Source organism: Balaenoptera ricei, chromosome 1, assembly GCF_028023285.1.
Source record: "Balaenoptera ricei isolate mBalRic1 chromosome 1, mBalRic1.hap2, whole genome shotgun sequence".
Taxonomy (NCBI): domain Eukaryota; kingdom Metazoa; phylum Chordata; class Mammalia; order Artiodactyla; family Balaenopteridae; genus Balaenoptera; species Balaenoptera ricei.
Window position 1 is genome coordinate 102,110,166 of NC_082639.1, and position 60,948 is coordinate 102,171,113.

Consider the following 60,948-nt stretch of genomic DNA (forward strand, 5'->3'; position numbering starts at 1 on the left):
ATGTCAAGAAAACAGCATGACCGGGAAAAAGGTAGATCAACGGAACAGAATAGAGAGCCCTGAAGTAGACCCGTATGAATAGAGTCAACGGATCTTTGACAAAGGATCAAAGGCAATACATTGGAGCAAAAACAGTCTCTTCAACAAATGGTGCTGAAACAACTGGACATCCACATGTAAAAAAGATGAATCTAGACACAGACCACCCTTCACAAAAATTAACTCAAATGGATTAAAGACTTAAATGTAAAACATAAACTCCTAGAAGATAACATAGGTGAAAACCTAGATGATCTTGGGTATGGTGATGACTTAGACACAACAACAAAGGCACAATTCAAGAAAGAAATCATTGAAAATCTGGACTTCATTAAAATTTAAAACTTCCGCTCTGTGAAAGATAATGTCAAGAGAATGAAAAGACAAGCCACAGACTGGAGGGAAATATTTGCAAAAGACATATCTGATAAAGCACTGTTACTCAAAATATACAAAGAACTAGTAAAGGTCAACAATAAGAAAAAAAAAAAAAAAACCCGGTTAGAAAATTGGCCAAAGACCTTAAAAGACATTTCAGCACTGCCATACAGATGGCAAATAGTGTATGAGAAGATGCTCTACCTCATATATCATCAAGGAAATGCAAATTGAAACGAGATACCACCATGCACCTATGAGAATGGCCAAAATCCAGAACACTGACAACACCAAATGCTGGTGAGGATGTGGAGCAACAGGAACTCTCCTACATTGCTCATGGGAATGGAAAATGGTATGGCCACTTTGGAAGACAGTTTGGCGGTTCCTTACAAAACTAAGCATACTCTTACCATATGATCCAGTAATTGTGCTCCTAGATATTTACCCAAAGGAGTTAAAAACTTATGTCCACATGAAAACCTGAACACAGATGTTTATAGCAGCGTTATTCATAATTGCCAAAACTTGGAAGCAACCAAGATGTTCTTCAGTAGGTGAATGGATAAATAAACTGTGGTACATCCAAACAATGGAAAATTATTCCACACTAATAAGAAATGAGCTATCAAGCATGAAAAGACCTGTAGGAACCATAAATGCATATTACTAAGTGAAATAGGCCAATCTGAAAAGGTTATATCTGTATGATTCCAACTATATGACATTCTGGAAAAGGCAAAAATATAGACACAAAAATGATTAGTGGAAGTCAAGGGTTGGGGAGGGGGAAGGATGAATACACAGTGCACCAAGCATTGTTAAGGCAGTGAAAATACTCTATGATATTATAACAATAGATACATGTCATTATACACTTGTCCAAACCCATAAAATTTACAACACCAAGAGTGAACCCTAAGGTAAACTATGGACTTTGGGTAATTATGATGTGTCATTGTAGGTTCATCAACTGTAACAAATGGACCACTCTGGTGGGGGATGTTGATAACAGGGAAAGCTGTGCATGTACGGTGTACATACATGGAGTACATGGGACATCTCTGTACCTTCCTCTTTATTTTCCGGTGAACCTAAAACTGCTCTAAAAAAGTCTTTAAAAAAAGTAACGAATGAATTGATAATGGATATAAAATGAAATCACGAATAAATAATTAATACAAATGAGAGCAAGAAAAGAAAAATAATGGAAAAGAACAAATCGAACAAACAGAAAACCATGAGCAACATAGTAGATATAAAGCCAACCAAGTCAATAATTAAATTACATGTAAATCATCCAGGAGTTCTACTTTTAACTAAGATGGAATAACAGTGACCAGATTTACCCTCCTGCCTAAAACTTTTAAACTGGACAAAATTCACAAAACTGTGGTTTTGAGACATTTCACATTAGGCAACAGAGGACAGTGATCCCTGATAGATGGGGAACAAACAAAGTGAGACCTATGATTGCCCAGGCTTACTCTCTTGGGAGAAATCCTACTGTGGTTAGGAAAGGCAAACCCGGAAAAGCCCAGAAGACTGCATGAGATAAGGAGATATTTCCCTGAATGTCCAGAGAAACTAAGGTAGCTAGAGTTTCCAGTAGAGAGTACCAGAGAGGAAAGAGCTGCACAGAGAGAGAACCTCAGAGATTCTCAGAGAGTCCCTTTAACGACTTCTACAGAATACTGATGAGTGTGTTAATGTGAGGAGAGTATTGAGACTGAGGAAAGAACCACTCAAAAGGATTAGAGGGAAAAGTACCTGGTGCTCACACTAACTAGGAATAGTGCCTGTTCCCACCTCATAATCCATGGGGTGTTGGGTAGAGTACTCAGAAATGTCTTCCTCAGTATTGGGAAGCAATTAGCCCTAGGGTAAACATGACTCTGGTCCCACATAACAGGTCTTAAAAGGAGGACCTAAAAGGATCAAACGACTTCCAAGTAACTTAGCTGCATCCCAGAGCAAAGCTCAGGAATATTTATAGGAATACAAAACTAACAGTCAACAAAAAAATTCACAATGTCTAGTATCCAATAAAAAATTATTAGACATCCAAAGAAGCAGAAAAATATGACCATAATGAGGGGGAAGAAATCAATCAGCCACTTGAAAATGACAAAGAATTGATACAGATGTCAAATTTAGCTGACAAGGACTTTAAAATAGTTATAACTGCATTTCATAGCTTCAAAAATTTAAGTAGAAACATGGACAATATAAAAGAGACACAAATCAAACTTTTAGGATGAAAACTACAAAATGAAGAAGTACACTGGATGGGATTAACAACAGATTACACATTGCATAAGAAGAGGTTAACAAACTTGGATAGTTTCTATTGCTATGTTTTCAAGTTCACTGATCTTTGTTCCTACTATGTCTAATCTTTTGTTAATCTTACCTAAGAAGCAGTATAGCTGATGGATTAAAGGCGGGGAGGCTGTGGTCAGCAAAACTGGGGTCAAAGCCTGGCACCACCTGTCAGCAGCTGCATGATCTCCTGCCGTTTATTTAACCTCTCTATGCCTGAGTTTCCTTCTCTGTAAAATGGATATAGATGATATAATACCTAAAACATAGGTTGTTGTGAAGGATGAATAAGACCTATAAAATACTCAGAACAGTGCTGGCATATAATAAATGCTGAATAAATGTGACCTCTTATTGTTTGCACCCGCACCTCCCAAAGATACTTACACTCAACATACCTAAAACTGAACTTACCTTTTCTCCTTGAACTTCTTCTTCCTCTCTGTTCCCCATTTGTGACTGATATTTGCCTCCAAAGGCTGCAGTAACTCAGGCCCATTCATCACTTCAGGCTCCCTATGTCTCTCCTATTTGGTCCCTCTGCCTTCACTCTTTCCTCAAAAAGCCACTCTCCAAGCCGCAAAGTCAGCTCATCTTATTCCTCTCCGTAAAAATCTTCAATGGCTCCCCATTGCCTACCAGATAAAACCCACGCTCTTAAGCTCACCACATAGAGCCCTGCGAGCTCCCGACTCTGCCCCCTTTCTCTAGGTCGTGCTGCCCGCTTCCACCCATCCCAGCCCTGCTTCCTCCCGTATGCTCTCCCCAGGCCAAACTGCTGGCAGGCCCCCGAGGAGCCGTGCTGCTTCAGAACTTCCTTCCTCTCCTTCCGGACACCAGCGGCATTCCGGTGCCTCATCCTTCCAGACCTGCGGCTCTGCACGGCCCCCTGTGCCACCCCGCCCCCACCCTCCTGCGGCGCATCCGCGCGGCACATGGTCAGACATGGTCTCCTGGACGTACTCTGCCACGCTTCTGTGCCTGTACCCAGAATGCTTCCTCCCGTTTCCTCTGTCAAATACTCATCCTTCAAGTTTTGCTCCCAGGGTCATGGCCGGGTGAAGCCACGCCGCTTCTTCAGGCTAAGCTGGCCCCTTTCTCTGTGCTGCTCTGGTCCCCGTCCCAGCGCTCTCCTCTTCCACTGTGAGGCTCTGTTGAAGCTGCAGTAAGACATCCTCCAGGACAGCGAGGGGCACACCCCACCCCCACCCCTGTCTCCCATCCCGCTTTGTTCTCGCCTGAGCACTTGTTAAACCATCTGACATGCTGCTCATTTGCCCATCTCCCCCTCACTAGAATATAAACTCCATGAGGGCAGAAGCTTTTGTCTATTTTGATGTTACCCCCAGAGCCTAGAATAGTGACTGGCACTTAATAAGTTCTCAATAGGGACTTCCCTGGTGGTGCAGCGGTTAAGAATCCGCCTGCCAATGCAGGAGACACGGGTTCGATCCCTGGTCCGGGAAGATCCCACATGCCGTGGAACAACTAAGCCCGTGCGCCACAACTACTGAGTCCACGTGCCACAACTACTGAAGCCCAAGCGCCTAGAGCCCGTGCTCCACAACAGGAGAAGCCACCACAATGAGAAGCCCGTGCACCAAAACAGAGTAGCTCCTTCTCGCTGCAACTAGAGAAAAGCCCACAGGCAGCAACGAAGAACCAACGCAGCCAAATATTAATTAATTAATTAATTAATTTAAAAAAGTAAGTGCTCAATAAATATTTGTTGACTAACTTGTTGAATCACGGATCAATGTTACATTACCTACTTTTGTTTCTCCGTAGCTCATACATTGCCTGCCTCTAGTAGGTACTAAGTATGTGTTTTTGAATGAATGGATGGGTGGATGAATACTTTATCACATTGCTAGCCCATTTTAAAAAGTTCAGACACCAATGTTGGATTCGAAGTTCTCCATCTTCTAATCCTAGCCACTCAACTTTGAATCCCTATGTCTCAGCATGAGCCCTTTTCTTGAGCTTAACCACTCTGCTCACTGCCCTTGACTCTATCTCAGACACTGTTCTCTCCACACCCCTGCCCAGACTCCAAACAGAAATACTATTTACCCATTTATTCAACTCACATTGATTAAGCAAGTACTTGAGATGAGCCAGTCACTGTTGCAGCCACTGTCCTCCACCTGTGCCCGTTCCACTTCTTTCTTTCCTCTTTTCCTTCTTTTCTTTTCTTGTCCTCATGGACAAGTTGACCTTGACCATTCAGACCCGTGTGACTCTCCCTGTGGGCACTAATAACCCATATTTTAGCGCCTCATCACTGGCATTATTAACCTAGAAGCAGATATTACACATATGTAGATTTTACAGAAAATGGACTTTTAAAGAACCAGCACTTCTTAACATTTCCACCATTTTAGATGGAAATCTAATTTTTTTTCAACACCTTCCCTGTCTTCTTAAATAGAGTACTATCTACAGAATATCCGTCTAACTTTTATAACTCAGGGTCATCGGTATTCTGTGATGTGATAATGTACCAAGAGGAGGAACTGGTAAAAGGAAAGGGCATGAGTTTTGGAGTTAAACAGTCTTTGCAATGACCTCCCTTTGTGGTCCCTGGGGTCTCCTGAGGTCACCTCCTGCTCTCTTTTAATGTGTTTCTAACCTACAGTGGGCTTAGGAATCAGACGACGAAGTTTATAGAAATATTTGTAAACTACATGTAAACAGTGTCTTAAGTGAGGGCATGAGAGATTCTCCTATGTATAAAGTCTATTTGTTTTGGTTTTTTAAAATTTTTATTTATTTATTTTTGGCTGCGTTGAGTCTTCGTTGCTGCGCGCAGGCTTTCTCTAGTTGCGGTGAGCCGGGGCTACTCTTCGTTGCAGTGCGTGGGCTTCTCATTGCAGTGGCTTCTCTTGTTGCAGAGCACGGGCATTAGGCGCTCAGGCTTCAGTAGTTGTGGCTCGCGGGCTCTAGAACGCAGGCTCAGTAGATGTGGCACACGGGCTTAGTTGCTCCGCGGCATGTGGGATCTTCCCGGGTTCGAACCCATGTGCCCTGCATTGGCAGGTAGATTCTTAACCACTGCACCACCAGGGAAGTCCCAAAGTCTATCGGTTTTAAAGCATAAATTTATGCAACCTATTCAGTTGATCAGAGGCCTTTTTCACTTAACTCCTTTTTTTCAGGTGTATTCAGAATTCTTGAGGCTGGATAAGTGACTTCGTAAAAAGTGTGCCAATAGTGCATTTAGCATTTTATATATTCTTTTGTTGTTAACTATCTTTATGTGCACATGTCATAACTTTCCAATTAGATTACTTTCCAATTAGATTATTTCCTGATTAGGGTATTAATTTCCCGGGGCAAGTGGTATTTTATAGCCATTCATTCATTCGCTAAGTAGTTTTCAAAATGACTACTATGTGGAAGGACCTGTGACAGAAAAGAGATAAAGACTTAGCATTTACACATTACTGAGGAGTGAGACAAAATAACCAATACACGGTAGAAGGTGAACATAAAAATCCAGAGAATTCAAATGAGGAGAAGAGAACGTTTTCTCATTGGGAGAACTGGAGAAGGCTTTATAGAGACAGCATTTGTGTTGGACCTTGGTAGCAGGAAGAACTTTAGTGGGTAGCATTTTAGGGTTTGGGAAATGTGCAAGAATGGGCAGGAAGGGAGAGAGATATATGCATGAATTTGTGGAATTACAGTCACGCTGTTGTCTTGAGAGCACCCAGTACATAGTACCCCCTTTCCCCAACTGACTTTGGCACAAATGATAACATCAAGGAGTGGCAGATGGAGCCCCCAATATTACCTTTTTTTACTGATTAAGGTTAAGCTAGAGTCTAGGCAAGAGTTCAGTAAGCCTGCTAACCGAACCCTAGGTTAAGGCTGACCCACTTTGTGACAGGTAATGGGAGCCGGGTTATACAATCATTCAGTTCCTGAGAAGTTTTCCAACTCATCTTTTAAACTCGAATACTTGAGATTGTCAGATAAAAACAAACAGTAGATGGCATTTAAAGGTGAATTTATTATCTTAAAAAAGGGTTTATTTTGCACTACCTCTCTTTCCCACAAAAGCACCACATGGTAAGGTAGACATAATACACTAAAGTGTACTAAAATCACTTTTCATGGAAATCCATTGAGGATCTGTAGATCTCATGGGGGCTATTCAGTAATGTCATAACTACAATTGGAAATCCCTGGCCTGTTATAACTTTGAAGGGTCTACACTTTAAAGATGAAAGAGACATGTTTTTATAAAACTCTACATTTCTGCACCTGAGCACTGATTCGGGTGGACAGACAATGGGCTTTACCCTTAGGAGGCTGGCTGCCCTCAGGAGACAGGTAAGAGGCTGGCGACGGGGAGGGTCAGACGCCTTACACGGCCAAGAGTGAGCAGTAAGCCTGGTGGCCGGATGGGGCTGCATGAAGATCACCTACATTGAACATATAATATCCTCAAGAAATATAATATATATGGGAGAGAGAATGGGGACTAGGGAGGATGGGGAAGAGGTGGTGAGGGAAGAGTGAGGGCTTTGGGGGCTAAAGTTCCGTAACTAAGGCTAGTTCAGCGTGGGTATGTTTCCCCACACCACTGCCCACACTACTTCATTATACACCACCTCTACTAGGCAGCACTGCCATGTAAGCTGCTTTGGGTCCCAGCCAGATTCCAGACTCTCCACATGGATCCCTAACCCTATTCACCCACACAAGACAACTAAGTAAGAAGAGTGTAAATATTCATATGAATAGTTGGCAACTGTTCAGTGTCTACTGGGCACCAGCCACTTTTCATAATCCTCACCACTATCCTGCAAAGGCTGGCTTTATCTTCCTCTCTGCTTTTCAGATGGGGAAACAAAGACTTAGAAGCAGACCTGGTTGAATCAGGATTGGAACCTGGGGCTGACTGCCTGCCTTCAGAGGTGTGCTCTTCTAGTAGCTTCTAGGATACTGGGGTTGGGGGGCAGTGATCACGCTGTTAAAGGGAGGAGGGGGGGTAGGGTCGGCTTTGGGGGTCTATAGGGGGTCTGGGTGTGCCTGGTTATATGTGGGGTCATTTCCTGAGCCGCATGTGAGTTTAAGTGTGAGTGTGTATGTGGGTTGAGGTGTGGGTATATATGGATATTTGTGGGCTGGTTCTTGGAATATGTGTATTTGAGTGTGTGTGTGTATGTGTGTGTGTGTGTGTATGTGGAGGGGGTTAGTCCCTGGGCTGCTGGGCAAATGTATGTGTTTTGAGGCTCCAGTGGGGGCAGACAGACTTGAATTTTGTGCATGATTGGGAGTCTGTGTGTGCATGAGTGTGTAAGCTTGAGCGTGCAAGTATGTTGGGGTGCTGGGGGGGTCAATCCCCGACCATGTGTTTGTGATGTGTGGATGAGTGTGTGTGTGGTCAGCCCTTAGGGTCTGTGTGGGTACGAGTGTGCCTGCGCGGGTGTGTGTGTGAGTCGGTGTGTGTGTTTGAGTGTGAGTGTGTGTGTGTCCGGGGCGCGGAGAGCCTGGGTGTTGCGGGCAGACGCCGGCGAGCCCCGCCCTGCGCTGCAGGTGGGCCGGGCCCTCGGCTGGGCCGGCCGCGCTCGCTGCTCTTGGCTCGCGGCCGCGCCGGGCTCGCAGGGCTGGGCTCGGGCTGCGGGGCGGCGCCGGGACAGGAAGCGGAAAGCAGCAGTGCAGCGGCGGCGGCGGCGGGGCTCTGCCTCTACAGGAGCCCAGTGCAGGCCGCAGAGTCGGGGCCGCTGCGAGCCGAGACCGCGGGCCGCGGAGCCCGCACGGCCGGCGCGGAGGTGAGTCCCGCCGCAGGCCGGGCGCGGCGGGGCGGCGGGCGCGGGGTGCAGACCTCCCGCGGGGAGACTCCCCCACCCGGACCCGCGACCCCGCGAGCCCCTGAGTCCTCCTCCCGCAGCCCCACCCCGGACTCAGACCCCGGTTCACTGCCCTCCTCCCGCCTCTGGCCGGGAGCCTCCTTACCTCCCGCGGTCCATAGCCCGAGCCGTGCTTCCCGGGACCCCACTCCTCTCCCATCCCCGCGAGGTGCGCCCCTCCCGCCCTGGGGCCGCGCTCCCCGCGCACCCCACTTCCTCGGTCCGGGCATTTCCTCCCCACGCCTCGGACGCTCGCTTCTACCCTGGCTGCCCTTTGGGGTGCGCGCCCCGGCCGGCAGGGAGTGGCCGAGCGTTCCTGCAGGCACCCGCGCTGAGGCACCGGCCCTGCGGGGCTGGGGCCGGACCGCCCTGCGCACCCCGGGAGCCGGGCGCGCTCCGTGGTTCCCACCCCGCTGCGGGGCTCGACCCGGGAACAGCCCGCGCCCGGGGGCCCGCCCGACCCTGGGCCAGAAACCGGCACAGAGCTGGCCTGTGTTCCCACCTCGCTTACAGAAGGGAGCTGGCCCTGGAGGCGGGCGGGGGGCGAGTCCGGTTGCGCATCGGAGAGCGCAACAGGCAGGTAGGAGTTTACTTTCAAAAACGCCGGGGTGGAGCAGGAGGCGTCCGGCTAGTCTCTGCCCGAGGCGTCCGGGTTGGAGACAATCTCACCGCCTCGGGGCAGCCTTCGCCACGGGCAGGACCTCATTTCCTCCTACAGGCTTTAAACTGCCCCAAGCAAACGTGTCCGGAGAAGTGTGAAGCTTTATAAAAATTTATACGCGTCGGTGGCGGAGGCAGGAGTGGGGCGGAGCCGCGGCCTGGCGGCCCGGAGATGAGCTAGTGAGACTTGGAGCCGAGAAACCTGTGGCTCAGTTTTCACAGCTTCAAACCAGGTATAAAGCCCACCCCGCGAAGGTGTTGTGAGCTCGTTTAGCCGCTCGTTAAGAGATGTTAGAGCTCTTTATTATGATGATTGTGTGGCTGGCACGTGCATTTTGTTAAACCCTTTTTGGGGGGCTGTGATTGGAAATGCATGTATTTTTAGACATTTATTCCAAAAGCTAGCAAGCTGTAAAGAATCTGGCATTTTCACTAATGTGTTTATAAATTTTACAGGGTTGCTGGAAAAATATTATAACTTGTGTCACCAATCAACAATGCTAATTAGCATTCTCCTTCCAGTGGGTGGGTTGTTTGATTACACAGCTCCTAGGCTCTTTAAGTGAGATGGCAGAAACTGTCTGAATCCAGGGGGATGTAATTCGTCATTTTATGTAACCACTAATTAGAGTTTTTAGAGTTGAATTAAATCAGTGTGATATAGTTGGGGCTTTGATTTGTGGGAGGAAACGGTTTATTCTCCAGTTCAAAGAAGTAACACTCTTCACCTATCCATAAGCATTTAGCATTCCTAGACTTTGGTGTCTCTCAGTATAATTAGTGAAACAGCTAGGGTGAAATTTTCACTGTTACAGTGTTGGCAGTGTGACTTGGTTGTAACTTAATTTGTAAGTAAAATGGGAGAATTTTGAGAATAGCATATTTGTAAGGACTGCTTGCCAGGCAATACATTTTCATTGCCTTGCGTACTTGAGCAAAAGGATGAAACGGTAAAGGAAGGTTTCCTGACCAAGAAGCAATGCCAGGTCACCCTGGTCCACTGGAGAATAAACAAATGTTGAGTGAGGAAGGTATTCTCCCCTCCATCCCCCAACACACACAAACACACACCCTGTTTGTTATCCCAGACCTCAGCAGCATTTGGGTTGAGTGGGCACTTATCACATTGTATTTTAATAGGCAGGTTCTACCTTTAGGCTGTGAGCTCCTTGGAGTTAGAACTATTTCAGATTCATTTCTTTTCTTTTGGACTCCCCACAATGCTTGGGACACTGAACCTGTGAGTAGGAGTTGAAATTGCAGAATTCTTTGTGGGTTATGTGTGGTTTGGGACAATTTGTGATTGTTACCTCCCCTCCTCTCTGTAAATAAACAAGTCTGATAATTGCTACATTGCTATATAGTTTCCATAGTCAAGAGCACAGGTTCTGGAATTAGACTCTCAGAGTTCAAGGCCCGGCTCCAGCACTTACCAGGTATGCCACCTTGGTTTTCTTAACTGTAACATGAAATTCATATTTTTTCTCCCATATAAGCCTTGTTCTGAGGATTAAGTGAGATATTATATGCAAATGACTTAAAACAGTTCCTAATACATACGAAGCACTCGATTAACTGTGAGCCATTAGATTATTATGGCCCTTCTCTCTCACTTTATAGTGAATTAGCTGTGGCTAGGGGACTAGTTGTGTATGGGCATCGTGCTGTGCCATTTTCCAGAAGGTGGACAAGACAGGATTAGGTGGACGTGGGGTTGGACCATGTTTCTAGTAGTGGCTTTGGTCTCACCCGAAGCCTGATGAAAAGGTGCATGTATCTTCAACTGAGGTCTGTCTCCATCGGTGTCCTTCTGAATACCACTTATTGGGCAGCAGTCATCGGACCCGGCATCATGGAATTTACAGGGGAGGTAGTACTTATGAAATTTACTTTTCCGAAGCTTAAAAATCTGGCAGGGGACAAGGGGGTCACTTGAAAACAAATATACATCGTAAGACTTCCAGACACATTAACCATTCACAGCTTTTGGAAATCTATACCCAGCTGTTAAGGGTGTTTCAGAGGTAATTGATGACTGGAGCCAAGAGGAGATATTCTGGGAAGGTGAGTTGAAATCATTGGCAAGACAGGTAAAATGAGGTTGACATTTTCTTTCCTTGTGAATAGTGGCCCGGAATCACTCATTTATAAGAGCACTGTTGTAATGAAAGAATCACTGGGTTTGTTGCAAATGCCACAATCCTTCTGATCCCCACATCAGTGGCCTGGATGATGTGTTATGGTTTATAGACCACAAGTTCAGCAAAATACTTCTTCCCGTCCTCCCTTACAACCCTGAGGTCCTCCAGATAAACCCAATAAAACACACAGAGTTTTCTCTGATGCTCACTTCTAACCTGGGGATGGTAAAAGAAGGCCTGCAAGGAAAAGAATGGAAATCAATAAATTAGTTGACTCTAGCTAATGGGATTCATTAAAGGTAGATGCACATGGACCAAAAACAGTACATAAGTTTAATGAAAATGATACATAAGTCATGTGCCTTACAAAGGTATTCTTTCCAATGGAAGGAATTTAACTTTACTAAGTAGTAATAATGCTTACCAGTTGTGAGTGCTTACTGTGTTCTAGGCATTAGTCTGAATGATTATGAATGATCTCATTTAACCCACCTTGAGCCTATAAGGTAAGTAAAATATAATTCTGTTGTTATAATTAGGGAAACAGGCACAGAAAGGTTAAGTACTTAATCTGAGGTCACACAGCTGATAAGTAGCAGAGCCAGGATTTGAACAGTGACAATCTGACTTCAAAACCTGTGCTCATTACTTGTCCCCTGTAGAAGAAAAGTTGACTAAACAAAATTATCTGAATTATCCTTTTACCCTTGAGTGCCACGTAATTAAAAATGGGTACCTTGAGAAACATGTTAGCTTGAAAACAATAAAAATAATAAATGGTGTAAACCCTTTAGAATTATATATATGATAAAAATCAAATATTCGAAGTGATGTGCACAGTATATGTAAACACAGTTGCTTCCCTTGGAAATATATCTACTGCAGAAGGAGCAGAATGGCTATTTAAATTCAGCATGTGTCTCTGTACCCCTTGAAAGGTAACTTTCTACCCTCCAACCCAAGTTCACTTAATAGCTCTAGGCAGAGCTGTTGACATTTTTATAACTTCCTTTTCTGAGAAGGTTAGCTTATGTTTACCACTCTCATTACCATAACATATTATTTCCCTCATATGATTTTCCGAACACTGTGTTTTCCTTTTAAGTAGGAGTCAGGTATATTTTATGTGAGTGAATGTGACTTTAGGGGCAGATTCTCTTCGAGGCCACTGATCCCCACTTTGCTTTTAATAAAGGAGGGGTGAAGGAGATTTTCTGACATTTTTGCCGGGGAATTCCAGATTTAAGATGCTGCCACTTAGTCAAAAGTGCTCTTGCACCTGTCTCAGCACTGCCTTCTGACCTTCATGAGATGTGATTTGACAAGCTCTAGCCCTATCCTGGTGTTTGCTTGCAGCCCGGAAGGGATAAATGACAGGAAGACAGGGGGAGGCAGAGACTGATGCCAGTTCTTACTGTGTCTGGCATATAACCTTTGCCGCTGAGTAAGACTTGTGCAAGCAGCAGAGCAGCTCAACTCTTGGTGGTTCGGATACCGTGGAATGTAATCTCTGCATCTTTTTCTTCGGTTGTAAAACTGAGGATTTAAAATAGACGACCTCTAAGGTTTCTTCCGCAGTGAACCTATGGGCTCCACGTCCCAAGATCTGCCACCTAAACCCTTCCTTCATTCAGCACACATTTACAGAGAGCCTGTTGTGCTCCAGGAGCTGGAGAGAGAGTAATGAAAGAGACCCCTGCCCTTGTGGAGCTTACTGTCTCTACAGGAGCCAGTCCCTGCGTAATTGGAAATTGGGATATCAAGAAGTACAGGGAGCTGGGAAAGGGCCAGGCGAGGCCGGAGGACCAGAAAGGCCCTTGAAAGAAGCTGTATTTCATCTGAGAGGGATGAGTAGGAATTGGGCAAAATGAGGTGGGTGAAGAGTGAGTAGAGCAGATATACTGAGGCTGCAGAGAGCCGGGTGCCTTAGAGAACCTCGGGTAGAGAAGGAAAGCCCAGCTGGAGAGGGGGGCAGGGCCTGGCAGACCAAGTGAAGGATTTTGAGTTTTATTTGAAGCGCAGCGGAACACCGTGGAGGGGTTTTAAGCAGGGAAGTGACGTCCACATTGTGATTTGAAAGATCACTCTGACAGCTGCCCAGCCAGAGCCAGGCACAGTCTGGGTCATGTCAGGGGTCAGTGTGATAGACAGATAGTTCCAGATTCCAGGATCCACGTTTACACCTTTATATGACCCTATCCTATTCAAGCCAGTGCAGCAGCCTATCAGTTTATTACCCAGAGAACCTGATTCCTTTTCATTACTTTATTATCTTCCTGATAAGGCCTCCCTCTGACCTTATCTGAGTTCTGCTAATTTCTTGTGCATACAAGGGAACTATCTTGTAAATGTACCGCTGCAATGATAAGCTTCAGGATGTGTTTTTCTGTTAACTATGTCGAAACTCTTCCATTGGCTTTTGAGATGAGTTCGCTCTGGATTTTGTCCGTCTGCCTCTGGTTGCTGCTTCTTAATCTTCACTGAGATCTTGGACAAGAATCGATAGCTCTGATAGAGACAGTGTGACGCAGAAGGGGCCCGAACTCTCTAGAGAGACTGGATTCTGCAAGGAAACCTGCAGGCTTTGTAATAGTTTAGCCCTGTGTCCGTGGAGCCTGGAGGAAGTGGGTGGCCTGAGAACTGGGAGAGTGAGGGGTGGATCCCAGGGGACAGAGGGCACTTAGTGACAGTAGAATGTGTGGGATGAAGGGGGGAGAGAGTTGTGAAAATGGTGCTGGATTGGCTCTATAGGGTCGGGAGGATGTTTGTATGGCGCCAGTGGAGGAAATTGAAAAGAACAGTCCGGGGCACCGGAGAGCATCGCGGGGGTGATGATAATTCCAAGCAGAGCAAGAGGCATCTGAGTAGGAAATGTGCGTTGGGGATTTATCCTTTCAGTAAGTATTTGTTGGGTACCTCTTCTGTTCAGTGTATCCTGGGGTAGGTAAACAGTAGCTCCTGTCTCCTTGGAGCTTATCCTAGAGTAAATCCATGGACGGAGGAGAATAATGGGTGAGTTTTGAGTCTTAAAAGATAACTTGATGGGGGAGAGGGGAAGGACTGTTGGAGGAGTAGTAGCATAATCACCATCAAATCCGAGGAGAGGCAGCAGGGAGCTCCGCGAGGGCAGCCGTGTGCTGTGTGCCGTTGTCATTGCTGTAACCTAACATCGCCTAGCAGGTCTCTCGTAGCCCCACTAAACGTGGAGGCGGATGAATGAACACATGGGTTAAGAAAGTCTGGGGGGAAGGAGGACAAGGATGGGACCTTTGGATTTGGCTCCTGGCAATCTCTGGCCAACTTAGAGCTGTTTCAATGGAGTGTCGAAGATGGAGGATTGGGGTGACAAGAGGGAGGAAATGGCAGCATTTGCAAACCACCCCTTTGATAAGTATAGGCAGGAATTGTGAGAGAGAAACCAGACAAGGGCAGCTGGTAGAGTGGAGGTAAAGCTTTCCCCCAAAGAGCACTTGGGAACCCATGGTTTCCTTTGAGGGACATGCCTGGAGTTGCCTTAACGGATGGCCAGAGGTTTTAATGAGGACGAAGGATGACGTCCTCTTGCAGTAGGGGAATGAAATTTGCATTAGCATGTGCCAGAAGCTTTATTTTGGGAGCTTCCTTTAATGCTTAACAGCAACCCTAGTAAGAGATCATTTTAAATGGCCTCATTTTACCGGGGTGGTCAGGGGGGTGGGAGGGTGGGGAGATAAGCTCAGAGGGGTAAGTGTCTGCCCCACGGTGTCACGGCCGGGGAGCGTGAATAGGATAAGCCCAGGTCTTCGGGGCCTGGGCCACCTGCCTCTGAGACACCCCAGCAGCATTTAGCCAGAAATAGTTAGAAGCTGGGATGGAAAAGAGAATCGAGAGTTAATGGGTTGGAGGGCAGAAAAAAGTGTAGACGTTGTGGATGGTCAATTCTGGATGTAGAAGACAGCAGTCAGGTTTCTGGGCCAGGCAGCCGGGTGTTGGAACCTGCAGGTCAGCAGAGAGCTGGGGTGAAGGGCCTTTGGGGAAGGAGGCTCATTCAGGGCAGGTCTGGAGATCTTGGCTCACCTCCTGAGGCTGGTGTCTGCCAGGTATGGAGAAGAACAAGCAGCATAGCCCAGAGCAGAAAGGCAGTGAGAGTCTAAGGTGCTGAAAGCTCATTGAAATTGCTAGTGAACATGCTGGGAGGAAGAGTAGGGAGAAAAAAAAGATGAGCCGCCTCTTAAAGTCTTCTAGAAAAGTGGAGGAAGGTCCAAGAGCAAAACTAACATGTTTTTAAAGTGCCCACAATGGGGTTTTTTTCCACATTTGATCCTTTACAGTCACCCCACAAAATAGGCTGCCTTATTTCCATTTTACGGATGAGGAGACCTGAGGCTCCGAGGGGGGACACAGCTAGTTAGCAAGCCCTGGACTGCACTGGGATGCAAGTCCAGCGCTATCTGGCCGCAGGTGAGCCTCAGGTGGGAAGGTGAGCATGGGCACCCGCTCTGCCTTGCTCCTTTCTATGCCTTTCTCTTACTGAGAGAGACAAGGAGAGCCTCTAGGTTGGGGACTGGTCACGGGAGTCCTGATAACCCCAAATGTCCCTTATCCAGCGTATCGGAGCCGGTGCTGGGAGTGGTCACAGTTGTAGCTTGTTTGTTTCTCGCATGAGCCCTTTTATTCACCTTTTACAGATGTGGGTTCAGACAGATTTAATAATTTGACTGAGGTCGTATAGCTAACAGGTGAGTAAAGCCTGGGATTGGAACCCAGCTCCCGATACTGTATCAGCTTATATCTCCAGATCAACCCTGTGAAGTCCATGGCTGGTGGGTTTATCCCCATTTGACAGATGAGGAAACCGAGGCTCAAGAAGGCAGGTGACTTATCCCACGTTGTACTTGACAGTGAGGAGCCCTGGCTAGACCCCGGGTCTCCCCACTGCTCACCTTGGGCTCATGCAGGAGAGCAGACATGAAATAATGAGTCAGGACATCAGGATAAGGGAGGCTAGCCCTAGGTGACAGACCCTAGGGAATGAATGACAAGGGCAAACACAACCTAGGTGGTACTGAGGCTCGGACTGTGTTGGCCAGTGGTGGCTTGTGGGTGATTCCCTCCAGACTGGCAGGTCATTGCTCAGAAGCCTTGGCCTCTTCCCAGTGGGGGTAGAGGTATGGCATTTGCAACTTCTTTGTTTTTTCTTCACACTGATCTCACTGGCTCTGTTTGCAGTGTCAGCTTCCAGGGGCGCTGGAAGGAGGAGCCCTGTGGGGTGGAGACCAGCTCTGGGGTGAGGGGTGCAGAACTCCTTTCTCTGGAGGTAAAGGTTTAGCATATGGGGCTCAGGAATGTACTTGGAAACGTTTCCAATTTATTTTTATTGCATAGCAATATCTAATGAAAATGTGGGAAAAGACCCAGGAACCTGCAGCTAATAAATCACCTGCTTTCGTTTTCTGATGTTCTGTCATCCTTGTCCTTGCATAAGTGATCTTATGTGATTGTACCTGGAATGTAGATTTCAGTGTCTATCTGCAAAGCTGTATGCAGCCTGCTTTTTAAATTTATCACTATATCATACAAATTTCTGTTCTTCATAATTATCATTTTAAACAGCTCTATGATGTTTCTTTGGGTGAATGAATCATGTTTCCCTGACCTAGTCCTCTGTTTGGGGGGCGTTGAGAGTGTTTCTCGCTTTTCACTATTTTAGACAATGTGCTAATCATAGTTTTTCTTTTAAAAAAAGAGATTAGTTCCCTGAGATAAATTCTCAGGACTCTGGATTCCTGGATTAAAGAGATTGAGAACCTTTTTTTTTTTTTTTTTCCCCCCCAGTGGCTTTTGGAAACTCTGAGCAAATCCCTTAAAAGCTGCTTCCCTGGGTATTGTTTTGTAACCAGCACACTGGCAGTGGGAGCTGGGCACGGTGTCTAGGGCTGGAATGCCAGGAAGGCCGGGCTGTGTCTGGAAGATGGCCAAGGGCCAGGTCTCTCCCACCTCCGGTTTCCCGCTGCCGCGGGGTGGGGGTTGGGCTTGCCCAGCACCCACCTGTCTCCCTCCCAGACACCTGGGCAAGCTGGCTGCTCGCATTTAGCACTCAGGAGCCTCACCCTTGCTCACTTGTTCCATCACAGAGACCCCAGAGAGGAGGTTACTACTGTCACTGATCTTCTGGCCCCTTGGGTTTGGCTTTGAAGGTTGATATCTTTTTTTTTTTCCTGTTTTCCCAGAATTCGTTCCTGCCGAAGAGTAAGTCCTTGATTCCCAGGCCCTTTGAGGTCTGAGGAGGAGTGCAGTAGGTGAGATTCTCTACCTCTAAGGAGAAACAGTACCTGCTCCTTCAGCAAGAGCAAGCTCTCCATTGCTATGGATACCGAATCCACGTATTCTGGATATTCTTACTATTCTAGTCATTCGAAAAAATCTCACAGACAAGGGTATGTAAGCTACTGCTTGTTCCACTTTTCCTTTGGGGGAAACTTGCAGGTTGCTCAGGCTGCCTGCTCGCTTTCCAACAGTCCCACTGCAGGGCAGCTGTCGCCGGAGGTTCTGTCCACTGGTGCGAGAGAAGCTGAGCTTTAAGGGCATTTAACAGGCATTGGGAGGAGCTACACCACCAGTTCACATTTTATAGCCACCATTGCAGTTGATGACTTTTAATTTCTCACACTTGATTGTAAATTAAAGTTTCTCCCTTCAGTGGAAATGTTTTTCATTTCTAAGTACTTTTCACAGATGACAGTTCTCTCAAAGCTTTACCAAGAATGTAAGTGAAAGTTCAAAAAAAAAAAAGTGTTAATTTGTTGCTTCTCACCCGAAGCTGCTGACTCATTGTCCCTTATGCACGTGCCTGAGGCTTATCCACTGAAGTGGCGGGATTGGCCTGGTGCCTTATTTATTTCTCTCTGACTAGTCTTCCCAAGTGAGCAGGCCTGGGTTTTGAAAACTCCGACCTCGGTGATGGGGCCAAATTTCCCCTCCTCTGTGAGGAACGAACAGGTCTGCACTGGTGCTCATAAGACCCGCAGTATTACAGACCTGCAGAATGGTGAGGAGAGAAACGAGGAAATGAATGAATGAAGAGGTGGTACTGTACTGGTGAAGAGTGCAGTTGATAAAATTGCAGTGCTACCTCTTACTTAGAGCCCTCATCTGTAAAATGGGTATAGCAGGGCTGTTGAGAGGGTTACATGAGATTATGCTTGTGAAGCATTTAACACAGCCCATAGTAGGTCACTAACCAGTGGCTGTATTAATGCCATCAATGGCCTTGGCATTTCAGCAGCACATTCAAAGGCCCACCTGGGGTCACAGCCCTGCGATGGCTGGGAATGGTGATTATAGTGGTGTTTCCCTGACTGAGCAGTTCCCCATACAAGCAGCTGAATGCAGAGGAGGATTTTGTTTCGTAAAACAGCAGTAAGATATGGATATCTGCTTGATTTATTCGTTTGTGAGCATGTACGGATGTACACACGCAGAAAGCGGTCTGGAAGGATAGTGTCCGAGCTGCCCAGGGCGGTCATCCATCCACAGGGGAGGGGTCCACACAGGATGGTGACTGATAGGAACTTTCATTTATGCTTTATCTTTCTGCACTTGTTGAGTCTTTTACAAGTGTATATTTTGTGATTAAAAGTAGAAATAGAATGAGTGTAAAAGAAGGACTTTCAAAGGTTATTTAATGACATAAGAAAATATATATGATGCCATGTTATTAAAAAACAAGATTCGAAACTGTACATATAATGGTTATATATTCTTATGATTACATTGAATGGTAACAGATTGACCATGCCTGTCTCTAGGTGTGCAACTATTGGGATTATAGTTGTGTGTGTGTGTGTGTGTGTGTGTGTTTTTAACTTTCCTTATTTTCTAAATTTCATGTATTGCTCTTATAATCATAACAATCCGGGGAAAAGAGGTAAATGAGCTTGTGCTGGAGCCCAGGCAAGGCTTTCTAGTCAGCATGGGAAACAGCAAGGAGGGCTGCTGAGTGAGGCCTTAAGTAACATGCCAGAGCCCAGATCCTGAGAAAGTCAGGAACCCTCTGGTGAGAAACATTTAATCACAAATTTCAATCAGTGGGTAAACATATCAGATTTGTTCTAAAATACTAGAAACAGCTGGGTAAAAATGTCCAATCTTTGAACTTAACTGGAAAAAGCAATTCCCTTGTCAGTGTGCCAAGCTTCCCTGTCCTGCACTGTGATGAGTGGAGTGGGAATTCGGGGTTCTCTTGGTGCTTGGGGATGAGTAGAGAGGGACGCCTTGCAGTGTTCAGAGGAGGAACCGTCTCTGGCCTCCTTTATCTAGACTCGTGTCCCGACTGTCATTGCTCTGTGCTGCTGTTTCCTCAGGCCCCTTGGGGCCCCCAGAAATTGATACTGCAGTGCTCTTGTGGTAACTTTAGGAGACTGTAACTTTCAATGAAAACAGCATGCAGAGCTCTGAGGGCCTTCTTGGACCCCTGCGGAAAGTACTTGGCAAATGATAATACAAGCTGAGACCTTTAATAATTTAATCAAGGGTGTTGCTGAATGCCTACTCAGAAGAGCTCGGGGTGAGAGATTCGAGATTTATAGGTGAACTTCCTGGCATCTTTAGAAAAGCAACAGCCTCTGAGATGGATTCCCTGACAGGCAGCCCTGTAGGGCATAGTGACAGTGGGGCAGAGGTTGTAATCCATAGAGAGTAGGTGCCAGGAGTCCTTTGTCAGGGTGGTATTGGGGAGTAGTAGTAGCCTTCCACAGGCGTGCCCTGGACCCAGCAGAGGGTCTCTGTCACCCAGGAGTGTCCCTGTGAGGGCTGCTTTGCTCAGGGATTTGTTGGGAATTTGAATGGCAGAGTAGGAAAGGAGAGGGAGCTTGCTCTTTGGGAATCTTAGTAGAACTGTCAGAGGGGAATAATGAAGGGCGGCAAACTTGATATGCCTGATGACACCGAGATCATCTTTTGGAGGACTGGCTAGGTTCTAAGCAGATGACAAGTGACTCTTTTCTAACAAAGAGGTTAGTGGTCTGCTTTTGTGATACCTGCCATGTCCAGAGGGTATCCAGTTAACTTGCTGGGAAAACGGCACAGACTCCAGCCTACCTCGCCTAACCTTTGGGTTTTGGAGCACCAGTTCCCCGAGTTCAATACAGCGGCTGCCAGTACCGTTCATGACCAGTTTGAGAGTGCCTGTTAGGACCCTTGGTCATTATCCCCCATCCTCACAGCAGTCCCAGAACGGTGAGAGGTGGGACCCCCGTTCAACAGGTGATACAATTGAGACGCGGAGAGACAGCATTATTTGCCTGAAGTTATGAGGTTGGTAGGGACCCTCAGGTTTAAGGCCCCATTTAATCCTCCTTTGGAAGCCCTGCTTTCCTCCCTGGGCTGTGCTGGGTGGAGAGCGGCAGGAGTAACTGATAGGGAAAAAAGGGAGTGGAGGGTAAGCCACGTGACTAATGTACTAAAATGCATTGTCCAAAAGAGGCTGCCTGAGCGGTAGGGGGATCTGTGCTTTTGTTCCGAGGCCACTTCCAAGTCAGTTTGTGCTGTGCCCAGCCCTCGCACCCGAGGCAGTGCCGAGAGGAAGCAGCCAGACCCCGGCAGTGGCAGCTGGTGGCGAGAAAGGACAGGTCGTGGATGGTGGTAGAGAAGGAAAGGGAAGAGTAACCGGTGGGGCTGACTTTCCCCAAATAGAAATAGACAAACAACAGAAAGAGGGCAAAATCATCTTCCCAGGAAATGCCGACTGTAAGTGGGAACGGTCTAGGAATCGACGGGGATTCTGGTCGGAGTGAGACGGGCTTTACAGCAGCACCCCCAGGGCTCAGCTCTAGAATCGCCTGAATACAAGCATTTACACACTCACGCACGTGCAGGTACAGACACATGCCCCGGCCTCCAGCATGTTATTGCTTGCCCCCCACCCCTGACTTATCTTTACTTATACGGGCAGATGATGCATGGAGACCGGCTCAGAGATAAAGATACAAGGATTCCTGTGGCTGACACACCTGCCCAGCAAAGATGCGTAGGTGACCCAGACAACTCGGGTGGAGTTGGAAAAACACCAAGTGCACATGTGTTTGAAAAATCCTTTCAGTGGTTTGGTAGCCTACTCCCTGTCTCCTATTTCTCTTAGGCACCGTGGACTGATGATGGTCTTCACCACTGGCGGGCCCTCTCTGGAGGGTACTTGGCACGTCCTTGGCATCACGGCAGTTGGAGCTCTGGGGATGAACGTTTGGGTACCGCTGCAGTGAAGCAGCAGCCATTCTGGGCTCATAGCTCTGCATGCCGGAAAGCACTTGGAAGGCAGCCTTTTTGTTGGACTTCTCTATGTAGTCCGGGCTCAGACAGTAATTCAGAGCAGTACTTCAGGACCAGTGATTTTTATAAAAGCTGTGCAACAGGTCTTTCTCCCTTGACCAGGACCAGCACAACACGCAGCCCACATTGAGTTGATAGGGTGAGCTTTCCATCGGCCCCTCACTTGACAGTGTATGGAAGGCTCTTGGCTCTGGGCCTGATGCACTATCCTGAGTCCTGTCCCCAGCCTCCTCCACTTAATGCTGTTTTAGTATAGAAGCCACACTGTACGTTGCAACATTGTATAGCTGAGCGCTGCACTCACAGCTCCCATTATTGAGCCCCCGCTGTATACAGGGCATTTTACAAACGGGAATTTCTGAGTAGTCGCTCCAGCAACCTCGTCCCCCAGGAGCATTTGGGTGGGAGAGCCTTGGGCAAAGTTTCCTGGACCACCTGCCTCCTAATCACCTGGGGTGCTGATGGAAAGGGCAGATTCCTGTTGTCTCTCCCCTCCGGACTATTTCTCTGGGGATGGGGCCAATGAATCTGTACTTAATCTGCACCCCAGGTGGCTTGTCTGCACATAAAAGTTTGAGAAGCACTGGTTTAGGGTTTTGGGCTTGGAGGATGAGAAACCTTCCTGGGGTTGTCAGGTAATAGCCTCTTATCTGGTTTACCTCTGATGTTACCAGGGGAACTGTAGAGATCGCTTCTCCTCTGGGAACTGTTGGGCCCTTTAAGGGCCAGGCTGGGCCAGTTGGGGTCGGGTCGAGGAATGGCTGGCCCCTGAGAGGTTGTTTCCAGCCCTGGGTGGTTCCCTACCCGCTTCTGGCCCTGGTAGTGTTCAGCCTGCAGGAATTGGCACTCAGTGAAAGAATTTTGATTTCCAGTGGAATTTGTGCTGTCACAGGGTTTGACCCGTGGGACTAGTGAAGAGATGGATGGGTTAGGGGAGCAAGTGACTTGGCAGATGGCAGGACAGTGATAGATGTGAGAGCATTTGGGGAAAGTGGAAACAGAGTAAGAGGAGGAGTGCCTCGGTCTGGCCAGGCCAAGGTGGGGTCCTGGGGAACAGTGATTCCAGACTTAGTCTAAACAGCTCATTCTAAGACTGATCAGACACATGGGAAATCTTTCCCAAATTGCTTATTGTTTCCCACAGTGAGTCCTTTTGAAGTGGTTGTCTTTGGCAGCCCAGAGTGTTGGGTGCACTGCTTTGTGTTCTCCAAGGTCATGGTCCAGTCATGACTTCTAGCAGTGGCTTCAAAGGCAGATTCCATAGCTCTGGTAAGTTCCTCAAGTTCAGGGTGTGAGAATGAGCGTAAGGAATACTTACGCTACAGAATCTTCCAGTTGCTCCTCAAATCAGTGCAGCATAGCGGGTCTGAATCGAGGCAGCGGTTTCACATCCTGCTCTGCCACTTACTATGACTTTGGGGAGTCACTTAACCTCTGTGAGCCTCCGTGTCCTCATTTATAAAACGCAGACAGTAATACCACATAGGGTTATTGTTAGGATTGAACAAGATTAATATACGAAAGCACTTGGTAAAGTGCTCTTTAAATTGGGATGGACAGTGGAGTGATTGGCAGTGAGACACACCCCTGGATAAACAAACAAAATCTCTTAGCTGTTTCCTTAGTTGCCCAGTTAAAATAAAACACCAGAGTTGACCAGAACACATCTATTTCTGGACTCTAATTTAGCAATAGATTGTAGTGATAAATTACGCTACAGGGATTAGAGGTGGTATCACTGAAAGCGTCTCTGGGACAACTGAAGCCTCCTTGCCCTTTGAAGGAATTAACCAGGGCTTATCCTAGGGAGATACTGATAAAGCAGAAGTTTGACCACAGAAAGTCTGCATGTGGCTTTGTTGGCTAAGTAGTAGGTTAATAGGAGGGATGCGGTGCAGGGGGAGGGGGTTTGATTGTGTGTTAAAAGCTGCTTTTTCATCTATCTCCAAGGAACACATACTCTGCTTCACCAAGTCAAGTCACCATTCTTTGCCATGTGCGGATAGTAATAGCAGTAATAATAGCTACAGTGTATTATTTCACATCCCTGTGTCTGTGTGGTGAGATCATTATCCCCATTGCATAGATGATGAAACTGAGGTTTTTCAGAGGCTTGTCAACTGAAATAAAACACACAACATGAGAGCTGTGAGGTCACTTTTATTTGGGGCTTCCTGAGGACTAAAGCCTGGGAGACAGCCTCTCAGCTGGCTCTGAGGAACTGCTCCGAAGAGGTAGTGGGGGAGGTCAGCATATATATGACTTGACAAAAGGGATACATGCAAGCAAGCACACATCTTGGTAGAAGGTTGCTGCTAGTCACGAGGAGCAGATGTCTCCATTAATGATTTTAGTGCTTTTCTAGGTATGAGAAGAAGCGAGAAATTGGGTTCATAAAATTTTCTCCTGAAAATGTCTAACTGTCTGAAGGGCTGTTCTGCCAGTTTTCCCAGAGCACAGACTGCCTCATTCCTGATCTCTGCCCTGAACTCCTTTCAGGGTGTGTCGAAGGTCAGCAACTGCAGTGGCTAGTGACTTCATCCTTTTAGAGCCACTGGTGAGCGACATTCTTTAATTGGCAGGTTCAGTAACTTGTGCAAGCTCACACATCAGGTAGGGGCAGAGCCAAAATCTGACCGTCTGTCTCTGTAGTGTGTGTGTGCAGTGCTTCTGTCCTGCCTGGGAGACCCTGGGGAGGAGGGTGCATGGGTGAAGGAAGGAGGACTGATGTCAGGGCGGCCTGTGGGTCGGAGTTTGAGGGAACTTATTCTTGGCCACTGAGGGGCTCCTTTGGTGGGGCTCCTGGGTTGACTCTTCACAGTTGGGGGTAGGGGTGCCAGTCTCCATACGTGGGTAATGCCCAGGTCATGACCCCTGGGCTTTGCACAGTGGTTGATTCCTTTCCTAATTTCAGCATTGACCCACAGCAGGGTGCGCTCATAGTCACCCTGGAAGACCACCTAGGAAGTTCATCTGGGGTAAAATGATGCAACAGCCTGCTTTCCTTAGAGGGCCTGAAAACACACACACACACACACAACCATGTGTGTACCTCTTGGGGTCATTTGCTCTAGATTTTGCCTGTTTCTGTGGGTGCTTTAAGTTCATCTAGAATCTATGGGAATGACTTTTAGTTTTGAATTTGTAGGAATGAGAAGTAACTGATTCTCTGTATTGGTTTAGGGTTTCCTTTCTTCTCTTCTGGTCCAAAGGTGTAGGGTGACAGTGTGTCCCAGATTTTTTTGGACAGACCAAGCTTAAGTATTTTGCTGTGTTGTCCCAATAAAAAAAAGTCCTAGAAAATAAGTTTCAGCAAATTATAATCAAATCAAGTCAGTAATTTTACAATGAAATGTGCCTTACCTACAGAAATTCTAAAGCTCACAGTATTAGGCTTTGAAAAAATATGATCACTGTTGATAGAGAAGAAGTGATAGTCTTTTTTTGGGTCTTGGAGTGGCAGAAAGAAAATAGTAAGTAGGGAGTAAACATCAGCTTACTCGGACTTCCCTCGTGGTGCAGTGGTTAAGAATCCGCCTGCCAGTGCAGGGAACATGGGTTCGAGCCCTGGTCCAGGAAGACCCCACATGCCGCGGAGCAACTAAGCCCGTGTGCCACAACTACTGAGCCTTTGCTCTAGAGCCCGAGAGCCAAAACTACCGAGCCCACGTGCCACAACTACTGAAGCCCATGCGCCTAGAGCCCGTGCTCCGCAACAAGAGAAGCCACCGCAATGAGAAGCCCGTGCACCGCAACGAAGAGTAGCCCCTGCTCGCTGCAACTAGAGAAAGCCCGCACGCAGCAACGGAGACGCAACGCAGCCGAAAATAAAAAAAAAATAAAGTGCAGACTCAATTAAAAAAAAAAAAATCAGCTTACTCTTTGCGGGGGGGTGGGATGGGTGGGTGTTGGCACTGTGTGTAGAAGTTTCTTAAATTCAAAATGAAATTTATAACATGTTTTTTTTTAACAATATATTTTTTAAATTTAATTAGTTAACTTATTTTTGGCTGCGTTGGGTCTTTGTTGCTGCGCATGGGCTTTCTCTAGTTGCAGCGAGCAGGGCTACATTTTGTTGCAGTGCGCAGGCTTTTCGTTGCGGTGGCTTCTCTTGTTGCAGAGCACGGGCTCTAGGTGTGCGGGCTTCAGTAGTTGTGGCACGCAGTCTCAGTAGTTGTGGCGCACGGGCTTAGTTGCTCAGCGGTATGTGAGATCTTCCCGGACCAGGGCTTGAACCAGTGTCCCCTGCGTTGGTGGGTAGATTCTTAACCACTGCACCACCAAGGAAGTCCTATAATGTTTTGACGAGGGTTAATTAACATGGCATAAATGTGCTAGCTGATTATCTTTCATTACTTTTTTTCAGGGAAAGAAATAGAGAGAGGCACAAATCACCCCGGAATAAAGATGGCAGAGGGTCAGAAAAATCTGTCACCGTTCAAGCTCCCACCGGAGAGCCCCTGTTGGCAAATGATTCTACTCGGACGGAAGAAACTCAGGTAAGGATCAAAGGCAGTCTGTAAGTACGCTGGCACTTGATCAAGCCTCTTTTCTGTAAATGTTTTCCTAAGTCTTGTTGTAATAGGTTCTCTTGGGTTTTTATCTTTATTTTTCTAGCATGTTAATTAGTTTATCTATATCCTGTGGTTTCTTGTTGGTCTAAGGACAGCCTGACCTACCATTGGCTAGCTTGAGGATTCTTCTGAAGTGTGATTGGTTGGCCTGCTTTGAATGGTGTTGAAAAGAAGCCAGCAAGGCTGACGACAGAGCAGAGAAGGGAAAGTTGCAGGCTGCAGGCTGAGACTCACTCCAAAGTAGAGCAGTGTAAGAGAGAAGGAAACTCGCTCTCCAGAGACCCTAAGTCACGTTAGGAAGAAGAGCTGAGAGGTTAAGACAGCCCAGACGAAGCCTCACTAAACCTGGAGCTGTACACTTAGATGCCTGCTAGGGAAACATAGGTGAGTGAAATAGACCCTGGGTTACACAGAAGAGGCAAAAATATATCAGGCTAGCTTGGGAATAAATAGCAATCTGTGTGGCATGTCAGTGTCATGGCTGTGGCATGGAGTGATGGAATCTGGCACCTGGAGAATGCGTTTCCTCTGTCAAGGAAACAGCAGGAATGCAGGAATTCAGTGTTCCTGGGTCTTGCAATATTTAAGAAAAGCTGGAAGTTAGGATTTTATGTGAAATCATCCAATTTTAAAATATGGACTATTTATAAATTTTTTTAAAACATTGTGTGCGTTCTTCTCTCTGGGTCCCAACTGTCTCACAGTCTACTTGATTTGAGTAAACATCTGAGCTATACTCAGAAACATGTTTGCACAGCCCCTTGAAGTATATGCATGTCTAGCCTTGGCCCCAAATAAACTGATGTGTGCCCACACAGCTGTAAAGATATAGATAAGCATGTATCTGTGTGTACCTATGGGTACAGACAGATGTGCATTTATAAGCAGATATATGGACTGAAATTGGAATTCTTCAGAGCATGCAAGATGCTCTTAGAAGCCAAAGCTGCAGTTGTGGTTGAATGTGGGGTTTGTTCATTGGTAAGTAAATGTCTTTAGTCCTTACTATTGCACAGCCTGCCTTGGCTCTGGGACAGTCATAGGGATGGAGAGCCAGAGGGCCAGAGGAATGGTTGGATGGATGGGGCCAATCCTAAGACTGGACCACCCTTAAGTGCTGCAGGGGTCAGTTTCCTCCTGGATGTGAATTCAGAGGTGCTGGTGGCCCACTGTGAAGGCATTTCGTCTGTCATCTTCTCTACATCTTGTAGCTCACTAGGAAGCTACATTAGGAAGCTGTTGGTGTTTACACCAGGGAAAAGCATTGAAATGGGCATTTGGAGGCTGTACTTCTCAGCAGCTATGTGACTTGACTTTGGGCATTCACAACCTTTGTGGACCTCAGTCTCTTCATTGAAAATCCAGGGGATTGAGATAGAAGATCTAAGATCCTTTCTCTTCTAAGAACCTCAGTCTTGGGAAGATTCTTGGACATCTTCATTTTTTAGGCACAGATGTGCACATATTCTTAAAATGGACAGGGGATTTAGTTAGCAACTCTTTGGCAGGAAAAAGGGTGAGTAGCTAAATCAGCTACATAACAAAATGACCACAATACTAGTGATCATTATTTCAACACCGGTCATCAACTGAATATTAGGCCCAATACAAAACATGGAATCCAATATTTGCCTTCACTAAGAGTGTTACAAAGTAACTTTACTAATCTGTAAACTCACCTTATGTTAAAGCAAGTTGTCCATCTTTGAATGTGTGGCTGTTTCTTCTTGTGCTTGTGTTTTTTTCTTTTTCAAAATTGAAGTAAATTTACACAGAGGAATAAACAGATCTTAAGTGTACAGTTTGAAAAGTTGTAATAGCTTAATAAACCCATATAACCCACACTCCTATTGAGATATATTTCTTTCACTCTTGAAAGTTCTCTTATGCTTTCCCAGTCAACCCCTGCCCCCAAACCCCTCTAAGGCAAGCCCTGCTTTGATTTCTATCACTGTAGATTAGTTTTGCCTGTTTTAGAATTTAATATAATTGGAATCATATTCTTTTGTTTTGGACTTTTTTCACTCGGCATGATAACTTTGAGATTCATCCATGTTTTGCTGTGTTTCAGCAATTCATTCTTTTTTATTTTTGCTGAGTAGTGTTCTAGTGTATGAATATACCACAATTTGTTATCCATTCTCATGGTGGATAGACATTTGGGTTGCATCGTTTTTGGCATGAAAATAAAGATGTTAAGAACATTCTGGTTCACATCTTTTTGTGGACATATGTTTTCATTTATTTGGGGTAAAAATCTGGGAGTAGAATTGCTGGGCCATACGGTTAACTGTAAATCTACATTTATATGAAACTACCGGACCAGTTTTCAAGAGTGATTGTACCATTTTAAACTTCCACCAGCAGTGAGAGAGTAGCGGTTGCTTCTGGCTGTTATCTTAACTAGTAACTTCCCTCATAGTACTTGATACTTGTAACTTTCCAAGTTGAAGAACTATTGTTCGCAGATCCAGACCTTCCCTGCCGCCACCACTATTTCTTGCCATAACTTACACATTTCATGAATCATAATTTTTTTGATTGTTACTAGATTTGAGGTTATTGTTTGGCTGTGAGATCTCTATCTTGCTGATTCAGCTGTTAACTTAGATTTTTCTAAATTGGTATCTTACGCATTAATTGCACCCAACTTACCACCATGGCTGACTGTTTTTTCCAAGTTAAATCATATACACAAATTTCTGAGGCAAAAACCTCTTTGGACCCAATGTGGCTTTTCATTGTCTTCTTGCTCTGTTGTTGCTTTGGAACGACGTCGTAGTTGCTAGAGAAGTAGCGAAATTGTTTAAAACCCTGGCAACTGGATCATGTTAAATGAAGAGACAATCACTCCAAACTACCTCAGACTTTAAAAAGCAAGAGAAAGCGAGACAGTGAAAGCAAGAAAGTAAAAGGCACACATTTTAGTAATCTCAGTATTTTTATGCTCTGGATGTTTAGTTTGCCCTGAGAACATGTGTTTAGGGAGGAATTTTTGAGCTGTCCTGGCCAGAGATACTTGCATCTGCTTAGCTTGTTCAATGAGAAATGTTGTCAGAGTGCTTGATACTTATTGAAAACATCATGGAGTTTTAAAAGATGTGTGTACCAACTACAGGTGGCTTTTCATTTGTATGTAGCCATGTAAGTTTCCCTCCTGTGCACGATCTTCCCCCCTCAGAGCTCCTGGAGGGCATAGTAATACTCCCCACTCAGGGCTTGGGCTTTAAAGTAAGCCTTTATCGCCCAGCCATGAATCAGGAAGGAAGTGCAGAGGGTTCTCTCCTTAGGCGGTAGGTGAGCTCGCACACGTTAGTCTAACAGCAGGATCGTCTGTCCCCGAGCCTCTCAGGGATGCCAACACAGTGGACGATAATCACTGTTGTAGTCACGAATCACCCAAACACACAAACAGGTCAAATTATGTTTTCTCTGTTTGAAAAGGTAAATATATAGTACATTTTGAAAAATTTCAATGAAAATTGTTAAAGTTAAAAAATTTCCTCTATTTAAAGAGCTAAGCCTCCATTTCCCAGGAAGCCCACGCATGTGGGTTGGTTGAAGGAGGTGGGCCCTCCCTGTCCCCCGTGCCTCCGCGGGCTTTGTGGCTTTTACACGTGACCTGCCATGTGGCTCTTCACCCTCACTGTCCTCTCCCTGTCAGGATGACAACTGGGGGGAGACCACCACGGCCATCACGGGCACGTCGGAGCACAGCATCTCGCAGGAGGACATCGCCCGCATCAGCAAGGACATGGAGGACAGCGTGGGGCTGGACTGCAGGCGCTACCTGGGCCTCACCGTCGCCACGGTGCTCGGACTCCTGGTCTTCCTCACCCCCATCGCCTTCATCCTGCTGCCCCCCATCCTGTGGCGGGAGGAGCTGGAGCCTTGCGGCACCATCTGCGAGGGACTCTTCATCTCCATGGCATTCAAGCTCCTCATCCTGCTCATTGGGACCTGGGCGCTGTTCTTCCGTAAGCAGAGAGCTGACGTGCCGCGGATCTTCGTGTTCCGTGCCCTCTTGTTGGTCCTCATCTTTCTCTTCGTGGTTTCCTATTGGCTTTTTTACGGGGTCCGCATTTTGGACTCTCGGGACCGAAATTACCAGGGCATCGTGCAATACGCCGTCTCCCTCGTGGACGCCCTCCTCTTCATCCACTACCTGGCCGTTGTCCTGCTGGAGCTCAGACAGCTGCAGCCCATGTTCACGCTGCAGGTGGTCCGCTCCACTGATGGCGAGTCCCGCTTCTACAGCTTTGGACACCTCAGGTGAGGGGGATCGTCTAGGGGCGGAAGGACCACTGATGTCTTGCTAGAAGACGGCTAGTCTTCAACAAGTGAGGGGTGACGGCAGGTGCCAAGAGCCAGGACCGGGCTCTGACTCTTTTTTTCAGGTTTTGGGAGGAGGTGTGTGTGTGTGTGTGTGTGTGTCTGCGTGTGTGTGTCTGTGTGTATGGCAGGGTGGAGGTGGGGTTGTTCATGTGCATTGACTTTCCTGATTTCTAGATGGTGTGGCACAGGTACTGGCTCTCTTCCAGCTTGGAGTTTTGTTGGGCCTATTTCCAAAGTTGTTGGCAGCTCTTAAAAATGATGGAGAAAGGAAGCCTTAGTGATGGCTGCTGACCTTGCTCCGGAAATTGGCCTGTGAACGATAGAGTAATCAGCGGTTCCATTTTGTTCATAATGGTACATCTGGTTTACCCCATTGTCCCAGTGGAATTATTAATCATTCCTTTTCTCCTCACTCTCACAAGTGTCCTGGTTTGGGCAATAAATTATATGGTCACCTTAGTGATCCTCCAGTAAAGAATCAAGTACAAATTTGGAAGAGTTGAGTGTTTTAAAAATGTATGCGCGTGAGAAGAAGTTAGAAATACATTAAGATGTCATATTTTAAATCTGTGCATAAAATCTAATTATTTTGTCGTTAACTACAAGAGTGATCATCATTATTTATTTTATTTTGTTTTTATTTACCCCGAGGTAAGCACTTTGTATAGATTGTCTTCACAGAACTCCTTGGTGTGGGTACTATTAATCCCTATATTACAGATGAGGAGATGGGGGTTTAGGGAATTTAAGTAATTTATACAAAAGAACATGACTAGCTTTGTTTAGGATCCACTAGATGCCATGAAGCCAGACCTAAGTTAATGCCCCCATTATGGCATCTCTCACGTGGCGTCATTGGCCTATTTTTCTATGTTTTCTTCCACAAACTGTGGGCTCCCTGAGGACAGGTGCTGTGTCTTATTCTTCTTTGCATCCTCAGTGCCTGGCCTAGAGCATAGCACATGGTTGGCACTCAGATGGTTACCGGATGAGAGAATGACCTGGGATGTGTGACATTGTCCTCTCCTAGGGCTCTCCTCCCTCCTCTGCATCAACATGTGTGTCGACGTGTGTAACCTGCTTGGCGTATGGTAAGCACTTTGTTGGTTGTAGCTATTACTGCTGTGATACTGCAAAGCAGCCAAGATGGCAAGGGCACCTTAGTGGAGATCAGAACAATGGGCTTTGTCATATTTTTGGCTGGGGCCCCGGGGAGGTGGCCCAACCCCGGTTTGGAGTCCGTGATCCTGCCAAACCATCTCGGTGTTGGCACGAATCTTCTTTCATTCCTCTGGCTCAGATGTACCGCCTGAGGACGGGGTGGTTTCAGGCCTGTGCCACTTTGACCAATCCTTGGAGGGAATCGGTGTCTGATTCCCAGGCTCTACGCAGCGAAATCAGGTGTATTGAGTCCTTTGCAGATGCCAGAGGGGCTCTGAAGGCAAGTAAGTCTCTGCTGCTTATTCATCTCAGGCAGCTTTCTTTCCCCATATTTTACATCGGAGAATGACCAGCAGACTTGTATTAAACGTCTGCTGCCTACAGAGCCCGGACCTGGGGGGCTCCAGAGACACAGGGTGTCTGCCTCCAAAGCTCTATCCCGGAATTCCTTGGAGGGGGACCAGTGCCACACTGTGCAGTGCACAGTTGCAGACACAGGCCTTGGAATGGGCGACGGGAACACAGGAGGATGGGGGTGGGGACTTCAGGCAGTGACAGAGATAAAGCCCGGCCACACATCGATCACAGGACTGGACAGGTTTTGCTAAAGGTCAGGAGGGTGAAGAGAAATCCAGCTCTGGTCACAGAGAGATGAGTGACATTTGGGACTCTGTAAATGTAAGTAGCTAATACCCTGGCCCGTTGTGAGGCCTGCCGTGGTTTTGTGTATTGGCTCAGCCCTAGTTGTGTGAATCCCACCTGCGGAGGTGGAAAGGGGAAGGGAGTCTTCCCACTTTAGGTAGTCCAGGCAGTGGGGCCGACTCCCTCCGTGGGCTCCCATGTCCCTCCTCCCTCTAAGACTGCTTGCTCTGCGTGCTGGATCAGGGTGGAGGCGGGGAGGGGACACACAAAACAGCCCCAGGGCAGTGTGCCACGGTATGTGCAGAAAATTGTGGGTGGTCCCGGTTCCTCACCACATGACTGCGCCAGCCAGGGGTAGACCTGGGCAGGAGACGCAGGGCCCACGGTGCCGTGCGGCCCAGGGCTTGCCGCGGACCCCTCGGGGTTGTCCTCACCATGACCAAACAGCTGCCTAGTCCTTACCTGCTATCCCTGAAGCCACTCACCCCAGCTCCCCAGGGAGACGGAAGGCGGCCCGGGGGTGGCCCCGTATCTTCCTTCCGGCCCCTCTGCAGGGCCATTTGTTTTCCTCCTCTCCTGCCTTCATAAGGCCCCTCTTGCCCCTCACATGGAGACCCTGGCTCTGGGGTGGAAGGATGGCCAGGGAAGGAGAGGTGTCTTTACTCCCAGAACCCTCGGGCGGGGCCGGCCACCCATGCGACAGCCAGGCTGCGAGATCTGGGGCGGGCTCGGCATCCGTCTCTCCCTGCTGGCCCCCGTGGGCCTGTCACCCGCCGAGCCTTGGGCTAAATCTGGTCTAAACCCATCGGTGGCTGGAAGAGTCACTGGGCCAGAAATAGAACTTCTAAGCCCTTTTGTAAAGTGTCGAAACAGGAGGGAAGGGGGAATCGGAATAGACACAAAGCAAGTGCCGGGGATCAGAATAGCAGGTCATCTCCAGACCTGCCCGGAATCAGGCCAGTCTACTCTCCCGTTATGTAAGGCCCTCCCCGGAGCAGCGACCTACTGGGCTGGGATGCAGAGCGATGGCGAGTTCTTTTGTTGTTTGGTTTTCAAAGGTGATTTTATAAGGTCAACTGAGCTATTTTTGAGAATAGTCAGAAAAATGTCTATTCTTTAGTGTCTTAAAATATGCTTCTCCTTAGCTCTCATAAAAGGTACTTGCAGGGGCCTTGCTTGTTGGCAGGAACGGGGGTCTGGGCTTATTTGAAAACTTTCAGAAATGTAACAGGTTCCAGTTGTACAAAGTGAGACCCCAAAGTAGATTAAGATACATCCTAACCTTTGCCCAGTGCCGTAGGGATTACCAGGGCTCTTCGGGATGTCTCCCTTTCCCCTCCTCGCTGCTGTCAGGGGTGGGGGCAGGTGCTGTAGTGGTGTCACCCCTTTACAATCGAGGGCCCCGAGCCATAGGTTCAGGGACCTGCTTGAGACCGCAAGGAACCAGCGCCTTCCTGTGCCTCACACTCTGTCCCCGTGTTCTCTGCAGCATCCTGGGGTCTTGGCACATTGGGTTCGTAATTCTCCACACATACCTCACGTGTCACTTTTCTTGGCCAAGTTCTCGCAATGAGTTGCTGACTTTTCCAGGATTTCACCAAACACTAGGTTGTTTTTTTTTTTTTTTAAATGTGTATATTTTAATTAATCAGCAATAAAGAAAAATGCTTCTGCAGACTGTAATAAATATTTATTGAGCATCTACTGTGTGTCAGGCCCTGGGGATGATGCCCTGTGGTCCTGGCCCTCATGGCCTCAGAGCAGGGACGATTATCACTGTGCCCTAGGAGCTGGTGCGATTTCTGCTTAGAGCAAGAGCACAAACACTAGGTTTTGATCTGACTGTATCTGGGGAGAAACCCAGAAGAAAAAAGAGACTTAAAATGACTTTTAATGATCCTCATTAATGATTTCTCAGTTTTGAAATCTTTAAAGGTAAATCCTGTAAATATTGGAGCATAGCAGCCAGTGTAATTGACTGACTGAATCCAAGATGCAGAACAAAGCAACAACAATGGAAACCTTACCAGTTAACACTGACATAGACCTTAACATGTGCCAGGTACCTTCTAAGCTCTTAACATGTAACTCATTGAATCGTCACAGCAATCCTGTGAGGTAGGCACTGTTACCCTCATTTTCAGGTGAGGAAACTGAGGCTTGGAGGAGTTATGTAGGTTGTCTATGGCCACACAGTTTGTAATTGTGGGAGCCAGGATCTGAGCCCAGGCTGGTTCCAGAATGATCTTAACCGTTTCACCGTGGTGCCCCTGAACAGATGTGTTCATGTTCACATCACTGCTTAAGAACGCATGAATGGACTTGTAAGCATTTTTTGAGTGCTTACCATGAACCAGGCTGGGTGCTAGATATTTTTGTACACCTTATTCTATCTCATTTAAATCATAGCTTCAGGGCTGGAAAGGAGGGTGTGAAGAGGATTGTCAGAGATGGCTGGCTCCCACTCTACGGTCATTCCTTAGCTCCATTGGTTCTTTTATTCAGTCGCTCAGCAAACAAAGCCTCTGCCTTATAACCACAGTAGTAAGTAGGTTTGAGCCTTTGTTTGGTCAAACTTTTTTTTTCTTTTTTTTTTTTTAATTTATTTTTGACTGCGTTGGGTCTTCATTGCTGCGCGTGGGCTTTCTCTAGTTGCGGTGAGCGGGAGCTACTCTTTGTTGTGGTGCAGGGGCTTCCCATTACGGTGGCTTCTCTTGTGGAGCACGGGCTCTAGGCACACAGGCTTCAGTAGTTTTGGTGCGTGGGCTCAGTAGTTGTGGCTCGCGGGCTCTAGAGCGCAGGCTCAGTAGTTGTGGCGCACGGGCTGAGTTGCTCTGTGGCATTTGGGATCTTCCTGGACCAGGGCTCGAACCTGTGTCCCCTGCATTGGCAGGCGGATTCTTAACCACTGTGCCACCAGGGAAGTCCCCTGGTCAAACATTTTTAACTTTCTGTTTGTCACATGTCCTGAAGAATAGCAGTCCCCAACCTTTTTGGCACCAGCGACCGGTTTCATGGAAGACAATTTTTCCACGGATATGAGCGGGGGGTGGGGGGGGGGGGGGCGGGTCAGGCGGTAATAGGAGTGATGGGGAGCGACAGATGAAGCTTTGCTCGCTGGTCCGCTGCTCACCTCCTGCTGTGTGGCCCGGTTCCTAACAGGCCGAGGACCGCTACCGGTCCGTGGCCTGGGGGTTGGGGACCCCTGCCAAAGAAGACCTCTTTTATCTATGGCTGTTAAAACCACCCCAAAACTTAGTAGTTAGGGCAACATTATTATCTTCTCTCATAGTTCTGTGGGCTGGGCTCAGCTGGGAGGTTCTTTGGCTGCTCTGGCCAGTGGTCCCTGTGTAATTGCAGTCATGTGGTGAATCCACTGGGATTTTGCTGCTTTCTCGTCCAGGGTATTCTGTGGTTCTCTCCTTCCCCAGAGGGCCTTCCCTCTGGGGGAGTAGTGTCTTCATTAGTGTAGCTAGACAACTTCTCAGGGCTCCTAAGAACACACAAGCAGAGCTCTCTAAGCTCTCTTTTAAGGCTTAGGCCTGGAACTCGCCCAGTACTACTTGTACTGCATCCTCTTCTTAGAGCAAGTCAGAGCCCCAGCCCAGATTTAAGGGGCAAAGACTGCACCAGGTGGGGGATATTGGAAGCGTTGGTTCATTGGGGTTCACTGTGTGGCAGGCTCCCACAACAACCTCAGACCCTCATTCTCAGAGCCTGCGTATTCTTATAGTTCTCAAAAATTTAATTATTGACTTTGAGATCTCCAAGAATCCAGAAGTAACCTATTTCAAGTCAGGGAAAGAGCTGCTATAAGGAGGTACATGAACATCAATGGAGGGTGATCGCTGGTAGTCATCAGCAAGGACAGAAACCACAAAAGCAGATTTAACTCTCGTCTCAGTCCTCTGGGAAACTTGTCTATTCACAGTGACCCATTCTGTAAGATATTCATATTGCCGAAGCTCCATTGTACCTAATTCACCCAGCAGGTTTTTTAACTCAATGCTTCATTCATTGAGACTAAAAGTATCTTACGAATTGGCACTGACCGTGGACCATTTAATCAAAGTTCTGGTTACTGATCACAGAACCACCCATGCTTTAGAAGAAATGATTCTTGGATTGCTTTTCAAACAGTGGAAATTTATGATCATGTATGATTGTAGCATTGTGTTGAAAAGGAACTAATACAGACTGAATGTGTTCCTTGAAAGATTCATAGCTAGAAATGAGGAAACAAGGAACATGTTATTGGATGATGGAGAAAAGGTGATCTTTGTAATAAAATGGCAAAGAACTTGGCGGGATCATGTTCATGTTTTAGTGTTTTCGTGGGAGGTAGAACTTAGAAGCAATGAGATTGGATATTTAGCAGAGGAGATTTCTAAGCAAAGCATTGAAGGTACAGCTTGGATCCTCCTTATTGCTTATAGTAAAATGGGAGGAAAGAGATGAACTGAAGGAGGAATTGTTAAGCAAACGGTAACCAGAACTTGAAGATTTGGAAAATTCTCAGCCTATCCATGTTGCAAAAAAAATGATGACGCATATACTAAAGAGAAGACCAAGGGGGTGGCTGACAGCCATTTGATAAGCAGATTAGTATATGGCTGTGAATCAGGGATGGACTCAGCCATCTCAGCAGAAGCCAGGAATAAAGATGGGATTATACCAGTAGAAGCACTGTCAGCTGGGACTAAAGGAAACAGAAAGTGGGATGGAATGAGGGAATGCTATGAACATGCATTATCCTTCAAGAAAAGAGAAGAATGACTCCAAAGGTGATTCGGATTCATCACTCCTACCACAGGGCCAAGGGCAAGGCTGCTTCCCCATTGGTTTCAGAGGATGGTCCCCTGCCTGGATTTCAGTGGGCCAGGCGCCCAGTGCAGACAGCTCCATCGGCAGGGCCACCCCACAGAGCCTTAGGAGGGTGATGTTGCCACCCCAGTGAGCCCCAAGGGCAAAGTGTTGAATCAAAGAGGATTATTCTCAAGCGTTAAGATCTATGTAGGGACTTCCCTGGTGGCGCAGTGGTTAAGAATCCACTTGCCGACGCAGGGGACACGGGTTTGATCCCTGGCCCGGGAGGATCCCACATGCCGTGGAGTGACTAAGCCCGTGTACCACAACTACTGAGCCTGTGCACCACAACTACTGAAGCCCGAATACCTAGAGCCCGTGCTCCGCAACAAGAGAACCCACCGCAATGAGAAGCCCGTGCGCCACACTGAAGAGTAGCCCCCGCTCGCTGCAACTAGAGAAAAGCCCTCACGCAGCAGTGAAGACCCAACGCAGCCGAAAAAAAAATCTGATGGAATTTGCCTTGCTAGGTTTTGGACTTGCTTCGGACCCATTACTCCCTCCTTCTTTCCAGTCTCCCCCTTTTGGAATGGGAATGTATCCTGTGCCTGATCCACCATGAAATTTTGTAAGCACCTAACTTGTGTGGTTTCACAGGTTCACTGTGAAGCTGGAGAGGAATTTTGCCTCAAGTCTCACCCATATCTGATTTAGATGATATTCAGATGAGACTTTGGACTTTAGGCTGAGAGTTGATGCTGGAATGAGTTAAGAGACTGGGGGCTGTGGAGATGGAATGAATGTGTTTTGCAGGAAGGACATGAATTTTGGGGGAACCAGAGGTGGAATGTTACCCCCAAATTCATTGGTTGAAGCTCTAAACCCCCAGTGTGGCTATGTTTGGATATAGGACCTCTAAAGAAGTAATTAAGGTTAAGGGAGTTCATAGATCTTCTAAAATTAGTGGCCTTAGAAGGAGAGACACCAGAGAGCTTGCCTGCACGCTCTCTCCCCTGGTGCACGCAGACTGGGGAAATACCATGTGAGGGCACGGTGAGAAAGCAGCCATCTGCAAGCCAGGGGAGAGAGTCCTCAGCAGAAACTGAATTGGCCAGACCTTGAGCTTGGACTTCTAGGCTCCAGAACTGTAGGAAAAGACGCTTCTGTTGTTTAAACCACTTGGTCTCTGGTATTTTGTTATGGCAGCCCGAGCTAAGACAGGAACGTCAGGCACCCTGGTGACCTTTGACCCTAAAGCCCCAGGGAACCACGGATCAATGAGCAGAGCTTAACCCCATGAAACAGAGCTCCTATTGTCCTCTCTTCCAGCTCACGCCTGCATCTTCCCAGCTTGAGTGGGGGCCTTGTTTCTCTCGATGGCACTTTGGTTTTCTAGTTAGAAGTGAGAAAAGGAGAGTCTCCTGGGGAGGTTAAGGTTACTCCAGTAACGCCGGGATATATCCAGCTCCACTGGAAATCTTGCGTCTGTGATTCTGGGTCAAATGATATCAAAGCTGGTGATTACCCCACTGATGAGGCTTGGCCGTCACGCTGGGCTGTGGGCCCCTCCCTCCCACGTTCAGCACCAGCACCAACTGTCGCGGACCTGGCTCCATCGCCTGTGAAGTGAGGGCGTGTGTTAAAATGACCGCCAAAGGTCTTGGTTCATGTTTTTTATGATCATGGTTTCCCATGCAGTCTCAGTTTTGGAAATGTGCCTTCTTGCGTAGCTGCTTTTCAGTAAAGATATTAGCAGTCCCCACCCCCACTCCCTAGGGAAACAAAGGATGAAAACGAGTAAGAGCTAAAGAGTAGCGTGTGCAGATTTTTGCTCACGCTCTGCTCTGCTGTGGGAGAATTTCGAAGGCGGGCTCAGAGCTGCCGTTTGTGGTTTGGCCCCGTGGTGCCTGTTAAAAGTGGCTTTAATGAGAGTGGAAGGTGCCGGACACTGCGGGCCTGTGTTTGCTCAGCTGCCTACTGGCAGCAGTTACAGCTGGGAAGGCTGCCCTCGCACGGCGTCTGCCCACAGATCCTCGCTCTGAGGCGGAGAGTAAGGGGACGGAGCCCTGGGCGTGAACCTGGTTTCCATGGTCCCATCCCCACCCCCACCCCCTGGCGGCGGGTGGTGGATCCGCACTGGAGTGGTGTGTGGTCCGTTTTCCCAAGGACTCGCCCCTCGGCCTGCCTGGCTTTCTGCACGCTCCGCCACGGATTGATGGGTGTGATTTGGTTCAGTGTGTGTGGTACGCTAACACTCAAGAGGGCAAGTGAACAGGGTCACCTTTCCCTGTCCTGCTCCGTATTGGCCTCGCTTGGTCTCTGTGAGCAGAGATCCATTGGCTAGACTGGTTGCCCTTGGCCTCCAGACCTTTCCATTTGGGTGCCTGCGGTTCTTCCCAGGGCCAGAGGTACCCGTGTCAGGAGGATGTGAGGCTGGATAAGAGCAGGCCAGCCAAGCATCTTGGGTGGGTCTGGAGCTGGTCTTGGTCCCGATCTAAATCTGCTTTTCAAGGCACCCAGAACAGGTGGTCGTCTTTGATGTTTATCTGGTGTGATTTAGCTCAGTGATTTAAAGCTTGGAAGGCTGATTTCCCATGGCAGGCCTGGCAGGTGCAGCCCAGGTTGGATCCTGTGGAAGGGGCCTGTGCCCTGGCCTGGAAGTGGGCTGCGAGCTCTCTGGGCAGATGTGGCCATAGCCAAACCTGCCACTTGAGGGGAAGCACAACTCGTAGGTCCCCCCAGTGCAAGGGGTCTGCCAGCATCTTTCTGTTACGGGACAGCCAGCTCTGACTGGATCATCCCCTAGGTGGGGGCTTTCTCATCAGTGCTGTCAGCACACTCAGAACCGCCCGGTGGTCTCTCCGTGTTGCAGCCTAGAGGAATGACACACGTCTCGTTGTTTAGTTGCTGCGACCAGGAGGACCAGGGCATTGCATGTAGCTGTTGGCCACTTCTGTGCTCACAGACTGTCTCCTCCCAGACTTTGCTTGTTTTATTAGAGAGGGTGTTTCCCAGGTTACACTTTCTTAGCAGGAACTTAAAGCGGGACAGTGAAGGGCTTGGAGAAGTGCCCTGTGTGCCCCGCTAGACAGCACATTTCACCTCCTTCCCCCATAGGACTATGCGGCTTCTGGTCTCAGTTTGCTAACTTTCAGTGGGGATCCCCTGCAGCGCTTGTCTGAAGCTGGTGTTCAAAGCCTCGTCCAGGGACACCTGCCAGTTTTCGAATCTCGATTCAGAGAACTTGGTCGCTGAAGCTGAGGAGCCGGCCCGCCTGGGTCCCTGGAGGATCCATGTGGCCTGGAGAAGGGCCTCCATGGGCCTCCCCAGCAGGACAGGGACGCTGGCCACTGTCCCTTCTCAGGATGGGCCTCGTATCTCAAGATCTCAGGCAGCCACGTGTGTCCCCTCCACTCTGTCATGAGAAGTTCCCAGAATGTCCTGCCTTTCTCCCAGATCTTCCTGCATCCTAACTCAGACCTGTCAGTAGACAGGAACCGATTCCAGTTTTTGCCGCTCCCTGTTCTCAGGTTCCCAGGTGATCACTGCCTGTTGTCTGTGTGGGACTTGTGTAAGCTACTGCCCCCAATGCAGCTGTAAGACAAACATTTTAATTGAGGGACAGGAGGGCCAGGAGGTGTGAACACTCGTGTGTCCGGTTCTCGGCAGAGGACGTGGCAGCAACATTCAGGGGCTAATTATATGTGCGTCTCTGGGACTCACACGGATGTTACTGCAAATGCTCCTGACTCTCGGTCACAAAGTCAGTTTCTCTCCAAGTCTAGGGAGCATGAAACCCACACATTCAGGAAGATGTAACCCTTGTTGACTGTCCCGGGGAGAAGTAGCAGTCAGGTGAAACCGAGGGCATCAAGCTCTCTCCCAGGGTGGGAATTTTCCCAAGAAGCTGAGTCAACTTTCATTTTGGAGCCTGCATTTTAGAGTTGTCTCAAAGACCTGGGTTCCAGCCTAAAGTTCACCTACCGGGTAGGCATGCCTTAAAGAGCCGTGGTACCCAGGCCCCTTTACGGCCGTTGTCCTCTGGGTCGTCTCAGCTGGCTCACCCTCTCTGCTACCCCCCCCCCCACGCCCCCACCGACCTTTCCCTCCCTCGTCCTCTCTCCTCACCCTCTCCCCTTTGCCATTCATGCAGCGCCTCGGCCACCTAACCTTAGCTCAGCCTTGCCCTCTACCTGCCTCCATCCTGCTTTCCCTAAATGCAAGTGTATTCTCTTCCTACAGCTGCTGGCAAAGGACCACAAACTGAGTGACTTGAACCAATTTTCTCTCTGAGTTTTGAAGGTTAGAAGTCCGAAATGTAGGTGTTGGTAGGGCCGTGTTCCCTCTGTACCAGGGAAGAGCCCTCCCTTGCTCCTCCTCGCTTCTGGCCACTGCCAGCAGTCCTTAGTGCTCCTTGGCTTGTAGCTGCATCCCTCCCATCTCAGCTCCGTCATCACACGGCCTTCTCTGTGTGTCCTATTTTCTTCTTATACAGACACCAGTATGACCTCATCTTATTAACTAATTGTAATTACATCTGCAAAGACCAATAAGGTCACATTCTGAGTTTCTGGGTAGATGCGGATTTTGGGGAGATGCTCTTCAACCCACCCCATCAGGTTTCTCAGAGCTGTCCTAGGACTCAGCACTGTGACCCCATTGCTCTTGTTGTAGCCATTTAGGTGGACTGTTGAACACCAGCCTGTTTCTGCCTGCGTTGCTTCCTCTGCCTGGAATTGGCTTTATAGGCTGTCGTCCATGTGATGTGACCATCATTCATCTTTTGAGACTCAGCTTTGCCTCCTCTGTGGATCTTCACCTGAAACTCCCCACTCCCACTCACATGCTCTGTCTTGGCCCCCAAGTCACTCAACTGTACTTACCTGTTTGGGTGGTTGTCACCGACGGGAGTGTGAGCCCCTTGAGGTGTCGTTCACATCCATCCCAGCACTTGGGACGTAGCAGGACTTAGCAGGTGCTCATAATTCCTACTTGCCTTTGGATGGAGTGGTCAAGGCTGGTCATTAGAATCTTTCTGAATGTTAGCATCCTTAGTTGACTGGCAGGATAATGAACAGTAACCCTGAAGGGGGGCCTTTGCAGATTTCACTCTATGACCAGCACACTGTCTCCCCAGAGCTTTCCTGTCAGCACATACCCAGGCAGGCAGAATAAAGGCAGCTAGCTAGTGTTTATGTGGGGGCTTTGGCATGTAGGAAATGCTTGCTCATTTTTCACACAGTGGGAAAGCTGTTTTTGTTGACAGAGCTCAAGGGAGCAATTAACATTTGAAAAGAAGTGGCTAAAACCTGAACGAGGCTTCCCCACCTGGCCCTATCTCACCTTTTCTCCCTGCTCTGGGAGAACTTAAAGCTGCAGAGTGTGAGGCCTCTGACGGGGTGAGCTCTTACAGCCTTAATATTTCTGATTTTAATAGCATGTGCTAGTTTAATTGCAGAAGCCACAATCAGATCCGAGGAAAGTGAATGAATAGGAAATAGACAACTCTGTATGGGGGGGGGGGGGGGCGGGGTGGTGTGCACATGCTTTTTTAGGCCTCAGGGCCCTTATCTGCAAAATGGGAAGGTTAAAAGGGAGGAGGGTTATGTCCACAGTTGTTTTCTTCAAGTATATGATGGGCTTTCACAAGAAGGAGGGGCTTGGGTGCGGAAGGAAGCTGTGGGTGGACCGATGGGTAGAACTTAAAATAAGGTCATTTCAGTACAAAGTGAGAGCACATTTTCTTTTCAAGCAGAGGCTGAATGATTTCTGGGGTGTTTTAAAGAGTTGGTGCTTGGATTGCGTGTTGGGACTGGATGGACTCTGATTTCTTCAATTCTTGAGTCTCTGCTTGGGTGAACGCTAAAGCTCTCTTCATTTCAAAAATTTTCTGATTTATATAAGTGGAGGGACTTCCGTGGTGGCGCAGTGGTTAAGAATCCGCCTGCCAATGCAGGGGACTCGGGTTCGAGCCCTGGTCTGGGAAGATCCCACATGCATCGGAGCAGCTAAGCCTGTGCGCCACAACTACTGAGCCTGCGCTCTAGAGCCCACGAGCCACAGATACTGAGCCTGCGTGCCACAACTACTGAAGCCCGTGCACCTAGAGCCCGTGCTCTGCAACAAGAGAAGCCACCCAGTGAGAAGCCTGCACACCGCAACGAAGAGTAGCCCCTGCTTGCCGCAACCAGAGAAGAGCCCGTGCGCAGCAACGAAGACCCAACGCAGCCAAAAATAAAATAAATAAATTAAAAAAAAATATATATATATATAAGTGGAGATTGGGTCATGCTTTTATGTCCAGGAACTGTGTGAATAGTTTAGCCAACAACCAACCCCATCCCTTGCTACAAAATGCTCAGACTCGTTAGTAATATGATACTATTTTATATTTGTATAATCTATAAATGTTTTCACTGGCAGTATTTCATTTGTTCTTCTCAACAACCAAAGGCAGTAGTTGGTATTCCCTCTCTATCACCAGCCAAGAGACAGGCCCAGAAAGGGGAAGTAACTTATATGGTTTACAGAATAGCAGGATCAGATCTGGAATCCAGGCCTTCTGACTCCAAGGCAGTGCTTTTTCTACTTTTTGTACCACAGATGCCTCTCGGTAGCTAAAGTTTTGTTTTTTCAGGAGGCTGAGAGTTGGCAGCAAATACTGCATAAACACAGAGAGCAGCATGACTTTATGGTCTAAGTCCCTAAAGAAAGCAATGGTCCTGGCTCATTTCCTGTAGTAGTGCCCTCGTGGTGGCCCTTGGTGGGGAGGGCAGTGCAGGTACACACAGGGGACAGATTGGCCTCCCCAAACATGGATGTGTAAGCTCACGGTGCTACCATTCATAAGCCATTTGCTTTGGGTCAGGCACTTTAAAATATATTATCTCATTTAATCTTTAACAAAAACCTAAACCAAGCAGGCAGCTTCTCCTTGGGAAATAGGAAAGTGAAGGGTGGACTCCTGAGTCTCCAGTATTTTTCCTGGCCTCAGTGCCAACTGTTGAAGTCTCAGAAAGTCATTGAATTTGGAATTGTCCCCATTGACATTAAGCTTATGAGACAACTACCACGGGTGACTCCAGACCTCAGCCCAAACCTGTATATTTGGGTCTTGCAGTCTGTCACTAGATTTTCTGACCAGCTACCTGCACCAGGCTGGCCCAAGTCACTGCATTAACCTTTTAGTAATACATTTATACAGTCGAGTCTTTTGGAGCCCACTTACCGTGTTATAGCAGGGTTTTCTGTGTTGTTATATTCTCATCTTACAGATGAAGAATCTGAGCTTTGGAGAAATGAGTTAACTCGTTCAAGGTCAAAGAATAAATAGAAGAGTCAAGGGTCATGCTCTCTGGGCCCTGAGCCTGCACCATTTACAGTCTGCATCCTAAACCCACTGTCAGAGAGAGTGGGGAGGCTGCGGAGGTACAGATACGTAGGGCATTAGTTTGGTTTTGTTTTTCAGAATTTATTTTTCAAAAACATGTCTTTCAGAGTTTTATGAACTAAAATTTGAACTATGTTCGGAGGTGCTTCTCTGCAAATGTGTTTTAGAAATGTAGCACGAGGGTGAACCCTCTCCTCCATTGCCATGGCAGTTTTGTATGACAGTTGTTCACTGACACTGGAAGATGTTTTGTAGCTGATTAGACATAGCATTTCACATTGCACCCTCTTTGTCCTGAAAAGAAAATAGACCCGTAAGGCAACATGGTCAAGGGTGAGTTTCAGATTCAGCCGTGGCTGTTGAATTCCCTCAGACATTTGTGCTGATCCATTGCCGCCCTGTCTCATCCACGAGCTCAAGTTCGGACCAAGTAGAGTTGAGGGGGGTTACTTTCCCACTGGGAACAGCATCAACTTCTTCTGGTCCTGATCATGGCTAGTCCGTCATCCATGTTGTCCTTTTCTAGGCATATCTGGGATTCCTATACTGGTGTTTTTATGTGCAGGTCTCAAGTGAATTTCTGTTACAAGCTATGCGTATCCATGCGCTGTTTTCCACAAATATATGTGGTCTGTGAAAAGGGGTATTTCCCTGGGAGGGTGTATTGGAACACAGTAATTATTGAGCTCAGAGTTCCGTATCTTGGGAAAGTGTGCCTTGCCATGGGTTTTTGGTGTGGCCATGTCCACAATCAGGCTGGACATCAGGCTCTGCCTGCCTGTATATGGGGTTTCTGCGTGAGGATCATTTAGTCAGGTTACTGTCTTTTGTCTATGACTGTGGTAGTCATAAGAGAGGCAGCAAATTTCTCACCAGCTCTGTTTTTCTTGCCTCCCTCCTTCCCCAGAGGCAGTCTGGTCCGGAGACTGGGGCTAGTTGAAGGGTTTGCTTTTGTTCATCTCTGAGGCCCCTCTGCCTCTGAAACTCCATGGTTTTATACATGCTCAGAACTGATCCTATACCTGTGGCAGTTACTAGGGTTTCCTAAATGTGCAGGTTGAGCCAACGAGTACCGTGCCCCGTGGGGAAGCCACCGCAGGTGTCCCTGTGCGTGGGGGACTTTCCCGGGGCTTGTTGGAGAGCGGGCCTCGCCCGTGTGACTCCCCTGACAGGTCAGTGGGGACCGGAGGGTTGGAAAAGCCTTCCTGAAAGAAATCAGCCCTGCTTTGGCCCTGTGAGATGCCACATTTGGAAGACGCCAAGGAGCAGAGGCAGGGGGCTTCTGAACCCCAACCCTGGCTGAGGATAGGGCTGCTCCTGCATCCTGGCATTGAGGGGCCATAACTTAGCTGATGCTAGGGTGCCCTGCAAGGTGTCCCCTCAGTGGATGCCAAATGATAGAGTAGTCGTAGATTTCTTTTATCCTGAAGTTATCTAACAAACTCAACCAGTCCAGAGCATGAATCAGGAGCCAGAACAGAAATGAGAAAGCCCTTAGACTTGGGGTTGAAATCGACATCGGACTGCCGTCCTGGAGCGGATATCACTTAGCCCGAGCAGAGCTCCTCACTCCGGTGCAGCAAAGCCCATTTTCTCTATTTATACCAAGGTTGAAGATGTACAAGAACAGAGGATCATTGCCTGAGGCAGCTAGGTTGACAGCAGCTAGGAATGACTTCGGTAGCCAGTAGTGAGGGAGAACATGGTGAAGAATGAGAAAAAACGGCTGTGAGTACTCAAGGTGACTGCAGCGTGGGCACCAGGAGGAGCCCCTGCCTCCTAAGGGCTCTGACACCTCCCCTCTGATACACACGAGGCACAGCCCAGTACTTAATTCAGGCTGGTGATCACCCTGACTCACCAACATGACTTACATCGTATATTACATGGTCTGCTCTCTTCAAAAAGGTGAAGAAAGGCAGATTGGATTTTAATCCAAATCTCAACTTTTTTTTTTTTTTTTTTTTTTTTTAGCTCCCATGTTAGCTTGTCATCCTGTGGAGGCGGGCAGGTCCACAGCTGATCCTGGGGCTTTCTGGTGCCTCTCTGTTGAGACGGGGCTGGAGGAAGAAAACATCACCTGAGCTCTCCCCCTTGTTTGGTTGTCTGAGCAAAGGCTCCTGAGCCTGGGGAGGCTCGTGTCCAGTCCCTGAGCCCTCCCCAGGCCGCCCAGGGCTCTGGCGTAATGCTGATTGTGGACTTGCCCAGTTTGGAGAGCAAGGCCCCTGCCAGAGCTGGGTGTGGACAGACACCCCTTCTCCGGGCAGCACGGTGGTTTTGGGGGTAGAGAGGTTGGGAAACAGGGCCACCAGGCTCCGGTCCAGCCGTTCCCTCTCTGCCTTGCAGGCCCCGGCTGAGGTAGTGTGATGCCCTGGGCCCCCTCCTTGTGGGCTGGCTGAACAGAAAAGCCAAACCCCACAACCACAAGAGGGTTTGCTTTGAAGACGGGCCTGAGAATAACCTCTGAGTTGCCTTTTTAAGTTTTAAATCTTGATCAGGGAAATACTTCTCTGCTGGAATCCAGGCCCCTTGAGATGTGTCCGTGTCAGCACAGGAGCCTGGGATGAAGTAGCCTGCATGCGGCAAGTCTGTGCACATGAACAGACCTACTGCTGTGTAAAGGGGCTCCTCATCTGCAAAAAGCCCAGAGACTTCGGAAAAGCAGGGCCTGGGCAGGCGGGTAGAGGTGCATAGGAGGGAGTGTTCGTGTGTGATCGGTGAGCAGGCAGAGGCCGCCGTCAGCCTCAGGATGGAGCAGGAGGTAGAGAAGCGGCACGTGCCCCGCCCGTGGGAGAATGTCACAGACAGAGCGACAGAGAGGAGGCCGGCCATGCTGAGCCGGGGATCCACTGGGCAGGGGCGTCTGTGGAAGCCAAGGGGACTTCTGCACAAAGGTCTGTGACACACAAACCTCAACTCAAGGGCCACTTCACTTCCTCGGGAAGTTGCTCTTATGCCTACCCAAGTCCCAGGTGGTTAGAAGCGCTCCTCTGTGCTTCCTCAGCCCCTGTGTATTCCAGTTGGTGGTCACAGAGCTTCTGTTCCACATACGCCGCCGGCAAGGAGAAGCTCCTCCCACCTTATCTTTGCATTCCCAGAGCTTGGCTGACATAGGTTCTTAAATACGAGAGTGGTGAGTGGGCGACTGGAAGACTAAATGACTAGGGCTTTTGAATGTGGATTTGCTCTTAGGAATCTTATACTTCTGTTATTGGAAGTTGGTCTTCCCAGATTTCCCCAGCCCCGCATGAGTGTGCATATCTAGGTTGATACTAAACCCCAACTGAATGCAGATCACGGATCGAGGCACTGTGGGGATATGAGTAAGAAAGCATTGCCAGGACTCTGCTCTCAAGGAGATGAGCTGATTGACTTCTAGATTGTTTTTTGACTCCATGTTAAACGCTGGGGGCACAGCCCCAAGGGGATCTGAGGAGTGGGTTGGCAGAGTGTCAAGCTGATAGGTTAGGGGCTGTCTTGTCTTGGTGTGAGGAACCCTGAGCCACTCAGAGAGCTGTAGAAGGCAGTGTGGTCATCCAGGAATTGAAGGCAGCCCTATCCTGGTGCCCAGGCTATTGTAAATAATCCTTACAAGCTCACCTACTTAGCAGGGAAACAGGAAGAAAAATATAAAGGGCAAGATACAAATAACTATGTGGAGTTTAACACACTGGTGGTTGGTGAACATCTAAGAGACCTGGAGAGGTCAGTGCATACGTACACTGTCCTACAGTGGCCACACATCTGGGAGAAGGAGCAGATTGGAGTTCCAGCTCTGCTGTTTGGTAGATGTGTCCTGTTTGCAGGTCATAGATTTATGAGCCTTGGTTTTCTTCCCTTGAATGATTGTGAGGGTCACATGAGATGAGGTATGTAAAATCCCTGGCTGTATTATTACAGGTCACTCTTTGAAGTGGTGAGCGTCCTGTATCTGTGTCCAAGAACATGTTCTTTTGCGACCGATACTGAGTATGGGTGCCCCCTTCACCCACCCTGCTACTTCTTCTCTGCTCCTCTGCTGCTCTCAGAGGGGCCAAGCTGGCGACAGGTTAGAGATCGCAGGACACTGGCAAGTGGAGTCCTCTTCACACACCCCTGCGGAGGACTGGGGACAGCAACCCATGGAACAGGAGGCCTTGTAGACCAAGAAAGAGTGAGGTCTCAGCTGAGGCCTCAGGGGGCTCAGGGAAAAGGGTCTTGTTTCCTCTGAAAGAGGGAGCTCTCGCTGGCCTGGGATGGATGGGACGAAGAGTAGGAATCAGGATTAACCAGTGTTTGCAGCCAGTATTTTTCCAGTGCACTCTGCCCTGTGTGGGTGTTGTTTTGACCTACAGAAAACTGAAAACCCTACATTCCTTCCATCAGGGGCAATGAGGTGTAGGTAGAAACACTGCTCTAAGACCTGACAAACTTGAATCTACACTTTGTTGTTTCACTCAGTAGCTCTGCAGCCATCTGTAAGTCCTTGACCTTCTGGGGGGGTCCTCAGTTTGCTCTTCTGTAAACTGAGAAAACGAGGAACGTTCTGTGTAGCCTAAGCAAATCTAAATGAGAAGGTATAACATTCCTTTCTCGCCTATTGGCTAGATGGGATGCGGCTAATGATGTAGCCTGGGAGAAGGCACAGAAGCCACTGAACGATGGGACTTAAGTTTCATCTTTAAATTCTTGTCCTGGAGACAAAAGATGTGGTGAAACCCAGGAGCCTTCTATGTGCGGTTATCCTTGGTGATCTGTTATTTTACCTGACTCCCAAAAGAGGATTTTTTTTTCACACAGGACGTGCTTGGAAAAACTGCATTAATGTTGCCTTCTTTTCTCAGTATCCAGCGAGCAGCATTGGTGGTTCTGGAAAATTACTATAAAGATTTCACCATCTATAACCCCAACCTCCTAACAGCCTCCAAATTCCGAGCAGCCAAGCACATGGCCGGGCTGAAAGTCTACAACGTAGACGGTACGTGCCTTGAAGTGGTGTCTCTGGTGGGTGCAGGGAGCAGTTGACCAACCCAGTACTTAGACTAAACTGTATGTTCCATTTGGTTCTACCCCTCTCAGGGTCTGCCTTTATGGTACATTCTCATTTCAGAACAATTTTTCCTTTTTTTCTTTTTCTTTTGTCTTTTCTTCCTTTCTTTCCTTTCCTTTTTTTTTTTTTTTTTTTTTCCTGACAAAGATATGTTTAGAGAAATGTTGATTGATAGTCTGCATATGTGGGAGATTCATTCATTTGAGGATTTTATGAAAACTACATGAAACAGTAGTGATGTGGGTTTCCTGCCTCCTGTGGTGAACATCTTACATTGAAAGCTCATAGGAAAAGAAGGCTGCTTTTCAAAATTTGGATAAATTACCGAAGATTCAGCTACCTCAATCCATGAAGACTATAATTCAGGCCTCTGGCGAGATTCTTACAGGCATTTGTCAGTCCTGGCTGAGAACTAGAGTTGAGTGAGTGGCTGGAGGCCGGAGGCCAGGCTGGAGACATCAGAGCTGTGTTTCAGGCTATCAGATGGTTAAGTGCAAGAAACAGGACACGGTGTCATTTCTTGCCAGGTACCCTGGGTCAGGGCAAGAGCTTTGCAAAGCCTAGAAGAGGATCATGTTGTTAACAAGTCGAGTGATTTATAGGCAGTGTCAGTTTTAGTGACAATATCCTCCCCCTTTTTTTGTTTTTGGCTCTATGAGATGTGCACTTGCTTGTGAATCCTAAAGGATTGGTAAATTTCACAAACCTAGCGCAGAATCCCACTAGCAAGCCAGGCCATTAAGTAGATGCTGCATAAGAAAGCACACGATCTGCCTCGTCCTTCTGAAAAGTTAAGACAGTCCGTGGTCAGGGGAACGAGACCAGGAGTTCTAGGTGTGTATTAATAAACATGACATTTTGCAAGACCCCAAGCATGGGTATTTTCTGTAAAAGTTGTGGCTACCATGACACTCCAGCACGTGTGTGGTCAATGTCTCTGTGGCCATTGACTCTCTTTTTCCTCTGTCCTGTTCCCCCTATCCCTCTCATTCTCTCCCATTGTCTTGTCGCTGAAATGCATGTTCCAGCTGCCCTTATGGCCAAAATGGAACTTTATGTAACAGATGGTAAGTAACATCTTCAGCACAGTCTGTGCTATTTTTGGCCAGCATTTTAATCGTCAAGCATTCTTCATCTCCTTCGGAGTTCTTTTTCCATTTCCACTCATCAAGTTGGGGTTTTGGGAGATTTCCTTCTTCTTGTGAGCATTTTGAATGCAGAGCAGGGGTCCTGTTCACCCTTCTGGGAAGTTACTTTTGGGATTTGTGTATGTGCTTCACAGAGGATGGGCGGACGGTGCTGACAGAGTGTGGACTAGATTTCTGCTCTGTTTCGCAGCCCCAAGGCATTAAAACTGTCCTTCCTCCATCGTCCTTTCCCCCAAAGGCCCCAGTAACAACGCCACTGGTCAGTCCCGGGCAATGATCGCCGCAGCTGCTCGGCGCAGGGACTCGAGCCACAACGAACTGTATTATGAGGAGGCGGAACATGAACGGCGAGTGAAGAAGCGGAGAGCAAGGTACACTGCCCACCCCCCAACACTAGCATGCCTGTAACACTTTTCTTTTGAATGGCATACTAATTCTCTTTTTTTTAAATTTATTTTATTGAAGTGTAGTTGATTTACAGTGTTGCGCTCATGTCTACTGTACAGCAAAGTGACTCAGTTACACATATACATACATTCTTTTTCGTATTCTTTTCCATTATGGTTTATCACAGGATATTGAATACAGTTCCCTGTGCTATACAGTAAGACCTTGTTGTTTATCCATCCTATGTATAACAGCTTGCATCTGCTAATCCCAAACTCCCAGTCCTTCCCTCCCCCAGCCCCCTCCCCCTTGGCAACCCACAGTCTGTTCTCTGTAAGACTTTTTTTTTAACCAGAATGAAATTTCAGTTTATAAACATGACCTGCTTGGGCCTTTGGAGGGAATCTTGCTCCAGTGTTTCTCAAACTTCAGCATTCAAAAGCATCACCAGGAGGACTTGTTAAAACACAGATCTCAGGTTCCGGGGCCCTACCCGCAACGGATACTTAACTTTTTTCAGTAGGTCTAGTGTGGGGCCCACCCAAGAATTTGCATTTCTTTAAAATTCCCAGCTGATGATGAAGCTGCTGGCCCTCAGCCCGCACTTTGAGTGGCCCGCCCTATATCCCCAGGCTCTTGCTGATTTTCAAGATCTGATCACGTTAGCCGAAGTGGACAAAGATGGTTTTCATCATGTGTGCTGGGCCCCTTCCTTCTTTTCTCCCAGGGGCTGCTGGTATGGGCGGCTGGATCCGGGGATGCAGCCCTGGCTCTCTGTAAGGCTGCTTCTGCACCACCAGCCATCTCTCAGTGCAAGCAGAGCCTTTTGTAGCCAGAGTTTGAGGGGCCTTAAAACTCTTTTCATCTAACCCTTCATTGTAAAGATGAAAGGGACTGAAGTGAGTCTCCCAAGTAAATGAGTGGCAGAATTGAGAACAGAAGTCATCTCCGACTCCCAGCCTCCTTCCTCCTCACCCTGGAGCCCCCATCCCACGTATTATTTTTGCCTTTGCCTTCCTTTCCCCTCCCCTCCTCTCCCAACCATCTGGAGTGACAGCTAAGGACTGGAGCCTTGGCTGAGCTGGTGGCAGACTGGGAGGAGTCATCCCACGTTCAGTGTGACTCTGTTCTCAAGCCCTGCACCACGGTCCTGATTGCTGTGTTGCATCGCCTGCAGGCTGGTGGTTGCAGTGGAGGAGGCCTTCATCCACATCCAGCGTCTCCAGGCTGAGGAGCAGCAGAAAGCCCCAGGGGAGGTGATGGACCCCAGGGAGGCCGCCCAGGCCATCTTCCCCTCCATGGCCCGGGCTCTGCAGAAGTACCTGCGCACCACCCGGCAGCAGCACTACCACAGCATGGAGAGCATCCTGCAGCACCTGGCCTTCTGCATCACCAACAGCATGACCCCAAAGGTGCGACTTGTCACCGAGCTTGGAAAGTCCCATTTTAGGGTATTACCAGGAATGATAAAATCAAAGGCTTCTCTAAAGCACCAACTAATAAGAATTAATGGTTCTCACTTATTTTATGTTGTTTTGGTACAGTCGTTTTTAAAATGTGCCTTTGAAGGCCTCTAGATTCAAGCAGAGGAAAGACTTTCACTTAGAGACAGTCCAGGTAGTAGTTCAGATTACTCTGCGGATTCTGGGGCCAAGTTGACTCACTCTAACCTGGCACCTCCACCAACTAGTGGGAAACCTTGGGCCAAGAGCCTAATGGCTCTGTGCCTCAGTTTGCTAGTCTGTAAATTGGGTATAATACTAATATCTACCTCACTGAGTTGTCATGAGAACTAAGAGAGTCCATTCCTGTGAAGTGCTTAAAACAGCATCTGTCATAATATAAGGACCAAATAAATAGCCATTATTATCAACAATAGAAAACGTGCCATCACTTTGGTGTTTGGGCTCTTAGGGGGTTAGTTTTACTGAATGCTCTTTTGGATTATGACGTGAGCACACTTTTGGGGCTGTTACAAGAAACAACCATGCATCTAATAGAGGGCTGTGGCCAAGGAGGCAAAGTAGAGGAAGGGTTCAGCAAAGGACCTCTCTTCAAACAGAAGTGGGTTCAAATCCTGGCTCCACCACCTAATTGGTTTGTGACTTTGCCTGAGTTACTCTTCACTTGTTTCCTCTTTTATAAAATACGGTTAATAATAGTACCTACCTGATAGGATTGTTGTATGAGAATTATATTAAATATGGCAGCATGACATGTAAATCATGTGGTAGAAAGTAAATGAGCTTGCATATAATACACATATAACACTTGGTAGTGATATTATTAGTATAAGGACCTGTGTTCATACATTGCCTTGTAATATACAACTGCTGGCTGCATTGTCACTAACCAGTAACGATCCTTAGAAAAGCAATAAGGAAATATTCAGTAAGAAGCCATAACGTTTCCCATATTCTTTGACTCACTAATCCCTCCTAGAAAAAGTACTCAGCACAGTCAGCTATACTCATGAATATATATGCAGGTGATTTTTGCAAAATTATCTGTATTAAATCCAAACTGGAAATAACTTAAAAATAGAACAGTGGCTTACATATTACGGTATTTCACCTGTTAAAACATGGAAGAATCTTTGTTAGAATATTAAGTTACAAAAAACAGAATGCAAAAAACTTTGAACACTGTGGTTGCAAGTGAGTACAATATGTCTGCATGTGCAAAGTGATAGCTCGTACCACATAGAATGGAAGTGGTGGTTTTCCTTTTTTCAAGGTTTTTTTCTTTTTTTTTTTTTAAGTTTCCTGGTTGCTTTCTTTTTCATTTAAAAAAAGTATACTGGGTTTCCCTGGTGGCGCAGTGGTTGAGAATCTGCCTGCCAATGCAGGGGACACGGGTTCGAGCCCTGGTCTGGGAAGATCCCACATTCCGCGGAGCAACTGGGCCCGTGAGCCACAACTACTGAGCCTGCGCGTCTGGAGCCTGTGCTCCGCAACGGGAGAGGCCGTGATAGTGAAAGGTCCACGCACCGTGGTGGGGAGTGGCCCCCGCTCGCCGCAACTGGGGAGGGCTCTCGCGCAGAAACGAGGACCCAACACAGCCAAAAACAGATAAATAAATAAGTGAATAAATTTATTAAAAAAAAAAAGTATACTTTTCTGAATTAAAACTAATAATCTTTGAATAAAAATCCAAACATTAAAGAAAAGTATAATGTACAAAGCAAAGTTTTCATTCCCCTACCCCAGACAGTTCTTACTGATATAAAGAGTAGGGGTATATTCTTTCAGGTGTTTGTGTGTGTGTGTTTTTAAAGCAGAAATGGAAAAAAAAAAAAAAAAAAACAGAAATGGGATCTCATACCATATAGGTAAAGTTTGGAAACTTGCTTTTTTCTCTTAAAGCTGTCTCTTGGCTATCTTTCCATGTCAGTGCTTCCCAATCTCCGTCATACAGATCTGACTCATTCCCTGTAATAGCTGCGTCTTATTCCACTGAATACCATGGTTTGTTTAATGGATTGCCTACTGATGCACATTTGGATTAAGATCTTTCATTAGTCTAAACTAGGGGTTGGTGGTTTTTGTTAATCGAGTTTTATTGAGACACAGCTACACCCTTTTGTTTACAGATTGTCTACGGCTGCTTTCTCTCTACTACAGCCGAGTTGAGTAGTTGTGACAGTGTGCGTCTTTGCAACACCAAAAATATTTACATTTAAAGAAAAGTTTGCCAACCCCTGGTCTAAACAGTGTTGCAGTGAATATCTCTTTTTTACGTATATCTGTGCATTTATGCAAGTATTTCTGAAGGATAAATTTCTAGTACAGGAACAGCTGGATCAAAGGTACAGATTCTACCTAATTGTCCTTCTAAGGGGTGTTACACTTTTGCCTTTAGGATATGAGACCGTTTATTTCCCCCTTACCCTTGCCAGCATTGGATGTTATCATTCTTTTTGATCATTGCCCATCTAAGAGGAAGGAAATATATTTTTATTATTTGAAGTCATATTTCTTTAACTATTAATGTGATAGAACATCTTTTCATATCTTAATTTTCTATTTTATAAATTGTCTTATTAATTTCATTTCTCTAACTGTTGAGCTGTTTCTTTTCCTTATGATTCATAAGAGTTGGTTTTTTTTTGTTTTTTTTTTTGGCCGTGTCATGTGGCTTGCAGGGTCTTAATTCCCCAACCAGGGATTGAACCTGGGCCCCAGCAGTGAAAGCGCTGAGTCCTAACCATTGGGCCGCCAGGAAATTCCCACATAGGAGTTATTTTTATATGCGTGTGTGTTGTAGTAGAGGCACAACTCTCCCTTCTGCCTTAGAATATATGCTTATAGATGAAAAATAATGTACCTGGCAGCAGCAGTGAGGTGTGGATGGAAGAGGATACCACTTAGAAACCATCTGTGACCTGTGTTTAGGACCAGAATGTTTTATCCTAATATTTTCTATCTAGATCCCTGGTTCGTTCTTTCTTCTTCTTTCTCAAAGCTAAATCGATGTATTTATTGATGTAACACACATGCTGTTGAGCCCCCTAGCATATGCCAGGCACGTGGAAAATCCAAATTTAAAAAATAGTTCCTGCCTTCCAAGAGAGTATAGTTTAGTGTAGGCCTCAGACAAGCAAGTTGGCAGTAATTGTTCAGAAAGCAAAATGTCACCCGGCAGTCATGCCCATGATTATAGGCACTTAAAGGAGGACATGTTCCCCTGTCTGAGAGGTTCAGGGAGTGGTGTGAGAAGATTTAAAGGGCCAGGAGGAGTTTGCTGAAGGCCGACATTCAGCAGGAGGAACAGCACATGTCGAGGGGAACGTCGAGGAACCCACGGAGCTCAGCCCTGCTGGAGCCGAGAGAGAGGGAGGTGGACGTGGGGTCCGGCCATCCCCCGGACTTGCCACGCGCACACTCCATCCACCATAAAACAGCCTGGCACCGTGAGATGGTTAGAGTCAGCCACTCCGTCCTCACGGCAGCCCTGTGCATTAGCGCTGTCATGCCCTCCATCCACAGAGAGGTTAAACGGCTCACCCAGTGGCACACAGCAGTAAGGGCAGAGCACGTGTTTTTGTGTGTGCAGGTATATCCGTGTGTGTGCAGGTATATCCCTGTGTGTCCCTGTGTTTTTGTGTGTGCAGGTATATCCCTGTGTGTGCAGGTATATCCCTGTGTGTCCCTGTGTTTTTGTGTGTGCAGGTATATCCCTGTGTGTGCAGGTATATCCCTGTGTGTCCCTGTGTTTTTGTGTGTGCAGGTATATCCCTGTGTGTCCCTGTGTTTTTGTGTGTGCGGGGTATATCCCTGCTCACGTTCCCAGAGTGCTCTTCCGTGCCTGACACTTGCCCTGAGGAGCTCTCGGGATGGGAGGAGGCCGACCTATGAACAGGTACAAGCCGTGGCATGGGCCGTGGGACCCGGGCCCTTAGAGGCGGCTGGTGCCTCAGTCACGGCTTCTGGGCAGACGTGGGTACCAGCCACCCCACCTTCCTCGCCTCTGTGCTTACCACCGTTGGCAGCCTCTGGTTGGAGAGTGAGGAAGTGGGGGAGCCTCCCCTCCCCAGCAAGGACTCCGTTGGGCAGGCCTGATGGAATTGGGTGTGACCTGCGGGGCTGTCCTGGTTTGTTGGGAGGACATGATTTCCCAGGAGTGAGAGCAGGCAGCCCCCAGCAGCACGGCCTGGAGCGGGTGCTCCCTCCCTAACAGCATCTCCGCTTGTCCTTGCAGGCCTTCCTCGAGCGGTACCTCAGCACGGGCCCCACGCTGCAGTACGACCGGGAGCGCTGGCTCGCCATGCAGTGGCGGCTTGTCAGTGATGAGGCCGTGACCAGCGGGCTGCGGGATGGACTCGTTTTCGTCCTCAAGTGCTTGGACTTCAGCCTCGTAGTCAATGTGAAGAAAATCCCATTCATCATGCTCTCGGAAGAGTTCATAGACCCCAAGTCTCACAAATTTGTCCTTCGCTTACAGTCTGAGACGTCGGTTTAAAAGTTCTATATTTGTGGCTTTATTAAAAAAAAAAAAAAAAAAGAATATATAGAGAGATATATATGTATACCAGAGGGGCATCTTTGTTTTTATTATTCTTCATTGCTGACTGAACTGGCAGGTGAGAGACCAGGGTCCTTTGACCATCTGCACTTTATTTGGAAGGAAGCAGAAGATGTCCGTCCTGGAAGAAAGTGACTGATGACATCTGACTTGGGGATGGGACGTCTCGAGAAGCCGTTCCCTGGCGTTTCTGTGACAGCTGCAAACCAAAGCGGAGCTGGAGGGTCTGGGGAACCTCGCTTTACAACTCGTCCCTGCCTTTCGTCCAGCACCCAGCCCTGCCCTGGCTTCAGGCCGTCCCACTCGTGGGCCTCTGAGGACATGTCTTTGTCCTGTTTCAAGGAACCAGACAGGACGTGTCCACACGTGTTTGTATATGTAAACATCCGGCCCCACGGGAGCCACGGGCTGTTCACGAAACGCCTGCCTTCATCTTTGTTCTGTGTTGCCTTAGGTTCTGCAGAGAAAGATCACAACGACAAACGTGTACTGTCAGTTTACAGCTCTTAAGGATTTTATTTTTTTCCCCAAAGAGAGAATCTGCCTGCCCCGGTTTTGACCTGCTTGCCTACCAGCTTGAGCAGGTAGCCCTTTCCTAACCCTGTGATGGCCTACCTGTCCCCACTCCATCCCACCCCCACCCCCCCAAAACACACCACACCCTACCTGGCTGGCAGCCCCGGCCAGGAAGCCCAGCCTTCAGAGCCGCCCAGGACCTGGCTCTTCACGTGTGCCCTCGGGCTCCATGCACAGCCTCAGGTCCGCCCCACGGATTGTTTGTTTACGTAGGGAAGGGTGAAGTACCCCCCAGGTAGGTCCCAGGGAGGGCACGCCAGCTAGGATGTCCCTTTCGGGCTGCGGCAGGAGCCCCTCCCCCCGCAGAGCCTCCTCCCACTGCCCCACACCCACCGGGTGGGGGGAGGCCCACGCTGTGACTCAGGGACTGGCAAGTTCAGCTCGGAGCCTCCATTTCCCGGGAGATACGTCCTCACAAAGGTCCACAGCAAGCTGCCCTGCCAAGGGACAGCTGCGGCGTGCAGCCCCTGACTTCTGACCACCGTCACTGTGCACTCATCACCTCCGCCCCTTACCACCCGGGCAGGGGCTCCTTTAGGTCCTGGTGCTAAATCACCCGTAGTTGGCAGTGAAGTGAGGAGAGGGAATGGGCAAGCTGCAGCACTTGGGGAAAGGAAAGTAGGGAGCCGAGCTTGCGATCCAGCATGATGCCGGCCTGGTCTGTTTCTTAGATGGTTTCAGTGGGCTTGCCTGGGCCCGGGCCCAGGGGAGCAGCCGGGCCGGGCGAGCGGAGGCGCCAACGGGCAGAGCCCTGCAGCGGCCTTCAGTTCCTCCATCTGCCTTCCTGTATCCACAGCAAACCTTTGCAAAGTGTTCACTCTCGCTTTTCCCCAGTGTTTAGGGTAACCAGTCACCTTGCTATAGCCAAGGATGGCACTGTCAGATGCTCTTTGTGTACGTGTTCGCATGTACCCTTTCTGGTTTATGCATTCCACAAGTGGTGCAGTGTTTGTTATTACTGTCTTAAACCAAAATTGGCTTTCGATATTTGTCACACCACTGTACCTGGAAAAGTAAACAGCGTTCTTGAATCCACAGCCTTCAGGTCAACAAGAAGATGTGTTGGAAAAGCAGGAAGGAGGAGCCAGTCGGTATGGGGTGGAGCCAAGACGTACTATTTAACTACATGGCTTCCGTTTATGAAAAACATACCATGTAACCATGGTGCTTTTGTTCTTCTTAGTTTTGCCTTTAGGTCCCTTCAAGCCGGACATTCCTTTTGATAATGTCTTTCTCAGGAATATATTTTGGGAGACTGGGCAAGGGATGGTGAATGTATAAGAGACTTTGGCTGCATAAAGGTTATACTGTCCCAGACTAAATGTATCAGAGGCTGCTGCATCAGAAACCCAGCAATAGAAGTGCCGTACATGTATATTCATATGGTTAATAATGACACTATCCATCAACATTCTAAAAAACTGTGCTTACAACCCTGTCTTCAATTACCAGTCCAGAAGAGGTTAAGTTGGATTCATGGCTTTGGTGCCTGCCTTCCCAGCAGGGTGAAGAAAGGTTTAAATTAAAGAATTTCTTTTCTCTCTCTCCCAGTCTTTGCATAGGAGAATGTCAGACTTTGTGAAATGACTGTTTCTGTTTTAAATTGAATATTGATTTTTTTACACTGACTTTATATTGAGTCCTTTTCGAAAGAACAACGTAATAAAATGCAGGATCTTTGTAACTCTTAATAGCTTGAGTTACTGGTGCAGTGGGAACAATGGAAACGGCATTTTTTTAAAAATGTAAGTTTTCAGAAAAGCTGTATCATACAATTGGACACAGTCCTTTTCAGTTCTTGCAATCAATAAGCTCTTCTTTTGAAAAGGGGTAAACTGTGCCCTGGGCTAGTAGAATTAGAAGATAAGTTCACATTAGATGATACAAGATTTTGTTTGCCTGAAATGTTTATAGATTTTCTATAACTTTCAACCTGTTATTAAAATGTGAACATTAAACACTAAGGAGTAGAAAAACTTAATGAGGAGTATATCTCTGAGGTCATTCTCTTCCCTGGTGATGTTTTTAATTTTTTTTTTTAATTTATTTATTATTTATTTTTCGCTGTGTTGGGTCTTCATTTCTGTGCGAGGGCTTTCTCTAGATGTGGCAAGCGGGGGCCCCTCCTCATCGCGGTGCGCGGGCCTCTCACCATCGCGGCCTCTCTTGTTGCGGAGCACAGGCTCCAGACGCGCAGGCTCAGTAATTGTGGCTCACGGGCCTAGTCGCTCCGCGGCATGTGGGATCCTCCCAGACCAGGGCTCGAACCCGTGTCCCCTGCATTGGCAGGCAGACTCTCAACCACTGCGCCACCAGGGAAGCCCCCCTGGTGATGTTTTAACCAGTAGATAGTTTCTGTTCTTAAATGTGTACTTTTGAGGATAATGACACTTTTTAATCGTCCATGAACTAAACATTGAAGTCTGCATTCTTAGAGCTGGAAGGGATTTTAAGGTTTTGTGATTGATCCATCCTTTGCATTATCAGTTAAGTCAAAACGTGTGATAGTTTTGCGAAAGTTTTTAAAGTAAGCCCTAGAGAAGATGCTTGACCGTTTTTTGCCCAGCCGTCATCATCTCCCTTCCTCCGTCTCTGTCCTCTGTCTACGCACAGGACAAATTCTGTACAGCCAATGGATAGAGGAAAGTGGCCGTAGTATGTGTGTGTGTGTGTGTGTGTGTGTGTGTTGTGCTGCGGCTCATTGCCAGAGCTCGGACCTCCTTTGCGGTGGGGAGACTGTGGCCGTTCTGGTGTGTGTTGGGTGGGCATGAGGTGCTCCGCTCTCTTCACCTTAGTTGGTGGTAGTCGGGTACTCTCTTTCTTGTGTCTCCTGGTCGCTTTGGTGTGCATGTATATAGATAAGGCTGTAACCCTGTGGGAAGCCACGAGCCTGTTAGGCTGACAGAAACTGACGACCCTGCCCCTCCTTACTTTCTCCCAGGAGAGTGAGTGTAGCAGCCGCTCCGTGACAAAATCAAGCCCTTGGTTTACTCTTGTCTATGTGAACCCTGCTATGGAAGGCTCCCAACACTGGGACGCGTATTTGTTTGTGGGTGTGTGTTTCTATATATGTGAGCATTTCTCTGAGTGTAATTACCAGATGGACAGCATGTTTATGTTAGCCATCTGAACATCTGTGTTATCTGTAGCAGATGGGTGTGTATCTCAGC

The 60,948-nt window shown here is 47.7% G+C and overlaps 1 protein-coding gene across 2 annotated transcripts; it reads left to right on the forward strand.

Moving 5' to 3' along the window:
- Nucleotides 1-8,434: 8,434 nt before the first annotated feature.
- VANGL1 (VANGL planar cell polarity protein 1) lies at nucleotides 8,435-59,706 on the forward strand. 2 transcript variants are annotated; one of them, XM_059928569.1, is made up of 8 exons: nucleotides 8,435-8,522; nucleotides 17,611-17,817; nucleotides 26,073-26,205; nucleotides 29,945-30,552; nucleotides 49,438-49,571; nucleotides 51,030-51,162; nucleotides 52,356-52,590; nucleotides 56,879-59,706. In XM_059928569.1, exons 2-8 carry the CDS (start codon nucleotides 17,747-17,749, stop codon nucleotides 57,137-57,139), a joined length of 1,575 nt encoding a protein of 524 aa, XP_059784552.1. In that variant the 5' UTR covers nucleotides 8,435-8,522; nucleotides 17,611-17,746; the 3' UTR covers nucleotides 57,140-59,706. The 2 variants fall into 2 exon arrangements, with proteins under 2 accessions (XP_059784552.1, XP_059784561.1); XM_059928578.1 differs by lacking the exon at nucleotides 8,435-8,522 and adding an exon at nucleotides 9,454-9,493.
- Nucleotides 59,707-60,948: the final 1,242 nt, after the last annotated feature.

Excerpts from the sequence above, each read along its gene's own strand:
- VANGL1 (XM_059928569.1), top strand. The coding sequence starts at position 17,747 with ATGGATACCGAATCCACGTATTCTGGATATTCTTACTATTCTAGTCAT. Across the intron at positions 30,553-49,437 it reads TACAGCTTTGGACACCTCAG|TATCCAGCGAGCAGCATTGG; the intron begins GTGAGGGGGATC and ends TTCTTTTCTCAG. Across the intron at positions 52,591-56,878 it reads CCAACAGCATGACCCCAAAG|GCCTTCCTCGAGCGGTACCT; the intron begins GTGCGACTTGTC and ends TTGTCCTTGCAG.